The sequence below is a fragment of the Zymoseptoria tritici genome, chromosome 7, assembly GCF_000219625.1.
Source record: "Zymoseptoria tritici IPO323 chromosome 7, whole genome shotgun sequence".
NCBI lineage: Eukaryota > Fungi > Ascomycota > Dothideomycetes > Mycosphaerellales > Mycosphaerellaceae > Zymoseptoria > Zymoseptoria tritici.
Window position 1 is genome coordinate 55,726 of NC_018212.1, and position 62,401 is coordinate 118,126.

At 51.3% G+C, this 62,401-nt stretch overlaps 18 protein-coding genes across 18 annotated transcripts; 10 read left to right on the forward strand and 8 right to left on the reverse strand.

The window, feature by feature from the left end:
* Nucleotides 1-1,068: 1,068 nt before the first annotated feature.
* On the reverse strand, nucleotides 1,069-2,057 carry MYCGRDRAFT_94211 (uncharacterized protein; the record flags this gene model as incomplete). Its single annotated transcript, XM_003851264.1, has 3 exons — nucleotides 1,069-1,095; nucleotides 1,346-1,486; nucleotides 1,728-2,057. The coding sequence occupies 3 exons, from the start codon at nucleotides 2,055-2,057 to the stop codon at nucleotides 1,069-1,071; spliced, it is 498 nt and encodes a 165-aa protein (XP_003851312.1).
* Nucleotides 2,058-3,271: 1,214 nt separating this feature from the next.
* Nucleotides 3,272-5,178, forward strand: MYCGRDRAFT_45546 (uncharacterized protein; the record flags this gene model as incomplete). Its single annotated transcript, XM_003850514.1, has 6 exons — nucleotides 3,272-3,670; nucleotides 3,728-3,766; nucleotides 3,822-4,310; nucleotides 4,374-4,715; nucleotides 4,775-4,904; nucleotides 4,958-5,178. 6 exons carry the CDS (start codon nucleotides 3,272-3,274, stop codon nucleotides 5,176-5,178), a joined length of 1,620 nt encoding a protein of 539 aa, XP_003850562.1.
* Nucleotides 5,179-6,622: 1,444 nt separating this feature from the next.
* Nucleotides 6,623-8,991, forward strand: MgASP4 (aspartyl protease; the record flags this gene model as incomplete). The annotated part of the gene is made up of 7 exons (XM_003850515.1): nucleotides 6,623-6,860; nucleotides 6,919-7,172; nucleotides 7,226-7,274; nucleotides 7,366-7,986; nucleotides 8,043-8,141; nucleotides 8,508-8,538; nucleotides 8,958-8,991. The coding sequence occupies 7 exons, from the start codon at nucleotides 6,623-6,625 to the stop codon at nucleotides 8,989-8,991; spliced, it is 1,326 nt and encodes a 441-aa protein (XP_003850563.1).
* A 2,955-nt stretch (nucleotides 8,992-11,946) lies between these two features.
* Nucleotides 11,947-12,995, reverse strand: MYCGRDRAFT_86699 (uncharacterized protein; the record flags this gene model as incomplete). Its single annotated transcript, XM_003851263.1, has 2 exons — nucleotides 11,947-12,356; nucleotides 12,437-12,995. The coding sequence occupies 2 exons, from the start codon at nucleotides 12,993-12,995 to the stop codon at nucleotides 11,947-11,949; spliced, it is 969 nt and encodes a 322-aa protein (XP_003851311.1).
* Nucleotides 12,996-13,340: 345 nt separating this feature from the next.
* On the forward strand, nucleotides 13,341-14,223 carry MYCGRDRAFT_26779 (uncharacterized protein; the record flags this gene model as incomplete). Its single annotated transcript, XM_003850516.1, has 2 exons — nucleotides 13,341-13,952; nucleotides 14,008-14,223. Coding segments are annotated over 2 exons (828 nt in total), but the record flags the coding sequence as incomplete, so codon positions are not given.
* A 160-nt stretch (nucleotides 14,224-14,383) lies between these two features.
* MYCGRDRAFT_73620 (uncharacterized protein) lies at nucleotides 14,384-15,402 on the reverse strand (the record flags this gene model as incomplete). The annotated part of the gene is made up of 5 exons (XM_003851262.1): nucleotides 14,384-14,987; nucleotides 15,050-15,110; nucleotides 15,166-15,183; nucleotides 15,245-15,366; nucleotides 15,389-15,402. 4 exons carry the CDS (start codon nucleotides 15,249-15,251, stop codon nucleotides 14,384-14,386), a joined length of 690 nt encoding a protein of 229 aa, XP_003851310.1.
* A 466-nt stretch (nucleotides 15,403-15,868) lies between these two features.
* Nucleotides 15,869-16,489, reverse strand: MYCGRDRAFT_94216 (uncharacterized protein; the record flags this gene model as incomplete). The annotated part of the gene is made up of 1 exon (XM_003851261.1): nucleotides 15,869-16,489. One exon carries the CDS (start codon nucleotides 16,487-16,489, stop codon nucleotides 15,869-15,871), a length of 621 nt encoding a protein of 206 aa, XP_003851309.1.
* Nucleotides 16,490-18,345: 1,856 nt separating this feature from the next.
* On the reverse strand, nucleotides 18,346-19,449 carry MYCGRDRAFT_73621 (L-asparaginase; the record flags this gene model as incomplete). The annotated part of the gene is made up of 1 exon (XM_003851260.1): nucleotides 18,346-19,449. One exon carries the CDS (start codon nucleotides 19,447-19,449, stop codon nucleotides 18,346-18,348), a length of 1,104 nt encoding a protein of 367 aa, XP_003851308.1.
* A 4,801-nt stretch (nucleotides 19,450-24,250) lies between these two features.
* Nucleotides 24,251-24,780, reverse strand: MYCGRDRAFT_110048 (uncharacterized protein; the record flags this gene model as incomplete). Its single annotated transcript, XM_003851259.1, has 3 exons — nucleotides 24,251-24,408; nucleotides 24,489-24,580; nucleotides 24,635-24,780. The coding sequence occupies 3 exons, from the start codon at nucleotides 24,724-24,726 to the stop codon at nucleotides 24,251-24,253; spliced, it is 342 nt and encodes a 113-aa protein (XP_003851307.1).
* Nucleotides 24,781-25,113: 333 nt separating this feature from the next.
* On the forward strand, nucleotides 25,114-25,808 carry MYCGRDRAFT_73624 (uncharacterized protein; the record flags this gene model as incomplete). Its single annotated transcript, XM_003850517.1, has 1 exon — nucleotides 25,114-25,808. One exon carries the CDS (start codon nucleotides 25,149-25,151, stop codon nucleotides 25,806-25,808), a length of 660 nt encoding a protein of 219 aa, XP_003850565.1.
* A 1,349-nt stretch (nucleotides 25,809-27,157) lies between these two features.
* Nucleotides 27,158-27,589, forward strand: MYCGRDRAFT_94220 (uncharacterized protein; the record flags this gene model as incomplete). Its single annotated transcript, XM_003850518.1, has 1 exon — nucleotides 27,158-27,589. The coding sequence occupies one exon, from the start codon at nucleotides 27,158-27,160 to the stop codon at nucleotides 27,587-27,589; it is 432 nt and encodes a 143-aa protein (XP_003850566.1).
* Nucleotides 27,590-28,305: 716 nt separating this feature from the next.
* On the reverse strand, nucleotides 28,306-29,191 carry MYCGRDRAFT_60481 (rRNA-processing protein fcf1; the record flags this gene model as incomplete). Its single annotated transcript, XM_003851258.1, has 2 exons — nucleotides 28,306-28,977; nucleotides 29,031-29,191. The coding sequence occupies 2 exons, from the start codon at nucleotides 29,174-29,176 to the stop codon at nucleotides 28,533-28,535; spliced, it is 591 nt and encodes a 196-aa protein (XP_003851306.1).
* Nucleotides 29,192-31,753: 2,562 nt separating this feature from the next.
* MYCGRDRAFT_45599 (uncharacterized protein) lies at nucleotides 31,754-34,804 on the forward strand (the record flags this gene model as incomplete). The annotated part of the gene is made up of 1 exon (XM_003850519.1): nucleotides 31,754-34,804. One exon carries the CDS (start codon nucleotides 31,754-31,756, stop codon nucleotides 34,802-34,804), a length of 3,051 nt encoding a protein of 1,016 aa, XP_003850567.1.
* A 1,113-nt stretch (nucleotides 34,805-35,917) lies between these two features.
* Nucleotides 35,918-38,677, forward strand: MYCGRDRAFT_94223 (uncharacterized protein; the record flags this gene model as incomplete). Its single annotated transcript, XM_003850520.1, has 4 exons — nucleotides 35,918-36,202; nucleotides 36,326-36,826; nucleotides 36,914-37,427; nucleotides 37,581-38,677. The coding sequence occupies 4 exons, from the start codon at nucleotides 35,918-35,920 to the stop codon at nucleotides 38,675-38,677; spliced, it is 2,397 nt and encodes a 798-aa protein (XP_003850568.1).
* A 1,167-nt stretch (nucleotides 38,678-39,844) lies between these two features.
* MYCGRDRAFT_94224 (uncharacterized protein) lies at nucleotides 39,845-41,211 on the forward strand (the record flags this gene model as incomplete). The annotated part of the gene is made up of 3 exons (XM_003850521.1): nucleotides 39,845-40,060; nucleotides 40,154-40,925; nucleotides 40,979-41,211. 3 exons carry the CDS (start codon nucleotides 39,845-39,847, stop codon nucleotides 41,209-41,211), a joined length of 1,221 nt encoding a protein of 406 aa, XP_003850569.1.
* Nucleotides 41,212-42,167: 956 nt separating this feature from the next.
* On the reverse strand, nucleotides 42,168-43,085 carry MYCGRDRAFT_86704 (uncharacterized protein; the record flags this gene model as incomplete). The annotated part of the gene is made up of 1 exon (XM_003851257.1): nucleotides 42,168-43,085. The coding sequence occupies one exon, from the start codon at nucleotides 43,083-43,085 to the stop codon at nucleotides 42,168-42,170; it is 918 nt and encodes a 305-aa protein (XP_003851305.1).
* Nucleotides 43,086-44,023: 938 nt separating this feature from the next.
* MYCGRDRAFT_94226 (uncharacterized protein) lies at nucleotides 44,024-44,533 on the forward strand (the record flags this gene model as incomplete). Its single annotated transcript, XM_003850522.1, has 1 exon — nucleotides 44,024-44,533. One exon carries the CDS (start codon nucleotides 44,024-44,026, stop codon nucleotides 44,531-44,533), a length of 510 nt encoding a protein of 169 aa, XP_003850570.1.
* A 7,618-nt stretch (nucleotides 44,534-52,151) lies between these two features.
* Nucleotides 52,152-52,643, forward strand: MYCGRDRAFT_44834 (uncharacterized protein; the record flags this gene model as incomplete). The annotated part of the gene is made up of 1 exon (XM_003850523.1): nucleotides 52,152-52,643. One exon carries the CDS (start codon nucleotides 52,152-52,154, stop codon nucleotides 52,641-52,643), a length of 492 nt encoding a protein of 163 aa, XP_003850571.1.
* Nucleotides 52,644-62,401: the final 9,758 nt, after the last annotated feature.

Genomic DNA, 62,401 nt, shown 5'->3' on the forward strand with positions numbered 1-62,401 from the left:
ATGTAACGACGCTAGACTGCCCTTGCGGACGACGAGAAACAGTAGAACACCTCGTATATAGCTGCCCTATCTACGATGTATTTAGGCTACTACCGCTACGACAAGCATAATCTCTACTAGAAATAGTAGAAGATAAGGAACTCCGGAAACACCTTACTACCTTTCTCTCGGATATAAAGATTGCTTCTAGGTCCTAGCACCTAGCAAGAGGCGAAGACGAGACCGTCTAGCCTACACTCCTTTTACTTTTCCTTATTTGTCTTTCTTTAAAGTCCTTCGATACTAGCTTGCTACTATCCTAGGCACGGGTCTTTCCCTAAGGTTAAGAGATACGAGAGAACAACGATTGTACATAGATAGACTGCTGTCGCGAGACAGCCGTCCTACATAGTTATAGACTCCTATAGGACGTAAATAGAACAAACAAACAAACAAACAAACAAACAGAAGGGGGGAGTGCCAAGGCGCTAACAATCACGGGGCAATCCAATAGCCTCCTTGCACACGTTAGTTGTATCGTCATCCTGCCGTGGACCCGCTTGTTAGAACGAAATGGAGGGAGAAGAGGAGACTGCAAGCTCATCTGGATCGAAACGTATCAGATGCGCGTGCTCCTAAGAGTGTAAGGTTGCATGAACATCAAGGTCTACGATCCTGCATAGTTCGGGCAGACAATGCAATGCATCAAGTTCAAATGCTTGTGCGTATCCTTGTCATGTCGGGCTTTGTCGGCCCAACAACCTTTGTTCGTTTGCCGAAAAACCGCTAACGGGAAAGAGTGAAAGGAGGCATCACAAGTCTTGGGATCTACGGATCGTCGAGCGATGCAGAGGCATGCCTTGGGCTCTGCGGTGGCGGGGGGAGAAATCTTTTCAGACCCATGCAGTGTCGATGGAAGTCTAGAAAGCGAGACAATACGATTTCGCAGTACCTTCCCTGAACTCTTCTGTCGAGGTTCCAGAGCTCCTTCACACTGGTCGCAACGAAGCCGTCCTGTGGTCTCTTGGGCCTGTCTAGCCTGCAACTGATGCCGTCCTCAACATCGTATGGGCTCGCGATCAAACAACACTATCGTCGCTCCGGGCTTGCCTCCAGCTAAGGAGGAACAGTTGCAACATAGTTCAGCGTGGGAGATCTACAGCACCTGAGCGCATCGGACGGGTCACCGCCCAATCGACCCGAACCTGCTTCTACGGCCTCACGGCGCAAGCGGAATGCTTCACAGCTGATATTGCGCAAGGCATGGACACCATCCGCCTCGGAATCTCTCACGCTGGCAAACCTGGTCTACAAGCGGACCAAGCAGCGTAGGCTATCAGGTTCTCAGGTAATTCCACGAACGTACCGTTCCCATGATATACGTCTGGACCGAGACTTTGCTGCAGATGTACGGGTCTGTGCCAGCGATCAAGCACTGCATTCTAGCAGTCGGCTCGTGGCATCTATCGGCAGAGACGGCACTTGACTCTCCGGAATTCCTATGCCGCTGCGACGATGTCATGTCTTCGTCATGAAAGCACACCCAACCAATACCGGCCTTGAAGTTCTTCGTGCTCGATTCGAATCGTCCTGCATCATGCTGCAAGTCGGCTGGATTCTGTATCAGACTCCTTTTGACCGGCACGCTGCCCAGTCTGGACAGGCATTACGACAGGCGGGAGAGGTACTTCAGACTTCCACAACAGCGTGCCGAAGACTGCCATTCTCGGTAAATCTTGGACTCATACCTCTTCTCGTCTACGTGGCACGACTGTGTCGAGAGCCCAGTCTTCGCCGAAAGGCGGTTGACCTTCTGGACGCCTGTCCGCGGATTGAAGGTCTCTGGAACGCGAGAGAATCAGCTGCTGTGGCTCGATTTGTCGTCGCGCTGGAGGAGCACGTCGAGGTGGAGGAGCTTGGAGAAGACGACCTTCTAATCGCACAAGCCATCGTACTTCGTGCTCGATATCCGAAGATCGACGAGTCCACTCCTTGCGATTGGGGCAGATCCAAATGCAAGGAAGTGCCGACTCGACGAGCCCGCTGGACGTCAAGATCATGACCCGGCTGGAGGCCATCATGGCAAGACTGTGCACTACCGATTACCAGATTCGGGGCGACGAATGGGCGGACGGTCGTGGCGATGTCAGTCAAGTCATTCAGAATAGACGGCCTTGAGACTGAATGGCGTACGCCGCCAAAAATACTCTCTCCAGCAGGTGAACCGCCGCATTGTGCAATCTTGGCATGGCTCCGTCTCTGCAAACCCTGAGCGAGATGGCCTTGAGACTGCTGATGCTGCTCACCCAGCTACTAGAAGAGATCTCTGTGGTAGTACTCGGCGATTAGCGACGTTGGCAGCCTCCATCAGATCAGCGGACCCCGGACCATCGTGGGCATTCCTTTGTCCGAATCGCTTCTGGCCAAAGCTCGATTTCCGGACCAGACCGACAGGGTGCATTGTCACAGAGATTTTTGTCGCGTTTCTACGCAGAAACCTTTCCGCCTCGAGCTCTTGTCCTGAGATCCGCAAAGCGAGAAGTACTTCGTGTGGCCAATTCGGTCGTTGCACCGAAGTCATCGGTCTGTACAACGGCCTTTGCTGAGTATTGCTGTTCTCTCTTTTGCCCTCCCTCGGACTGAGTCTGTCGGCGATTTCCCTCTCGTACGCATCCGTTGAACGAAAATTCGCAGCCAGACTCAACAATGCTGCAACGGCATTCTCGATACTCCGACACAGAGTTGAGCACAACATGCCAGACAGAATCTACATCGGCATTGACATCATCGGGCATCCACTTCGGGTCTTGCAAAACTTTGTGCAGAGATAAGATTGGCCATGCGGGCCAAGCATTTTCTCTTCTCACACGCTGCACGCCTTGAACAACGCCAAGACCGAATACTCGCCGGATCTAAAATCCACTTCACCTTTGGACGAAGGGCCGACACCCCAATAACCACTCTGTACGCAAAACATGCATCCACTGTATCCGCACTTCGCTGGCTATTATGACGTCCCAGGCATTATCGTTGCTAAGCACCGACGACTGCCCGACTTCAGTCTCTGCAAACACATCGTCTCGTCTCGGCGGCTCCACGTTAATGACACGCTGTGGACCTCGTCGTCTCAATGAATTCTCGCGGGGAAGGCATTGACGTCGCATGGGAATTATGGAGCCATATATCAAGTTCATCTCCAACATTTCCTTATCCGGCTCCTCTTTTCTCTCCACGATTCTTTCCCTCTTCTCCAGATCCTCCGCCCTGTTTGTTTTGACCGCATACCGCCAACATGAAGGTTTCTGAGACAAGCGATGGCGTTCCAACGTACTGGGGATTGTCCGGCCGACGACTCCAGATGATGATCACTGCTGTTGCTACTACCGATTTCCTGCTGTTCGGCTACGACCAAGGTGTCATGTCTGGCATCATTGGAGCCGAGCCATTCCTGAACGACTTTCCGGAAGTTCGAGGGAACAGCAACTACGAAGGCTTTGTGGTTTCTATCTACGCAGTCGGATGCCTCCTTGGGGCAATCTTGATACTCTCGTTTGGCGACTCTCTCGGGCGCAGGAACTCGATTTTCTTGGGCGCTTTCACCATGATCATTGGTGTGATTATCCAGATTGCTTGCGTACCTCCGAACGGTGGAGCCACCGCCCAGTTCATCATCGGACGGGCAATAACAGGAGTATGTATCATGCCACTCGGGGTCCAAACTACCGTTGTCTGACAAGCACACTCGCAGATTGGCAATGGAATCAACACTTCCACCGTCCCAACATATGTGAGTTCCATGAGTACACCTCCATTGCTATTTACTCCTGCTGACACATCTGCAGCAAGCAGAATGCAGCAAGAGCCACAACCGCGGCAAGCTCATCTGCATCGAAGGTGGCACTGTCGCTGTTGGCACAATGATTGCGTACTGGATCGACTTTGGCGCTCTCTACGGGCCCGACGAGTTCACCTGGAGATTTCCCATCGCTTTCCAAATATTCTTCGCATCCATCGTCATCATCATTATGCTCCGACTGCCAGAAAGCCCCCGCTGGCTGCTCACAAAGGACAGACACGAGGACGCCGCTACCGTGCTGGCTGCGCTAGAGGGCAAGTCTCGCGACAGCGAGCCCGTGCTGCTTCAAGCTGCGGTCATCAACGAGGGTATCAAAGCTTCCGGACACGCTGGTGGTGTCACTCCATACTCCGCGCTATTCACGAACGGCCCAACTCAGAACTTCCGACGAATGCTTTTGGGCGTGTCATCGCAGATGATGCAGCAACTTGGAGGCTGCAACGCCGTCATCTACTACTTCCCCATTTTGTTCCAGGTACGTCACAACAAAGCCGTCAACCATGCGATGGTATCAAAAGAGACTGACGTTGCTGCATAGGACTCCATCGGGACATCTCACAATCTGGCTCTCCTCCTCGGCGGTGTGAACATGATCATCTACTCGATTTTCGCCATGACATCCATGTACTTCGTTGAGCGTATCGGACGCCGCAAGCTATTCTTGATCGGAACAGTCGGACAGTGCTTGTCGATGGTGCTGGTGTTCGGAGCTTTGATCCCCGGAACGGAGCAGGCGGCCAAGGGAGCAGCAGTCGGTCTGTTCACGTACATTGGATTCTTCGGTGCGACATGGCTACCGCTGCCGTGGTTGTACCCAGCCGAAATCAACCCTTTGAAGACGAGAGCGAAGGCAAACGCCGTCTCCACTGTCTCGAACTGGGTGAGTCTAAACATACACATCACTGCCGTCATACAAGCCTTGCTGACCGCACATTCTAGCTCTGGAACTTCTTCATCGTCATGATCACTCCGGTCCTGCTCAACTCGATCTCATGGGGCACATACCTCTTTTTCGCCGCCCTGAATGCATGCTTTTTCCCGATTATCTACTTCTTTTATCCAGAGACTGGTAAGCTGCACTCCCGCCCAGTCCCGACAAGCTTTCACTAATTACTTCAACAGCGGGACGAACTCTGGAAGAAATCGACATGATATTCGCCAAGGGCCATGCCGAGGACATGAGCTACGTCAAGGCGGCGCAACAGCTGCCGAAGCTGACAGAGGCTGAGCTGAAGGCAAGGGCGAGGGAAATCAGGGCGGATGCCATGGATGAGGAGGCAAAGATTGACAGCGGCAGTGGAGACAGTGACAAGGACGACAAATCGGAGAAAAGCAACGCATGAAGATGAAGGGATGACGAACGGATAAAGACATACACATAGACGCTGTCCCAATGCGGACCGAGCGAAGCATGAGTACCTGTACGCAGGTCTACGAGGCATAGATATCACGCCGAAGAAGGACTTTCGAGCTGAGCAAACTTGGGTATCCCAAAAGCATTCGATGATCGTCATTGTCATTGTGTTTGTCGATTCTATACCTCCGTGCTTCCGCTCAAACTGCACCATCCAAGGCAACCGAGCGATACCTGTACGGTGAAAGTTGCGTGGAAAGTTGGGGAGATGTGCATTAGGATCGTTGCTCTTAAGGCCTTATCGACAATATGTCTTTACGCTGTCGTGTAACATGCACCGCACGAGGTGGTCCTGATTAGTTTGCTTTGGAGTGTTGCAGTTTGAGCGGAAGGATGGAGAGGTACCATCATGCTCCGTACCCGACAGCGTTCGGTATGCCTCAGGCATCAAGTATTTCTGGCACGTGATGGGAGAGAGTATGCAGCCACGCGAGGGCGGTTCTTACAATGAGGCAGGTTCGGATCCTCTATGCCAGAATGTGTGTTCTGTCCCTCGAATTTCTACAAGTCCGCTGTACATTCTCTAATTAATTTGCATCGAGTACTCTATGCATTTCGTCCGGACAAACGAGGAGTATAGTTATATAAACATAGAACTAGAATAGAAATGTATATAGTGTTACTACGCATCTTTGTAGTAGTATTAACATAGCGAAGGCGAGGACAGTAGTAACGCTTAGCGAGCGGGTGTCGAAGTTACTACCGGGACGCGATATTAAGTGACATAAGTTACCCCAACCTGCCTCATTATAAGAAGCGCCCACGCGAGGATAAAAGGTAAGCACTTAACACTTCCATCTCGGCGCAACATCCTCCGGACACACTATTGAAGTTTGGCAAGGCAGTGCCCACGTGGACTCGCTACGGCTCTCCTCCAGGATGTTATCAGCAGAAGACGAGGCCGATGGGCGTTCCAGCCATCCAAAGACCGATGAGGTGATCGTGGGAGATGTCCATGCTCTGCCAAAACCACAGGGCACTACCATGTAAATCTCTCCGGAACACCCTCAAGGATGTTGCCGTACATGAATCAAGAGACAGCAATCTCAGCAGCGCAGGCCTGACGAATACGGATCCCAGCGAGCGAGTCCGTTGTGGGCGTATCGCCCTCGACTGCTCGAGGGCATGCCCGGAGATCGATTGGTGGATTTCTCCACGACCGATCCTGGACTTTGGTGAGGGATTGCACGGTGGCTCGTCAGATGTGTTCTCACGCGACACATCCTGGAAATCAGGCCAGGCACAGGAACATAGTTCTACCACCGAACTCAGATAAGCCAGAAGCGGCCTTTTTCATGATCTATGGTCCCCTTCCCCCCAGAGGACCGTCAGACGCTTCAACTTGTCCACTTCACAATTCCATGCAGGCGAATATGTGGTTCTCTTTGTGCGCTGCGCTCGCTTTGGTGGCTTCGACTTATGCCGCTCCACAACCAGTCAACGACGATGGCTTCACCCCGCTGAAAGTCATAACCGAAGCGAACCACCTTGCAAAACGGGATGGCCACATCCTTCCCCTTTTTCAAGTTTGGGACACTGGTTTGAGCGACTACCAAATGTTTGGAGGAATCGACGTCACCGTTGGAGGTCAGACATTTCGTCTCCTTTTCGGTAAGCAGCCCCGTGGAAATGCCGAGCCAGCAACTGCTCACTATGTACACACACACAGACTCCGCCGCAAGTGATATATGGATACCGAGCGCCAGTTTCAAATGCTACACCGCTCCAGTTGAGGGATTCGAGCCCAGCCCGGAGAATTTCTGTGTCAATGCGGTGTATCACTCTGACACGCTGTCGGGTGGCATCATCGACAATCTCAACTACAACGAGACCTACGTCAACGGTTACAACGCTTTCTATGGTCGCGCAGGCTACGAGACCGTCACCATAGGCGGTGTAACAGTCAAGCAGCAGCAGATCGGGGTGAGAACCCCGAACTCAGGATGCTAAGAGGTCGTCACTAATCCAGTCACTAGTTTATCGACAAAGGACACTGGGACGTAAACACTACTGCAGGTTGCATCGGTAAGCGGTCATCGAGTATCTCTGCGGTGCGTAGCTGACGGTGTCGCATAAGGCTTTGCGTTCCCGCTGTACGCAAGTGAATTCTTCCCAGGAAACGACCCTCTCAAAGACAAGGAGTCCGATCGACTACCCGCGATCAATTGGCATCTCAACGCCTTTAAAGAGGGATCCATTGCGCCCGTCTTCAGCCACATATACGACAAAGGTTTCTTCCCCGTCGGACACGAAATCGGAAAACTGGTACTAGGCGGCATTCCTGATGTTGAACTTACTACCGAATGGGCGTCCTCCCCCATTCTCAAAGTGGTCAAGCAGGATCTCCGAGAGCCACTTTCAGAGGCCGCGCTCAAGAATACGCCATATCCGGACTACGGGAAATACAAGATCACCGGCGAGGGCGTGACCTTTACCGTCAACGGGAAAACCTTTCCTGCATTAGATGGCACCGGAGACACGTTCTTTATAGAGATTGACAGCGGCTCGGTCCCCGTCTTTGCCGCGAAATCCGTGATCGAAGAAATCGCCGCAGCGCTCGACCCTCCATTCAAGTACGACAGCAAAAGGGATGCAAACTCTTTGTTCGGGCCGTGCAACACCATTTTGAAAGACATGACGCTTAACATCGGCGGAGTTTCCCTCCCGATATCGAAGGACAGTCTGATGTACACCACGACTGATGTCCCTGGTCCGCCGCTTCCATCAGAGAGCAACGGTAAGTCAGATCGACATGCAAGACCCGCGATGGAATGTCTTCCTGACATAATACAGACGAGTGTGCTATTGCATTCTATCCAAACTACCCCAAGTACGACGAAAACTACTTGTTCCTTGGCACCCGCGTCTTGAGAGAGTTTGTTACTGTCTACGGTATGTGTTCAGAAGGTGTTCAGAAGAGTGCCATTCGCCATTTCCGACCGGTACTGACAAGGCTCGCGTGATTTTTCAGATGTCGGAAAACTGCAAATGCGATTCGCCGGGCGCAAGTGAACACTATTCATCGATAGCCCGAATCAACGGTGGCTCCACTTGTTTATACATGCCTTCGCTAGCTCGAACAATGAAACCTCTTGGCCACATTGCAATGCCCGAAATCCGTGAAGTTCTTCGTCACAATGATCACATGTCGCGTTGACATTCTCCATGACACCATCTGGTCCAGCTCGATTGCTCGCGGTCGTGTGCTTCGTCTATCTACCATGCGTCCACGGGCTGTGTGGACTTGAGCGCTCCCAGGCAGACACCAGATGGACGCAGCCCAGACCTCGTGAGTGCACAACGACGTTGATGCGCACACGAGCCAGGACTTAAGCTTGTAGCGGTCATCGTCCTCGAAGCTGACTCCATTAATCAAAGAGCTGGTCGACCTGTTCGTTGATCCTTGCTTCCCACCATCGCTCGATGAGGAGACGGAAGCGATCTTAGTCTTTGCCATTCCAGACAGCGAGGGTCCTGCCCCACGGAGAGATCAAGGCAGAGGACGCTCTGCTTCCGCAAGGAAGAGATCGAAAGGCTCGACCACGGCATGCGTCCGTCAACCAATGCCCGCGGAGTTTCAGGAAGGTACTCGAGAGTCAGGATCCGCATCATTGTGGTCATCCGGTACAAGTCGTACATGCTGGCGTCCCTCGTGGAGAGAAGCTACGATGGGAAAGTCAATGAATAGTACTGGTGATGTAGATATAGTGTATACGTTGCCATTTTCGAGGCGAACGAATGAGTGGCGGTCGCAGAGAGTCTAACAGAATCTTTTCGATCCGGCACCGACTCAGGTCTTTAGAGCTCCCACGTTTGCGAGACCAGGCCTGTCCGAGACATGTTTCCCTTCCGTCTGAGATTCTTTGTTCGCTGTTTCGTTTGAGCGGGCGATGGCAAGGCACATATTGCACAAGCATCTCCGGAAGTCGGAATGAAAGGGATGCACGCGCGCCGTTTGATGTTGATTCGAGTGATTGAGACCGCAAGAAGGCCAGAACGAATGCATACGTGGCGGAGAAATAACTAAATAGAAATGGGAGCAAAAAGCAATTGCAAAACATACAACACTACGGATTCCCCAATTGTCACCAACTTGAGTACTAGTGTAGCGATTAGATGATTATCATGGCTGATCGGACGGGAAGCCGATTTTTCATCTATCTGTGGTCGTATGTGCTCAAGTGGCAAAGCTTTACGTATATAGCGATAGATATCTAGAACATCGGCTTCCAAAAGTGGAAGATGTGCAGCATACAATAATTGTGTAAGTAATTAAGACCAGAAATCGGAGACATCGCATTTACTCGCATGATAACAGCTGCCCAACCCCTTCAAATACCCTTGAAAGCACTTCCAGCCAAAGCAGAATGTCGCAAGGAAAAGCAAAGAGCCTCGAGGTGTCGAGCGTCGGAACTAATAAGTCCTTGCCCGCCGTACGTCGTCGTGACCAGCGTGTCGTAGACTCGGTAGGTGTGAAGGTGCGAGGTAGACGGGAGGTAAGTCTTGAGTCGACTACCTCGCCCATTCCGCGTGTCGCTCACATCATCGGCAACTCTTGAGCCTTGATCGGACTGGCGAAGTAAGCGAGAGACATCCTCATAGAGATCGTCCCATGCAGTGGACTCAGGTCCTTGACTAGAGCCGCGAATCGTGCACTGTCCTCGTAGTTGGCCTCGATGCTGTACGCACGGGAAGGAGTGGCGTTGTCGATGTCGCCAATCGTCCTCTGTCCCAAGGCTCCCGAAATCCCGTCGCTGATAATGTCCCATTCTAGAGTCGGGTGGGTATGCGAGATGTCGCCTTGTACCTCAAAGGTGCCGTACATATGGCCGACGCCAATTGGAGGTGATGGGCTCAGAGGCGTGATGCTGGCCTTTGCTCCTTCTTCGACACCTTTGACGATCTCGGTTTTGATCTTCATGCAGATCAGATCCCGGATGCCTTTGTAATTGGGAGTTGCAACGCTCGCTCTTCGCCCTTTTGCGCCAGGCATGGTTGGAAGACACATGTAGCCGTTATTGCATCTACCTGCCACCAGGGTTTGAGGCTTGCCGCCGCCGACGCATTTGACTTGAAACCTATGGATGTCAGCGTGTTGTGCAAGGACAAGGCGACGATTCTAGCTCACCCAGCTGTGTCCGTGCATTTTCGATCCAGAGGGCTCCTGGGATCCAAGTCAATTGTGTTCTGCAAGTGGAGCGCGGGGGGACTTGTACGTACGCAGTGTCGAAGCCATGATCATGACAGAGTCGCTCGACATTCTACGGATTTCGTTAGCTAGTACCGATATCAGCAACAATGGGGACACTTGCCGGTTTGTATGCGTCGAGGTCGCGGCGAAAGATGTCGCCCGGAATCTGCGCCAGACTCGTTGTCTCTACATCTGCAATCGGAAGTGGCGAAGTAAGAACAGCTGGTGCCAGGAGAAGGGCCAGGAAGAAATTGCTGAGGATGCACATAGCTGAGCCAAGATCAGAACTGGTGAGCAGTCGAGGAGAAGTCGGAGCAAGGGGTAGAGCAAGATGTCGATGGAGATAACGAAGTAACGAAGTGGTTAGAGGAGAATCCAAGAGATGATTGGGGAAAATATATACCTGTCTTCCCACAACCAAGTAGGACTATCTTTCAGTCGCCTCAAGGTGTTCCCCGGCGCAACTCGTGTTGTCGGTGTTCGTGGCCATAGCGTCGAAGAGACACAGAATGTACTTTGGAATACGAGCGACAACAGCATATATGCTTGTGCAGTGCTGGTCGTAAATGAAGTCGTGTTCTCGATCCCCACCGATCGAACGTTCCGACGAGGGAAGATCGCTGAGAGTAACATTGCAGTCGACAGAGGACGAGGGTTGGCCTTGTTCGTGTTGTGTAAACATCTCGGCTGCAAGGTCTCGACGCGGGAAGATCGCTAAGAGTAACATTGCAGTCGACAGAGGACGAGGGTTGGCCTTGTTCGTGTTGTGTAAACATCTCGGCCGCAAGGCCTCGACGAGGGAGGATCGCTAAGAGTAACATTGCAGTCGACAGAGGACGAGGGTTGGCCTTGTTCGTGTTGTGTAAACATCTCGGCTGTAAGGCCTCGACGAGGGAAGATCGTCGAGAGTAACATTGCAGTCGACAGAGGACGAGGCCTGGCCTTGTTCGTGTTATGTAAACATCGCGGCTGTAACGTCCGGACAATGTTTGCTCTCGAGCGATACAAGGATATTGCCATCTTAGATGCCAGTAGATCAAGCATATCTTGTCCAATGTAGCCATGGCCTGAATCCGGATCCCGGCAAAACGAGGTGACATGACTCACATGACGTTCCCGCCCGCGAGCTTGACCCTGAGTGACATGCAGTCGGCGCAGCACAAACCACATGGACCGAGACGTCAACATCCCAGTAAAACCATATCCAGGGACCCCGAGAGTCTTTTCGGTCTGGCTTCGACTCAGGTCTTGAGTAGTCCTTGCGTTTGAGACCAGACCTGTCCGAGAGAGACAATGTTTTTCCTCCAAGTACGAAGCATGCTCTCTCTTGCTTGACTTCAGTGCACACACCTTTAGAGACACACAGAAAGACTCGTCATTCCTTTCCAGTAAGAAGCATCCGTCGAATCTCCAACCTCGACGCCGTTCGCTTTCGCACGCACGTGCCCACCAACTCCCCGACCCGCACCTCCACCACCCCATTCACCAATTCACTCCAGATAGCTCTCACCCATGCATCACCACTCCCAAATGCAACCAGCCATCCCCAAACCCTCCCCCGTTTAACATCAGCCCTTGCAATTCCACCCCCAACGGAAGCGCCACTCCATGCAATACCACCCGCGCGTAAATCGGACTCCTCCGACTCGGAAAAATCGTCGGAAGTATTTTGTTCAGGGCTGTGCCGAGGGTTTGAGGGGACTTGGTTCCGGGGATGTGTAGCGGGATGAGAGATTGTACGACGCGGAGGTGGGCTGACGAGGAAGGGGTGGTGGAGGGGTCTTCGGGGATGGGGTCGGCGGGAAGGAGAGAGGAGGACGAGGTGGGGAGGTAGAGTTTCAGGGGGATGTGTCGGAGGGAAAGGCCGGGTGGGTGGAGGAGTTTGTGCTGGGTGCGGGTGAAGAGGGGCAGGTTGTCTTTCATATTCTCGTTAGCGGTGGGTTGTTTGGGTTGTGGAAGAAGAGAGAGGGGAAAGGAGGGTGAACATTGAACGTACGAGTCTGAACTGCTAACCACAAATTATCAGAGTCCTCTTTACTCAACCCCATGACCGCTCTCGCGGACCCATTCCGCACAAAATCGGCTTCTTTGACGCTGTTGATGAACGTGTCGTGCATGGTTCGCCCCTCCGGGTCGAGGTGGAGAAGTTGATGTTCCGGGTAATCCGAGTAATGAATCGTTAACTTCCACGGGGTTGGAAGTGAAGTCTTGCTTGACGCGGCATCGTCGGTTTCAGCAGCGGAAGCCAAGTCCACCGGCTCAGCACCGGAGTAGAGATCATACAGCAAACCGAGAGGATAGTGCCATTTTAGCGGGACGTCTTCAAAGGTGAACCAGGCATCATGTGATGATACCTCCGGATTGATCAGCGCGGGCGTGAAGAAGGCGTGTAGCCGTGGGAGGAGGAAGGCGAGGTAGGAGAGGCGAGGGAAGTGGATTAGATACGGCTCGGATTGGTCATATGTTCGACAGTCGGAGGCGGAGAGGTGGATTTCTAGGGCGAGGGAGCCGGACCAGATTTGGGATTGGAGAATGTTGTTGGTGGTGGTCGGCATTGCCGGTTGTGGTGGTGATGCTTTGGTGGGAGCATGTTGTTGTTTGAGGGTGGTGGATGGTGAGGTGAGGTTGGTGAATCAATATATTGATGGCTCGTGATGAAGCTCAGCTGTTCAAACGCGGGAGCTACCCGTCCTCGCTCTTCAATTCATCAATTCCACCTTCAACCTCATCCTCCCCAAACCATCACTCTCTACAACCAAACCGCCAAAATGTCCACCACAACCCTCCTCACCCCACCCACCTCCTCCACCCCCACCCACACCCTCACCCTCTCCCAACTCGCCCCCACAATCGCCTCGGCAGCCTCCTCCTCCACCCTCCCCTACCCGCTCTCCCTCCTCTCCACCTCCGAAACCCAAGAAAAATGGCTCACCCTCGAAAACCTCCTCCTCGCCACCCTCCGCACAGGCGACAACACAACCGCCTACCTCTGCCTCGAAACCCTGCGCGACCGCTTCGGCGCCGAGAACGAACGGGTGACCGCCCTGCGAGGTCTGTACGCGGAAGCGATGGCTTCTGACCAAAGCGAATTGGACGATGTTATGACGCATTATGAGGAGATTTTAAAAGAGGACCCGGCGACGTTTAGTATACGGAAGAGGAGGGCGGCGTTGTTGAAGAGTATGGGTAAAACGGCCGCGGCCGTGGATGCGGTGGTGAATTTGTTGGATACGAGTCCGACGGATGCGGAGGCGTGGGCGGAGGTGGGGGAATTGTATGCAAGGGCGGGGATGTGGGAGCAGAGTATCTTTGCGTGGGAGGAGGTGGTGTTGTTGTTGCCGAATGCGTGGAATGTGCAGGCGAAGTTGGGGGAGGTTTTATTCGCGGCGGCGGGGAGGGGCAGGGAGGATGCGGAGGGAGGGGTGAGGTTGTTGGCGGAGAGTATGAGGAGGTTTGGAAGGAGTGTGGAGCTTTGTGATGGTTATTTGAGGGGGTTTTATGGGTTGAAAGTGGTGGGTACTGCTGAGGGATGATGGAGGGGATTTTTGCTGACTGACTTGTGTGCAGACAACGACGAAACTGATGGATGCTCTACCGACGGCGAAGAACTCAAGAACGGAGCCGGGAGAACTACCCTTACCGACACTCCAGTCTGTCACGAAGTTGAACGAGATCGCCACGGCGAAGCTGGCTGAGATCATCCGGAGAAGTTCCTCAGGAGAGAAGGACTGGGACGGCTACAATGCTGCAGAGATCGCTGCGGCTCGCGCATTATTGGCAGAAGGAGTCCCTCAAATCACACGATGACGAGAAACTCCGTCTTGATCAAAACTGTCGTGGTATATATCCGCGCGAATTCATGAAACCAACCCAGAGGCCACAACCACAACATCTCCCTCCAGAACACATCTCACGCTCTCATCCATCAGGACTTCTCCCTCTCTCAACTGATCGCATGCGCAAAAACTTTCTGCGCAAGTTCACTCAACAACCTCATCTTCTCCGGCTGATCCAACTCCTGAAACACCGAATACACACTCTTTCCCCTCTTATCCCGAATCGCGCCCAGCCGATTCCCCGCCACCGCCCCAGCGACCGCCCCGGGGAAATTCCCCACGATAAATCCCATCGCGCCACCACTCGCGCCTCCAATAATCGACCAGAATAACTTCGTCGGCCGGTTATCGCTTCCTTCCGCCATGTCGTTGTCCCGCATCATCTCCTCGAATACGGAGCCGAATTGCTCATTGCTGAAAGTATTGGCGTCTTCTTGCGTCTTTGCCTTTCCGCCGAAGCCGAAGGCGGACCAAGGGAATCCACCGCCGGACGTGGGTTCGGGGCGGGGGATCTCTTCGTCGGCGGGTTGGGAGTGCGAGGAGAAGCCCGAGAAGCCGTGGAATTGGTTACGGGTTACGTCGTAGTCGCGTCGGCGAGACTCGTCGGAGAGGGTGTAGTAGGCGTCGTTGATTTGTTGAAATTTCTTTGTGCGGGATTGCCGTTCGGGGCTGTCGGCGGGGACGCGGTCGGGGTGGTGGCGGAGGGCTTGTCTGGGAGGAGAGGAGGGGCGTTAGGTGGGTTGAAGAGGTGGTATGGAGAGGGTTGTATGTACTTCTTGTAGGCATCGCGAATCTGTTGCTGGCTGGCTTTGGCGTCGACTTCGAGGGCCGCGTCTGTTCACTGTCAGTTGCTCGTTTACTGTGTCTCTTCCCGTATGCGTGTTCTTACAGTAGTCTACCGGTGGTGCTGCAGTATCGTGTTAGCCTTGTAACTCAAGCACTTGATCGCACTCAATATGTCCTCTTACCCGCCATGCTGACTCAAGGCACCGCAGCGCGATAGCTTGTCCGAGTGAGGGCGGGATTGTCACAAGTTGCTTCGTGTGGTGGCCTTCGTTCGGTGTAAGTCGTACGTTTGAATACAAGGTATGTGGCGGTGCTTGAAGTGGCTTGTAGGTGTGATCAGGTCAAAAGGTGTCAAGATGTCAGTCGTTCATCACATGCTTGGAAGTTGGAATGTGACCGCCCGCGATCGCATGGCATCGTTCTCCCGCGTCATAGTACGCTAATTCTCGGGATCGCATTCGTTCTCGTCGTCTGACCGGACCTGATAGGGCTTCACTTCACTCCGCAAGGTTTGACACTATTGCACTTGAAGAGTTTGTGACATTTCATTGACTCAGGCTGACTTCAGGTCCTTTGCGGCGGACGAAGAGGAGAGCATGGTTCATGTCGGCGCCCACTGATATCCCAGCAACCAGTTCTCCCGCCACGCCTGGTCGATGGTTCCGATCTTGCAAGACTTCTCCTACGAAGCCGCAGTTTCAAGCATGAAGCAGAAGGTCTATCTTCGAAAGATCGTTGCTATCTTTCCCCTTCGCCGCTTGACACGCCCTATGAGAGCATGATCGCAGAGCACCGCTTGAGCTGAACTAGGTGCGCTTCTGACGCTGAATCGCCAGCTTGAGCTCCTCTTTCTCGGCCTCCAAGATCTCGAGCTTGGCTTCGCAGGCTTTGCGATGGTTCTGCGCCAATTCCAACTCCAGATCCACCAGCGTCTTGCTGTCTCCCGCCTTTGTTTCTCCTCCTTCAGCCTTGTGCTTACAGCGGAAGGACTTCGAGGCCTTGCCCGACTCCGCTGCGTCGTCCGAGTTGGCGATGTCGCGCTTGCGCTTGCTCCGATAGGATCGTGCAAGACGGCCATATCTCGACTTGGCGCGCAGTTGGTGTGAGACCAAGCTCTGAGGATCGTCGTCGAGACTGTCGTCGGAACTGGCCTCCGCCATGCGCTCCTGCTCGCGCTTTTCTTGCGCAGCCTTTGCGAGACGTTGATTCCTCTGTTCAGCGCGAAAGCTGCGCACGAGATCATCGTGTTGCTCGTCCTCCGCAAATCCCTGCATGGTGACGTGCTCCTCGGTGGTCGTCAGGTCGAGTCTGTTGCTCTGGTCAGTCTCCTGGATGTCGGAGCCATTGCCGAATGAGGCCAAGATTCCTTGCTGGACATGGAGCATGTGTGCGAATTCTCCAGTATCGTTGGGGTGCGCTTCGGCCATCTTGTTGTTTGCCATCTTATTCGTTGTGATGTGGATGTGTTGGATGGCGAGGATTTGAAAAGTTCGGATCATGCACGTCGACACCGGCGTCAGTGCGATTCCTGTCGTTTGCGCACGTGAAAGACATGGCTGTCATATGATCGGCCTCTATTGCCTTCACTCGCATTACGGCTCGAAGTGGTCCGTCACAAGCGTTATCAATTTGACGGTTTGCACTTGCGAGCGTCTAAAGGGCTCACTTGACTTCACACCTGGTTCACTTCGAAAGATTCGACAATACTCACGCTCTTACGCATGGAGGCTTAAGTCGCCCAGTTTCCGGGCCAAGGCGGTATTTGGAGGCTAACTTTCGCAGCATATTGCCTTTCTTCGACTTGCAGTCATCTGCCAGGCATCACTTCTCCCACCGAGAAGTACCCGCCTCCGTCCCATCGACATCTATGAGCGGGCGGACAAACAGCCGACAAGAATTTGCGGCAATTCGTTATCCAATGAAGATTTCTCCCTGCTTGAACCAAAGCAATCGACACTGCCCAATGCACGCGAGCCTAGCTGCTAATCAGGGCCTGAATATTCAGTTTCAGCTCCCACTCTTTCGCCTGCGATGCCTCGAACTTCACCCCCAAAAGCTCACGCTCAGTCTATGCCAGCTCAAGGTCCAGATTAGTCCCTTGCTCATCCATCCCGGCCGGACCAGCGACGTCGAACAAATCTTCCTCCGGGCCTGATGCGCATCTTGACTCCGGGATCTCAGGCTCGGGCTCGTCTAGTCCAAGGTCTGCTTCGTATTCGCTGCGCGAACGTTTGCTACTGGACGATGCATCCGAAATGATGTCTCGAGGAACAAGTCTGCGAATCATTCGCCTTAGCTCACCGTTCTGCTTCATCATATGCAACACAAACTCTTCGATCGGACGCCGCTCTCCTTCGCGATCATACACCCTGCAGTCGTGGGTCTCCGCCTTCCTCTTGCGGCTTTCGCGCTTGGATTTCTCGAACTGCTTCGCGATGATGGGATGGAGGGGAAGACCCCAAGCCTCGCGTTTAATGGCGACCATGATCGCGGGAGGGTAGTTGAAGTATGTGCAATTGCGGAAGCTTTCCCAGTTCGGGCCTTTGGAACCGAGCCTGGCGGGTGCAGGGTCACGGTTCCATTCAGCAATCGTCTCCGCATCAGGGGAAGAAGCTAAGTCTGCGGATACACCTGCGGACAGAGGGTCGATGTCGAGGCTCCTCGCGCGCATGCGACCTTGAGCCATGGTCGGCTGAGTCTGGTCGTGCAGGTGGTGGTTGTTATCTTTGGCTGGCGTCTTGTCGGCTGCAATCCCGGTCGACGGCATGATCGCTTCTGCCATCTTTGGTCTTGACGCAGGAATGTTGTTTATCCTGATGGAGTTGCGAGTTCGCATCTGGAGTTGGTAAACCTGCAACGGGACCGCCCGTGTTTGCTTCGGATGCAAGTGAATGCGCGGACCGAAGAATTTTCGACTCGCCCAGGTTAGGCTGGAAGCTCGAAGAATCCACTCCGCCATGCTGGACTCAAAGGCAGCTGGCTCGCATGTCTTCATCGACGTTGGGAGTCACCCAGTCATTAGCGAGCGCTATTGCGGATAGTGTGACCAGAGACGTCTACCGGCCTAGCCAGTGGCTCGGTGCCAACGAAAGCACACGAGATGATTTGGAAGGGGCCGGACTCGACAAGAGCGCACGGTGCAGTTAGGTAACAGAGAACTTTTGAAGCAACGAGTATAGAAACACCACGCCTAGTATGAGGCTTATATTGGCCCACGATTCGCATGGTATTGCCTGGCGAGCTGACGTGAAGTCTTTTTCTCTTCTTCTTGCATTACTCCTCGTCACATAAGTCCTCTCAAGAACAGCTCCCTTACCTGCTCGACTCCTCCCCAACCAACAGAAATTGCCAGCATCAAAACGATCCTCGCTTTCTGCGGATTGAAGAATCCACTACCCACCACACTCGCCCCTTCGTCTCCGTCCGGTACAAAACCATCCGCACTCCGATGACTCGCCACTACGGGCACGCCCGTAGCATTGAACAACTCTTCCGCGAGCACAGTCGCCTTTGCCGGCATACCTCCCGCTCCAACCCCGGCATACACGATACCCGTCGCTCCAGAATCTCTCGCTGCGGAGAATAGAAGGCCATCCATGTCTTGATGTGCGTATAAGATGTCAACCTTCGGCAAATCCATCTTGCCAGAGATGTTGAAGTACAGTTTCCCAGTGGGCATGGTGGGAGCAAAGTAAAAGTATGGCACTTGATTGATGAAGAACCCCAACTGACCCACTTCCGTGGACTTGAACGTATCAAGCGAGTTGGCATTCATCTTGGTGGTGTACCAAGCTGAGCCGATGCGGTCGTTGAGCACGATCATAACTCCACGGTTGGCGGCTTTGGGAGATGAAGCAAGCGTCACCGCTTGGAAGAGGTTCAATGGACCGTCGGCGCTGAGTGCTGTGGCGGGACGCATCGCTCCGACCAGGATGACCGGCTTGGTACTGTTCAGCACGAGGTCGAGGAAGAAGGCTGTCTCTTCCAGCGTATCGGTACCGTGGGTGACCACAACTCCGGCGATCTCAGGTTTCAGAAGCTCGGCGGAGATGGAGCTGTAGAGGCTGAGCAGAATGGTGGAGTTGATGTCTCCGGATCCGACGTTGGAGATCTGCATGCCATTGATGTTGGAGATGTTGAGGAGTTCTGGGACAGCGTCGACGAGTTGCTGCACGCCGAGGCCGATACTGTAGCCGACAGTCTGAGTATTTGTTGTGCCTTGGCTGGCGATTGTACCGCCAGTAGCGAAGATCGTGACATTGGGAAGACTAGCGTTGACAGGTGTGGACAGATCGTACGTGTCGTCTCGTCGGAGAAGAGGAGAGGAGTTGGGGAGAGCGCAGGTCAACGTCGCCAGCGCGAGAGATAAAAAGAAGCGGCCCGCCATTTTGTCGATAATCCAAATGTCGGTCGAGCCATTGCGGTAGAAGTTGACTCGCCTTTATACATCCTGGCCGGCACTTGCAGTGAGAGAGCATTGGCCGTTTTTGCGATAAGACTTGACCTTAGCAGTCAGGCGGCCGGCCGGGTCGAGACCACAGTCCTTCTTGCAAGGACTCCGCACTCGTGCAACTGCATGTTGTGAGATTACTTTGGCTGAAGTCGTGCGTGTGGTTGCGCGGCGATAACAGCGATAGGCGGACCAGGAAGTTGGCCGCCGCAACTTTGCACAGGCCTTGGCCGGGATGAGATGTCCAGCAAGGTGTCCCGCTTCAAGCATTTTCCCACAACAAATCCTCAATCTCGATCGCACCTGCGCATCTCTCAAAAGCTTCCCAAGTCATCTTCACCCCTTCCGACTTGTTGTCATCCCACCTACGCGAGCTCTCCACGTTGCAATCGATGACCTGCAACAGGATCAACACAAATGACGAGCCAACACTGGCATTTGCGGGCGTGGACTCGAAGTGCTTTTGGAAAGGTTCCATGTCCGCAGGCATTTCCCGCTGATAGCGTTCTGCAACATCGGTCAAGATTGAGACCATGAGCTCATAGACCTTGAACCAGTTCACCGTGGCTATTGGGAATGATCCTTCGAACTCTGAGGTCGCCGCTTCCTTCACTCGCTCGAGTGTGGCCGCAAATGGAGCATCGCGCAATTCTCGATCGATGGCGAGAGTCTGTTTTGCGGTCAGACTCTTGATGCGATTGTTCGTAAAGAGCTTGGCCCATAATGCAGGTCCGGCGTGGAAGGCAGGCTTCGACGCTCGAAGATTGTGGAACAGACAGAACTCAGCAGGCTTGATTCTGTCGTTATCGGCCTGTCCGTATTTGACCGATTGCGGCATACTGATCTGGTACTGGCTTTTTCGAGCGTCTCCGCTATTTGAAGCAAAGTCCGTCTTCGTCTCCAGCTTGCCACCCATAAATCGTTTCAGGCTTCGTGTGAACTTCCTGGTCGGTCGATCGCCTAGGAACACCTGCTCCTTGAAGAAGTCACAAAGCTGTTCCAGAAGGTGTATAGGGGTGCTGAGTTTAGGTGCGATCTGCCGGAGTGTGTTATAAGTATGAAGCACAGGCCGAGTATATCCTCGCTTCTGCACACGATGAAGCCCAGGTCCAGGGCAGAGTGGAGGGTCTCGCCCATCTGGGCACCCGCCGTCCATGGAAGTTGATGGTAGAGACTGGTGCCGGCGCTCTTGATGTACACTCCAAGCTCAGCTTGCTTCCGCTCCAAGGCGCGAACGGTTCTTGGCTGCATGTTACTGAATTGACCTGCTGCGAGCTCGCCTTCGATCAGCCGATTCAAGTTATCTTGGACTTCTTCCGCAAGACGAACTGCGGTATCGTGGAGATTGGTGTCATTCTGCACATCGTTGATATGGAAGAAACTCCTGCCGGTCTCCAACAGAAGCATCATGCCGAAGATCGTTTCTGTGTCGGCCGTCCATCGTGGTCCCTCCCATGGTTCATCCATTCTGGCGGTATGGTATCTCGTGTTTTCTCTTCTCAAGAAGAACATCACTTCAGCCTGCATGGGGTTCAACACTGACTATGCGGCTCTATCACCAAACGCAACTGGGTTTGCCTCCAGAAAGACCATCGTCGCAACAAGCGAGTCAATGATGGCCGAGTCTCGATGCATAAGTTCCTTCATAGCTTCTGGGGTATCGTCATATTCATCCGGCTCAAGGAAGTCTTTCGCACCGTCCATCAAGACCCCTGCTGCTTCTTCGTTCCGCGTCAAGAAAAAGTCGAACGGTGATGCCGCGCAAAGCTCGCGGTAGTTGCTCCGCTCCAGTTGTTTGGGGAACTTCCATCGGCGCAAGGGCAAGATTGGCTTAGACAAGGCGAGGCCGGTCGTGAACTCCTTGTACTGCAAGTCGATGCCAGCACGGTCTGAGTCTTGCTTGGAAAAAGTTTCTCCGAATGCACTTTGCATGGCGCCCCTTCCGGTCACGTAATCCACAAGTTTCTCGTGGTCCATGCCGTGTACGTTCTGGTGCTCTTCGCATAACCTTTTGATCCCGGAGTACCCGACATGCGTGAGCCACGCTGCCAAAGGCACGGACATCTCGCCTTTTGCGACCTTTCGCCAATATCCAGAAACGGTGTCGACCATGAGGTCCATCTCCATGACATAGCCGTACCATTGAAAAGCTTGGTCGAGATGATCGTCTGCAATGCGGGAGCGTGGCTTTGAGGTTTTCGTCGCCCAGGAATCGAGGAGTTCCTGTAGCTCCGTCTCGCTCAATGTGCTTTCCTTATCTGTCGGAATTCCGTCGAGCGGCCCGAACGTATTAGCAGATTGACTGCTGTGGTGACTGGGAGAGACAGGAGCCACAACCCCATCCTCCGCGGACGGCGGAAACAAATTCTCGAATGCCTGCTGCAGAGTCTCGGTGAAATGCTCGTGTTTACAGGTATCCTCACTGTCTTCGATCTCTCTCGTCCGGTACCAGGCAGTCATCCGTCGCCTATCGAATAACGCTGTTTTGAACTCCCACTTGATGTACCGCGGCCGAGTTGCCTTGCTGTTGACGATGCAGTTGGCACAGGACAGAATCTCGTCCACGGTCATTATTTTCTCCCCATTTGTCGCCCCATCGCCTTGAGTTCTGGGCTTCCCTCGGCGCTTCTTGCTTTGCTGAATAGCAGGCTTCTTTTTGATGGAGCTCGTGAAACACAGCCAGTCGATGATGTCTGCGGTGGAATGCTTGTAAAGCCTCCTAGCATTGAGCATGCTCTCGGGCATAGACGTGTCTGGGGTTTCTGCCATGATTGTAAACAGGAAATCTGGATCATCGAAGATCGGGAACGTCGAAGCGGCCAAAAGGCTTTTAGCCAGTCGTGACAGTTGCGATATCGAAGTGAATGCGGCCGGCTGAGCTTTGCATCCCTTGCGTCAAACCCCCCGAAAGCCAAGCTGGTTGCGGAGAGCCAGAAACGGCTTGTCAGGAATGCCGTCAGTACTGCTGAAATTACCGCCATTTGACCGACCACTTGGTGTCCTTTAACGGTGCGATGGAGCCAACATTTTGTTCAACAGCATCACCTTCAGTCCACGGAAAGGTAACTTCTCATCTGAAGCACTCCTCTGCGGCTCCGATGATTTCAACCAGACTTGTGCTGATTCCCTCAGCTCTTCCCACTCATATGCAATGTCCAGAAGTCACTCTTACTCCAAGACCGACCGTTGGAGTTGCAAAGGGATGCGCGGTCGCTGCGGGCCCGACTCATCTAGCCGTCACTGCTGCGGCCAAATGCATGCGATCGCCATCTGTCTCGTTTCCGGTCGATGTATGCGATCGCTGATCACGACCGTGTGGTCCAGATCGGCTTTCGTCGTTCAGATAACTCATCGTTGCGACAAGCCAGTCGACTGTTTGTAGCCAAGCTGGGCGTGTTGTACCAGAATCCATCAGCATATTCCTTGCAAAGAGGCCCGTATCCGAGTAATGCTTGATGCCTGTACTCCGCGACCACACGAGGATTCCCTGCACGTTACGTGATCCCAAGGCTTGCTGAGCAGGTACATGAGGCCCTCTGTCCACTTCCTCGAACCCGGCTTCCCTCTCCTCTGCTTCTCCAAAGGTAAGAGGCAAAACCGGAGCGCGAAGAACACATCATCATTGCCAAACGACGACGACAACCATGCAGTTCCCTTGCCACCTTTCCGCCTTGATCCTCTCCATGATGGCTTCGAAGGTCGTCGCCGACGGCGTATGTCCACCTCGCCTCGCCTTCCCTCACACCCATCCACATACCTATACTAACGACAACGACACACAGAAATGCCACGCTCCTGAAAGTGACCCCCGCAATCCCGGAACCTGCGACTTTGGCTACTTCGGAACGTTTCATGTCACATTACCTTGTGCTCCGGTGGGTCCAGCGGCATGGTATTTTGATAGATCGCAGAGACGGGTGCAGGAGCAGTTTCGCTAATGCTTCTCTCTGTCAAGGACGAGCCGTGCATTTGGCAACAAGGTCAATGTACTGTGGATCCGAGGAATAACAAGAAGGCTGTCTGTATTCCTCCTCCTCCGGATGATCCTCCGCGGGAGTGACGGTGTAGGGCGGGTGCTGGTGGGTATGGGAGGTGGAAGAGAGGAAATGACGCTCTGTGCTGCTCAGCGAAGGAGGGTATCGGTGCGAAGCTGGTAAGGATGGAGGCGGAGGCCGCGTTTCTCGGACTCGTTGCTGTTGGCATGTGGACTCGCGAGACCGGCAACCTGCGCAACGGGGTCAGCTTTATCTTGCAGAATGACTTCGACAGCTGTGCCCAACGCATAGTCCATGAATCCCGGTCTCGCGATGCGAAGTTCGCTCTCCTTGTGTCTGCGAGGCTCGGGTCGCTCTCCCACTCTCCGTGTGATGATGGGAGGCTTCAGCTTCTTTCACAGCTTCCTTCACAGCTTCCTTCACAGCTTCTTTCACAGCTTCTTCCACAACCCCAACGCTCGGTATGATGGTATAGTTGAGTCGCGCTCCCGTGCAAAGCTGCCGGATCACCAGGGCCAGGCTGATTGATTGAAGTCGTGACCGAAGAACGGCTGCTGCTAAGGTTTCTCGTTTATGTCTGTCTGTTTTCTGTTCTGTCGATTTCAGCTTGCGCTAGTTATACACGCAGTCTCATATCCCATGCGCCGATGCTGCTCCGCGCTTTTTGGTTTTTACACCTCTGCTGTTGCGCCATTCCACGCGACCAATGTCCACTTGTTCCTTTTCAATACATGTATCTCCGCTCATTTGCCCTTGTCGTTGCCGTACATCGAATTTTGCCAAACCTTGCCAGCGGGCGAGTTGTCCTGCTTCTGGTCGGAGTGGTTTTCCTTGAAGTGTTTGGTATCGACGCCTTTCGGGTTCGTTTGGTTGGAGGTGACGTTATCGGGGTTCCCTTCTCCTTTCAGTGTCATTAGCTGCAGTGGTCATGTGTGAGAGTAATTGAGCCGTCCAAAGAGCAGCGCTTGTTTGCTTACGCACCCCGTGGTGTTGCGGCTCCGGGGAGGTGAGTCTTGCTGCCACCTCCGGCAGAGTATCGGTCGGCGATGTTTTGCGATCCAAATGTCTCGATCCTGGCATTTCCATGAGCTCGCGCCTGAAGCGTTTGCCATGAGGGATGGACTTACGGCTTGCCTCCAGTCAACTTGGGCACGATGTAGGCAATGGCAGCGACAGAGCCGGCGCCAATCGCAAAGTTGCGGGGAGTGAAAAAACTCATGTTGATGGCGTGGTGTGATCCTGGAAGATGGAGTTGCGCGAGGCGTAACAGGATGATCGTGGTGGGTCGTTTTGATGAAAGTTGGATGGTTTCTCGAATTTGGTACCTGAGGTCGATTCGGGGTTTCTTCCTTTGATGCAAGAGAGAAAGTCTCGGCCGCATGAAAGACCGCGAAAGCGAAAGATCAGCGTCATCGATCGCTCATAGGCATTTCGCTTACAGCGGCACTAAATCATGCTCAAAGTCTATTTCACGCGGGGCAGAAGCCGGTGGTTGCCGACATTCGGACGGTCAACGAAAAACAGTCGCGCTAGTTTCGTGTAAGTGAATGTTCTTGAACAGGGCAGTTTCACTCCATTGATCGCTACCGTGCATCGTCGACATCGCCCTCTCCGACCGGGCTGTTGAGACGCGACAGCAACATGGCCCCTCCAACCAGGATCACGGTACTCATCTCCGGCTCTGGCACGAATCTCCAAGCTCTCATCGACGCCTCGAAAACATCCTCGCTGTCGAATACCACCTTTGTTCGTGTCATATCCGACCGCAAATCTGCCTACGGCCTGATTCGTGCCTCCAATGCCAACATCCCAACAAGCTACCACTCAATCCTGCCATACAAGAAGTCGCATCCCGATACCTCTTCCAACCCGACGTTCAATGCAGCTCGCGAAGCATACGATGCAGATCTCGCAAAGCTTGTGCTCGCCGATGAGCCACAATTAGTCGTTTGCGCTGGCTTCATGCGGATCCTAACTCCCTCTTTCCTTAACCCACTCGCAATGGCAAATGTGCCGATCATCAATCTTCACCCATCGCTGCACGGCGACTTGATCGGAGCGGGATGCATTGAACGAGCATGGGAGGAGTTCCAACAAGGCAGGCGAAAGAAGACGGGAATCATGATACACTATGTCATCGCGGAAGTCGATATGGGAGAACCTATCCTGCAGAAAGAGGTCGACATCGAGGGCTGTACTTCGCTCGTAGACCTGCAGGCGAGGATTCATGAGGCGGAGCATGTGCTCATCGTTGATGGCGCAAGCACTGTTGTCGAGAAGATCAGGACGACGAGGGACTGAAAGATAGTACTGTCACGCCAAATCCCTAGACGTCAAGGTTGGAAAGATTGGACCGCCTCGAAGCATGGTGTACTGGTGCCACACCGCTGCCTCTATGCCGCAACACTTGGCGACACTTGGCTAACGCCCTGCGAAGCCTCACGATTCGATCTATGTCAAGTACGCTGTGCTTCAGTCATGCGGCCTCGGATTTTCGCACTCGCAGATGCTATCGCGAGTCGAAGAAGTGGACAAGGTCTGCATTCAAAGTACGGCGGTTCTTGCTATGCGCCAAGCGGCGCCAGACAGGATGAAGAGGCACATCATCGTGTGGGGATGAACGCCATCAGGATATCCTGGCTCTGCATGTGATATAGGCCGCGGAGTATTGTGTCTGTACCTATCAAACAGTGCTCCAGGGCAAGCAGAGCAGGAGAAGTCGACAGAGCAGGACAAGTCATTGCTTCGTTCCAAAATGAATCGTCATTTTTCCACCAACATCCATACTCCCGGATATCTTGTCGCTGCTTATCGAGGATTCACTCCATCAAAGGGACAGTGCAGACGGAAGCCAGCGGGGAGCAACAGGGATTCCCCGTAGTCCGAGCTGGGATCACCGCGAGAGTCTTCGACCTGGCCGAGCTTCCCCAGTCTAGTTTCGCATTCCACCATTGAGGTCATGACAACGAGCCATATTGCCAAGAGTCCAAGACTTCTTCGAAACAGCATCACGCAATCGCATCGCACTGCCTTCATGAAGTGTCGGAGCCACGGCGAATGGTGGACTTGTATCACCCCACGGGGGATCCGGGAATTGAGCAGAGTGCAGTATAAATAAGCTCTCTACCCCAGCAACTCCGACTCGGCGCATCATCGCGGTTGCTCGCCTTATTGTTGTCACACTCTTGGCAGACTGTTTCGTAGGTCGGTGAGATGATGCGGCATACCATGCCACGACGCTGGTCTATGACCACTTACTTGACCTTATCGCAAGTCGTGGAGGGACGACGTGGGATGCCGACATGATGATGTGATCCAACGGATCTTGAGCCAAGGCGATTCTTCCGCAGATTTACCCGCCAGGATCTCCGCTGCATAACACCGAGTACCTTGCTGGTGTCACGGACTCACGTATTTACCGGCTGACTGGCATGGCGATGATGCCACCTTGAAGGGCGCCGGAAAGGTACATAAGGCAGGTCAGATGCCGACCTCTACAAAAATTATTTTCTTTGCATTGCCAGTTCCACACCTGAGACAACGACCCGCGAACAGTCAGAACAAAGAAAGATATTCAAACCTGGCGATCGATCACCACCACCATAACACACTACTGTACTCATCACCCACTCCCAACACCAAGCACAACAATGGCCTCCAAACTCTGGCAACCCATCGACCCAACCAAAGCCGCACCCGTCCCAATCCGCCGCAAGAATACCATCCCAGGCACATGGCTCACCCTCACACCCTCGACCACCTCTTCCACCAACATCACCAACGCCGAAGCCGTGTCGCCCACCCTCGACCCCCAATCAGCTTCCTCATCGTTCCTCACCAACGACAACTCCACCGCCAGCGACGGCTCCTCGCGACACTCTTCTTTCACCTCAGCCGGGAACGAGCTGACAAGTCCGTTGAAGAGTGATGTCGAGGTCTCTCCGCGGCACTCTTCGTTTGGCTCGACGGGGAATGAGATGCGGCTTCCGATGAAGAGTAATGTCCAGGCTGGAGTGCATGGAGATGCGGCGGAGAGGAGGGAGGCGAACGTTGCGCTGGGGAGGAAGGCTGTGGAGGGCTAGGCTGTGAACGACATTGGGTGTGTGATGATAGGATGAGATGGTCTTCGTGAATGTTTGCTGGAGGAAACGCGAGTGTTGAGACAACGGGCAAAGACGCATGGATTTCAACGAGGCAATAGCGGGACAGCGAGGCGTACATTTTTATTAGTCGTATGGATATGGAATTGTCGGAGTCATCCCATCAGCTCCAGTTGCAACTGTTTCATCTCCACCTCCTCTTCCTTTCGCCGTGCTTCCTCATCCCTTCCCAGTCCCTCGAGACCGTGCACTAGCAAGCTCAATGCTCCGATCTCCTGGAGCATGAATTCCTTGCTCGGTATTCTGAGCATCGCAGAAGTTGTGAGCCTGGTATTGAAATTCCGATTCAACTGGAATACACTCACGCATTCCGGTCCCTCCCTTCAAGCTCAGCGACGAGGTTCCGGAGCAAAAGAACGGCATCTTCGAACATGCGCTCGCCGATCAGCGCTACGCATTGGCTGTATTGTTCTCGTTCGTCGGCTTCGGGTGGTGTTCGTGGTGCGTCTGTAATGTCCATGGTTGCGGCGTGTGCTGGAATCGTTGTCGAGTTGCAGACGCGGGCGATCAGGCTGAGGTGTGCGACATCTTAGCTTGAGGCGCTTTCTCCTCAACGTCCTGCTGTATGGCTGATCGTTTGTTGAGTCGGCCAGGTCCATCGAAGGATGATCTAGCAGGTGGCTGCAGATGTACGTACCGTGATCCAACCCACCGTTCAGGAGAGTTGGATGCGAAGCGCTGTCAGATGCTGGGTACCTTATGAGTGGTCTTGATGGACCAGCAACATTTTGAAGACTTTCAATTTTCGTCCAATGTCTGCAGTCCTGCATTCCGACAGCATCATTGCTGGAACATCCCATGTACATGCCTGCCAACGCCACGCTAATTTTGCAATCAAGAAGCTCACACAGTTCCCCATCTGTACTCAATGCTCCGGCGCATCAGGCAGCCTCTCAATCACATACTTGCCCCTCGCCACGCTCAGAATCGGCACACCGGGCACTTTCCTGATCCGTCTCTTCAAGTCCCTATCGTTCGTCGCCACCAAGTACACTCTCTGCTTCATGACCCGGTCGACAATGCAGTCATCTGCATATGTTCCCTTGTGATCGCACTGCAGCCTCTCCCATCTCTCATCTCTTGCAATCTGTAATGCGATGCGGTACTTCGGTCCCAGCTTTTCCAACTCGGCCATGACGCAGGAGGTGATGATTGGTGTGCAGGTCGCGTAGAGCGTGTCCATTAATGTCGGGAGGAGCGGGAGTTTGTGGTGGACGGTGTGGGAGAGGAAATTGGTATCGACGAGGACTTGGTAAGGTGGTTGCAGGGCGGTGTTGTGTTGAAAGAACATGCTGCTGGGGACTTGTGGGCTGTGAGGGAGTCAGTGTTGTGTTCGGGAGGAGAAAGATGCAGCAAGACGTACACATCGCGAACGACATTGTCGCCTTGCTCTTTCTTCTTCTTCTCGTCGCTCTCATTTTTCATGATGTTCTTCTTCACTCGGGCATCACGCTGGCTGATCACCCGCTTGACGGCGCCGAACTTGCGCGTCTTCTTCTGGACACCCATCGTGGCGATGAATGTGTTGCGCCGGTCAAGTGTTGGAAGAAGTCGCAAATCTCGAATCGTGAAATCGTGAAATGTCTCCCGCGGGCAAGATTTCGAATAAAGTTCCGGGTAGTCACCACAAGCGGTCGCGCTTGCCGTCCCTTGTTCTAAAATCAGATCCGATCGCCCCGCCTTGCCGGCTTGGTGCTTGCGTACCATCCCCTGCGGCCCTGCAAGCACTCTGCATCTCGTTCTTCTATTGTGACATCAAACATTCACACCACTTCCGAGTCGCAATACGGCATCGACCTCACTTTCGCTACGGATAACACCACACTCGCTCAAACGGACATCCTCGCGACCCCCATCGATCGCCACGCAGCAACCGTCGACGCCAGAGCGGCTGGGAACAACGGTACCCCGTTAGCCACCACCGATCAAATCCTTGCAAGAAACACAGAGCTTCCGACTGTTTACAACCACACACACACATCGCAAGGAACAACAGACCACTTGCTCAATCCACACACAACGATATGCGTCCCAGCCTCAGACACAACAAGGCGTCGACAGTGCTGGCGCTGTTGGCAGCGCCAGTGGTGTATGCACAAGGAAACAATAATAACAATCAGAACAACAACGACAACGACCTACCCGACCTGAACACGATAACGAACGAAGCTGCGCAATCGACTCAATCAGCAGCGTCCTCGAGAGCCTCAACTCAGACAGACGATGCGAACACAGCGGAGGAGACAGACTCTGCATCATCTGCGTCTTCAGCGACGTTTCCTGACGCTGTCACCTCCAGCTCTACATTCGCAGGACTGAAGGGACTGCCCACCATCGCTGGCGCTGGTGTTCCGGACTTGGTCATTCCCTTCACGGAAGCCGCGCCTTTCATGCAACGCTCCAGCATGCCCGAGGGTACAGTGTTCATTGCTGTGGGCGCAGTCCTCGCACTGTTCGGCGCATGTATCCTTCTTTGGCGGGTCCTGGTCGCATGGAGTATCAATCGCTCGGTCAAGCGATCAGCAATAGCCTCTATCCGTGGTGGTGGCGAGAAGAGCTCTGGCAACACATGGGCGCCACACTCCGCTGGAAAGGCAGCCTACTACAAGGAGTACGAGACCGGCAGCAGCATGTCTCTCGATCAATTGAATAGCCAGGGCAAACCACTAAGACCGTTTCGCGACGACCACGACGCCGTTAAGAGACAGTCCTCCGCGCCAGTCAACGGCCTCTTCTTCTCGCCTACCGCCCAGACCTCAAACCGCGCCAGCTCCGCAGTGTACGACAACCGAGCGTCCGCATACCTTCCGGCTGGCTACTATGCTTCTCCCTCCGCCGACATCGCTGGCGCCCGAAGCTCCACATACGGCGCATCGTCTCTGGCCCCCTACGCCCGACACAGCCAGGCCGTCACGCCTTCGCCACCCGAAACGCCTGACAACTCAGCTTCTCGTAGTACGTCCGCATACTACGGCGCGGCGACATCAAGAGACGGAACGCGACCACATGATCGTCAGGGCCAGAGTAGTCGGGATGGTAGATATGCAGGCGCGAGCAGCTCGTCGCTGGCTGTTGGCATTGGTGGCAACGCGCACGGCAATGAATACCTGGGCGGACAAAGGGCGCCGAGTCAGGTCTTTGACGACATGCTAGATGTGCATGGGAATGGGCCCAGAGAACGGTATTGAGATGGGTTTGGCGGGGTGATGGGAAATGCATGTACAAACGGAGTCATGGGCCAGGGTTGAAATTTGATGGAGATCTTTTAAGCGGTGGAAATTTGTTTGAGCGGATTCACGACGATGAGGTCTTTGCGAGGAATCGCAGCATTCGACTCCCGACAGGTTATGTAGTGATGAACTCTCAGCGGGTGGACGACACGATGGTTGAACGGATGTGCGTCTGAATGCGGGATCCTTGAGTTGTGGGAGAGAGAATGATCATTCATAGCAATATCAACAGAACAGTGACACAGCGCTCAGGCAGTACAAAGTGCCATCCCGTGAACATTTGACCATGGCTATATGCATGCCCTTTCGACCCTTCCATTGTGTCATATTCCTGTCGCGCGTCGAGACGCGCTTTCCCCAAAGTTAAAGCTTCGACGTCACAACCACAGCTCACTTCAAACATCGCATTTGCCATTGACCTCACACTTACTTCTCTCTCACATGGCTTGCGAGGATGGTGTCTAACAACCCTCCTCCCTCGTCTCAGAGGAAGTCACAGGCGTCGATCTCCAGTTTCTTCACGCCAAAGGCAACGGCGACACCCAAAGCAGTGGCCAACCATGCTCCACCACCACCAGCAACCAATGGACGGAAGACGCCGACACTTCCTACTGACAAGAGTGACGACCTGTTCATGAGTGACGGGGACGACGACGACCTCCTTCGGAATGGCACGAGCAGAATCTCCACCTTGACAAAGCGAGCTACGTACGATGAGGATCACGCAGATGATGAGGTTTTGCCCGCGCCGAAACGACGGAAAGTCAGCCCACCACAAGATGTCGCAGCACATGGTGCGCGATCAGCACTTGAGCAAATCTCCGCAGCCTCACCCGGAACTGGCCGGGCACCAAGAATGACTGCACGAACCTCGAAGTATGCCTTCTCTAGCGATCCTGCAGCTGCCAACGACGAGAACGAGGAACAAGAGGAAGACGATGAACAAGAAAAGAAGAGGAAGGCGAAGCTGCACGAAAGATTCGTCAAGAATTTGGGGAGACCGGACAGCTTGGCCGAGTTTAAGAGAAAGAATGGCTTCGTAGAGGACGAAGCTGCAGCTGGCGAGGATGGAGACGAGGACGAAGAAGAGGATGCCGAGCCCACACAAGCCAAAGGCAAGGGCAAGAAAGCACCGGTGCAGAGAAAGGGCAAAGACAAACTCACGCCCCTGCAGAGACAAGTCGTGGATCTCAAACGCAAGCACCCAGACGCTCTGCTCATTGTTGAAGCGGGATACAAATATCGCCTTTTCGGCGAAGATGCACGGATAGCTGCGAAAGTGCTGGCGATCATGTGTATTCCTGGCAAATATCGCTTCGACGAGCATCCTTCCGAAGCACATCTCGATCGATTCGCCTCGGCCAGCTTCCCGACCCACCGTCTGCATGTACATGTCAAACGGCTGGTGTCAGCTGGGCACAAAGTTGGTATCGTACGACAGCTGGAAACAGCGGCATTGAAGGCGGCAGGCAGCAACAAGAGCAAGATATTCGAGCGAGGTTTGACGAATCTGTACACGAAAGGCACGTATATCGATGACGAAGATGGACTGGTTGGAGGAGGTCCGGATGGAAATGGAGCACCAGCAACAGGTCATCTGCTGTGTCTGACAGAGAGCTATCCGAAAGGCGCTGGTTCCGACGAGAAGGTCCAGATTGGCCTCATCGCCGTGCAGCCTGGGACGGGAGACATCATTTACGATGACTTCGAGGATGGCTGGATGCGGAGTGAGCTAGAGACCAGATTGCTGCACATCTCGCCTTGCGAGTTTCTTGTCGTCGGAGAGGTGTCCAAGGCAACGGAGAAGCTCGTGCAGCATCTTTCAGGAGGCGACGATGCCAGACTTGAGCGGGCTGAGAAGCCGAAGACCATGGCAGCGATGTCGTACAGCCACATCACCAAGTTCTACGCCGACAAACTGAAAGACGATGGTCCGACGCCGTCGCAAGTAGAGGCATCAGAGGAGAAGGGCACACTTCTGGATAAGGTCCACAAGTTGTCCGAGAACGCCACAATCTGTCTCTCTGCGATGATCACACATCTCACCGACTATGGCTTGCAACACGTATTCGATCTGACAAAGTGCTTCCAATCGTTCAGCGCACGATCCCACATGTTGCTCAACGGCAATACTCTGACAAGTCTGGAGATCTACCGCAACCAGACGGATCAGACTGAGAATGGTAGTCTCTTCTGGACTCTCAACCGGACACAGACGAAGTTTGGGCAGCGACTGTTGAGGAAGTGGGTCGGCAGGCCTTTGCTAGAGCGGGAGAGACTCGACGAGCGATTGGCCGCTGTGGAGGAGCTGAAAGATGGCGCAGGACGTCTGGGCGTCGACAAGATCACAAGTCTTCTGGGAAAGATCAGGAACGACCTCGAGAGAACACTCATTCGAATCTACTACAAGAAGTGCTCCAGGTCGGAACTCCTGTCGTTACTCCAGACATTGCAGATGATTGCACAGGAGTATGCGACTGTGACATCTCCTGACGCTGCTGGATTTGAATCGAAGGTCATCAACGAGGCGATTGCTTCGCTGCCGCGCATTGCAGACGACGTCTTGCAGTATCTGAATCGCATGAATGCCCAGGCAGCAAGGGCAGACGACAAGTACGGTTTCTTCCGTGACGAGTACGAAACGGAAGACATCACAGATCACAAATGCGGCATTGTTGCTGTGGAACATGACCTCAACGAATTCAAGGCCACCGCAGCCACACTTTTGAAGAGGAAGCAAGTCAGTTATGTGACGGTGTCTGAGATCGACTACCTCATCGAATTGCCTCAAGACATGCTGAAGAACGTCCCAGCGTCCTGGGTCAAGATCAGCAGTACGAAGAAGGTCGCGCGCTTCCATGCTCCAGAGGTCATCAAACTCATCCGCGAACGTGACCAGCACAAGGAAGCTCTGTCGAATGCATGCGATGCTGCGTTCACTGCCCTGCTCACAGAGATTGCTGCACAGTACCAGCCCTTCCGCGACTGCATCCAATCTCTCGCTCTACTCGACTGTCTTCTCTCGCTTGCCTCTGTCGCTTCTCAACCCGGCTATTGCAAACCAACCTTCAGCGATCAACCCGGAATCGACATCAAAGCCGCTCGCCATCCGATGGTTGAACAGATCCTACTCGACGCTTTTGTCCCGAACGACATTCATCTCTCCGCCGACACAACCCGCGCCCTGCTCATCACCGGTCCAAACATGGGCGGCAAATCCTCATACGTCCGCAGCATTGCCCTCGTTGCCATCATGGCCCAGATCGGATCCTACGTTCCTGCCAAGTCCGCACGCCTAGGACTCCTCGATGCAGTCTTCACTCGCATGGGCGCATTCGACAATATGATGAAAGGTGAGAGTACGTTTATGGTCGAACTCGGTGAGACGGCGGATGTTCTCAAGCAGGCTACACCTCGTAGTCTGGTCATTCTGGATGAGCTGGGACGAGGTACGAGCACTCACGATGGTGTGGCGATTGCGGAGGCCGTGCTGGTGGACGTCGTGGAGCGCATCAAGTGCTTCACGCTGTTCATCACGCATTACCAGAGTCTTGCGCGGGCAGTGGAGAAGAAGTGGGGCACTGAGGGTGTAGATGTGAAGAATGTGCACATGCGCTTCACGGAAGATGGAGGAGATGATGAAGCAGGCGGTAAGAATGTCACGTTCCTCTACGAGGTTGGAGAGGGTACAGCGCATCGGAGTTATGGGTTGAATGTGGCGAGATTGGCGGGACTGCCGAAGAGTTTGCTCGAAGTAGCGGGGAAGAGAAGTGGTGAGATGGAGCTGGAAGAAGGCAGAAGGCGGTTGGGGTATTTGGCGAGAGTCCTGGGCGGAGTGCTCAACGAAGGAAATGGAGCCTCCGCAGGGGAGCTGGAGAAGCTGATCGAAGGCGTGGAGCAGCTGTGATGAAAGTTGCCGGTGGAAGGATAAGTCCCAATATGTGCATGAGACATGATAGTTGACATATTCCAGGTCGAAGTCTCCGTTCCATGTCATTGGCTTACTTGCGATCGTTGCACAATGCGGGCCTGTAACCTCATGGCGGCTAGTCTTATCGTCCCTAGACCACTCTTTTCTTGGAGGTCCGGACATAAGACAGCAGTCTAGCTAAAACACGAGTGTCTTGTCTCTGGTTTCAATTGTTGAAGCATGGCTGCAAGGGAAAGGTCCAACGACAAAGACGTATGCAGCTTGCTGCGTCCCGCTTGGAGGATTCCTAGAACAAAGGATTCCTTGCGGGCATGAGTTCAGGGGGGTTTCGACTTGATCTTCCTTTCCTGCTTGAAGTTTTCTTTTGTCCGCTTGGGACCACACCGACCTCGTTGACCTTGCTTCTCAGGCGGTGCCCTCATATACTATACTCACCACACTGGCAAGTATACACATTCACCACACGATCGGATACTCCTGAGATGACAGGCCTTCACGACCACTACCCGGCTCCGGACCGCCAGTCACACCTCGATGGGGGTCGGAAGGACATCATTGCCTCGAATTGCGAGTCGCACACATTATGGCAGATATCTTCGTCAGGCCCGTGGCGGCGAGTATAAGCAACGTCGATCGATATCCAGCGATGCTGATATGCATATCAGTCCGCGCATCACCGGCAGCCAGCTCCCAGGGGTCAACACTCCCTCCAACACCTCCTCGACTAGCCAAGCATCACTGGATCGACTGCATAGCGCTTCCGCTCTTCTTTGCGATGCGTTACCACGCCTTCTGGTCACCCTCCTCGTGAATGGCATTGTTCAACGGAAGCCGAAATGATAATGGCCCCTTTGTTCGTTGCCATCTTGCCTGAGGCTGGACATACGCGCTATGCAATTCACGTCCACACGACACAATCGCCTCGTGAAGTGTGTCGCTTCACGTATCTTTTCAAGATGCTTCCTAGCACGCATCCAAAAGCTCTTATTTCCTTTCCCTTCTTCCAGAACTCTCTTCCTTTCATCCACGGCGACGCTCCAAGCGAACGATACAACGACAAGACACTTTTCCGAATAAGTGTTGTTGAACATGGCACCAACCAGTGCATCGCCGGAAGCCTCCTCCAGCGACGCGCAGAGTCAAGGATCCACTGGACGCTCGACCAGCCCCTCGATTGGTGTTGCACCGACTATCGAAGTCTCTCATCGATACTACGTAGTGCATGATGAAGCGATCGCAGATGGCATCACATATGCCCAGCCATCCGCCCAATCGGATGGATACACTCTGTATCGCGCTCTAGCACGCATGCTGATAGGAGACCCGACAAGACACGGTGCCATCGTGGAAGCGGTATTAAACTTTGCGATCCGCGTGCGTTCCAACAAGGCGCACCCGTTGCACTTCCAATACCTTGCGCAAGAAGTGTGATTCAGGGACCGCACTGGGCGCGAGTTGTTCTCCCTTCTCGACTGTCCGGACCTTCGACCAAGGCAGGAAGTGTACTGGATCATCGCGCATGCGCTCGGTATTAGGATCGCGGTCTACGCTACCATCACGCCCGAAGGAGAGCTCCGAGAGTTGCTGGCCTCCGCTGGTGCCACGACGAGACCCACTTACTCATTGCTCAAGACCACGTGTGATGGGCCGATTCAATCCCGATTCTCGGGTCTGATGCCTGACGAGTCTGGCAAGGAGCTGATCGAATATCTACTGAGCACGAAAGCGGAGATGACGGATGGTCTATCTGGCGATAAGTTCCATGGTTTGGAGATCAAGAAAATGGTATGGGCCTGGAAGAAGCGCCCTGGCGGTCTAAAGGTGTCATGCTTCAACGAGCATCGACCAAAATCGACCATGGAAGACTTGGATCTCGATCGTTCTCCCATGAAGCGCATGGATGTGATGACGATCGTGGTCAACGAGGCGAATCAGCTACCTGCGGCACTCGACATTTTCAAGAAAGCCATGGAGCTCGCGCCCGGTCAGAAGAGAAAGGTCCGTGTTTCCGATCAGTGTCGAGACGGCACGTTGAAGCCATATTGCTCAGTTGACTTCGAGTTCAAAAAACTTGATGAAAAAAAGGTCCTCTACAAGGACCGGAGGGGGCAACAAGCTCTGGTTGATTCTGGCGAGGTGGAGGAGCTCTGTTCCGTGGTCAGCATCGCGATTGGGAGACACCTCTGCATCATCTTCAACGTCTTACAGATGATGGAGCACCCGAACGAACAGACTGTGCCCGCCCTCTACCAGCTCTTCAGCGAAGTTATCTTCGACGCGAGAATCTGCAAGTTGTGGTGGAATTTGCAGTCGGACTTCACGGTGATGAACAACACGATTGCCCATCTCTACCAAGGGACACCGCGAGAGGCTTTCTCCCACACCTCATACCGGGGTGTGAAGTACAACGTCACTCCGACGTGGAAGCTCCAGAGTCCGTTCTTCAACGGAGAGCGGCCAGAGGATCTGTCTTTCCCGTCGTCGCAAAAGCCGTGCGATCTTCATGCCGGCAGCACAGAATACGTCGGAATGTCCTGCCCCTGCCAAACCGGCAACATCGACATCGCCGCTCTGCTGAATCACTTCTGCAGACTCCAAGGTTTGCACATCGAGAAGTTGCATTGGACCGGTTACAGATATTGATTCAACTACTCCGGCTTCCTGTCCTGCATGCTGCAGCACAACCGTCTCTTCTCAATTGTGAGCTGGATGAAAGATTGCATGGATCTCAGCGCGCTTGATAGCTTGCCAGGTGGCTTCTACCAGAACCTGGGTGGCCCTAACATGCAGAACGACGACTGTGCCATGGCGTACAATATTGGCGATGTCGTCGGCCAAAACTTGGCCTTCGAACAACTTATGGCAAACGATGACGTGAAGCTCACTGCTGACTGCTTGGAGCGATATGCTACCAAGGACCTCTGGCCCGCACCGCGGCCGTTCAAGCAAATGCTGTCAAAGTTCAAGGAGACCTCGGGCATACCACTGTACGAAGACAATTCTCGACTGTTTACGACTCAGCGGTTCGTCAACGAGCAAGTGTCCGAGACCAAATTTGTCGTTTCAACTCTGACATCCGACACTTCGCTATGGAATACGAAGTACCTGTCTCCGTGGGAACATGATCGTCGAGTGGAAGTCAGCCGGTCCATTTCGTCACCGGATCAAGGCACGCCGGTTCAGAGCACGCTATTCAGAGCACCAACCACGAAAGAACAGGAAGGTCTCGCAACTCGCAAGAAAAAGCTAATGACTCGATTGACCGACCCGAGACGATTGTGGTTGCCAGTATCGTGCGCAAACCTCATCGAAGAGGAGTACGAAGGCCCGGTCGTGCGTGCTGGTACGACCCAGTCCGAGGCTCTGCTTGAATTTGCACTGTCCGAGCACGTTGTTGCCGGCACCACGCCGCCACCAGGGTTCGGCGCTGCCATCGGCTCTGGCGAGGGTCTGCCGGGATTCTTGAAGAGGAGACCTGGGACCAATCTGCCATTGGCAAAGGAGATCTACAAAGCATTGTCCTCGAAGCGGTCTAGCATCAGAAATACATCAGGCGCCGCGACGACAATGGTCGAAGGGCGGGAGCCGAGAGTGACTCAGTCGGACTTGACTCCAAAACAGATGGCCGAGAAAGCCGTCGAGGAAATCATCAAGACAATGTGGTGTTCGCGCGAGCAAGTAGACGACTGGCTGCTTGCTCACTATGCGAAACAAGACGTCCAAGCAGAGATCGACAAGGAGGAAGAAATCAATTTGATGCACGGCCTGCCGAGCGTCGTCGATCATGGCGATGTGTTCGACCCGGAAGGGCGCGAGTACCGGCGCATGGTCGAGGGGGCCGCTGACTAGAACAGGCCAGCTCTTCTGATCGTGCCGGAGACATATGCAGACGGCACGTGGAAGTCGGCAGCGACCATGACGCTAGAAGGACTAAGCCTGCTCGCACCGACAGAATTCAAGACTGACGACGGGTGGAAGGCGTTTGCAAGCAAGCGCAAAGACTTGGGACTGTGAATGACAGATGGCATGTAAGAGTGGAAGCCATTTCGCGAAGATCTTTGGACAGGAAATAACGGCATGATGATGATGACGATGATGATGAACGATTGGCAATGGAAGACGGGAGCATTGGGTTTGGACAGGGAGCGAAGGCATGGACGGGAAATGAATGGAAGCCAAGGTCACTCGGACCGCTGCCGTACTCAGGCCTAGCAATGTACATAACGAACACACGAACTGACAATGATGATGATATCGCTCAACGCACTTCGGTAGGATAGAACAGCTGGAATACTTAAGCAAATTCGAACCCAATACTTCGCAGTCTTTGACAACCATGCCTTCATTACTTTTCCAGGTAGCTCTACTTTCTTGCAAGGCCTTGCATCCTCTGTGCGCTCTGTCAAACAGTTCAATTGCGCAGCTGTGCCGTGACTGACCACACGCGTACCAAGGAAACCATGTGTAAAGAGGAGTGAAGAGATCGAAACGACGGCAGTAAAATGATAGTAGAAGACCATTGCAAGGGGTTATATACGTAGGATATCGTCATTCAAGCACATACGACCACAGATAGATGAAAAATCGGCTTCCCATCCGATCAGCCAGACGAACTTCGTGTCGCCTCGACCGATATCCGGTCGCCCGTCGCCAGATGCGCGGAACGCGGTCTCAGGACGGTGAGACCTGGCATTTGCCACGTCCGTCGTCCGCCCACCTTGTTTGACTCTTCTCCGTCCCTTCGCACCCAGTCCGTCGCCTAGAAACAGGTCGTCGAAGATCGGGAAACAGAATGGAATACCCGGTCCCAGGTTGCTTACATCACAGCACATAACGGGGCACAGTATGGACTAATTCCTGTATAGCTTACAATATCTCGAGGCGATATTCACTTGGCTGCTAGCACGGTGCTAATAGAATCACCCAAGGATTTACAGCACTCTTGTCTGCCTCCTGACCGCCCGGCTCCTCTACAAAGAACTCCGCAAGCACCTTACACTAGAAGCCCACGACACGATGTCAGATACTCTATGGAACTTGTTCTATGCCGATGTCCAGACGACGTGTGATCGGGACGAGCACTCGACCAGATTTGTTCGTTGGAGGAAGCAACGTCTTCGTAAGGACTGGAAGCACTTCTGCGAGATTATGCAGTGTCCGCGGGACGATGTCAACCTCGACGAACCTACCGGTGCACGAGAGCTCTGGACGCCGCCTCCACCCCTTAACCAGGTTAAGTCATTCCTGTGGTGGTATGCCAAAAACAAAAAGGGCTTACTCGACCCTGATGGCAAGATTACTGTCCAGACTCTCGTTGGCGATTAGGACTATCTCCGCCGCGACATCACGTCGCTTACAGGATTCGACTACTCTCCAGTCGAGAAGAAGGAGGTGAAGTTCTTTATCGAGAAGGAACTCTGGGAGGCCGAAGGACTCTCGACAAAGGCACGAAAGAAGGCGCTCGCCGATCTGCCGGTTATAGAAGACGTCCTCGACTTCCTGTGGCAGCGGGATGAATTTGTCTATAAGCATCCTCGGATCCGCATCCAGATCGCCACGGGTATTCTTTGCATCTGGTATATGGGCGTTCGTACAGGCGAATTCACCGAGAATGCGTGTTCTTTGCCTAACGAAGGACTACTCTGGAAGGACTTTAACATCTCACTTATCTACGACTCGTCTCCCACATTCCATATACAGGTACAGCTACGTAACCGAAAAGGAAGGAGGGGCAAGGAGAGCGCATTCCAGACCGAGAACCTCCGCGAAGAGAAAGATCGCTGGCGATGTCCTTTGACCTTGATTCTCGCGCTCGCCATCGAAGACAAAGCGCTTAAAGGCATCGATACTGTTGAGGATCTTCGAACACTTGGATTTCACGAACACCAGACTAAGATGGACCTCAGGATTCGTTGTGAGATGCGCGAAATACCCGTGCTTCGAAGGACGCAGCAAGGAGGGTGCGGAATATCGAAGGACGCGATTTTGAGAGGCACCACCTTTGCACAACTCCTATCTGATCTTGGTGCTCGTGCCGGGTACGTCGACGCACTGGTGCCATACAATATCCGCCGTGGATTTGGTAATCGCTTAGATAGTAAGTCCGGATCGCTACGATATCTCGTTGTACAAGCTGACATCCTGACCTAGAGGAGCTGACCGAAGCCGAACGTTGTAGGCAAATGGGCCACCAGAACTCAAGTACCTTTCAGTACTACCTGTCACAGGCGGCTCCTTGCGATGTGCAAGCCATTATGAACGGACATGCAGCCGATCAGGAGAAGGTCGATTTCCTGCGCTCTATGAGGTCAAACATTGATCGAACAGCTCCTAAGCAGCGGCAATCGTCCCTAACGGAGCCCCGGTCCCGTCGCCACGACTAACGAGCGCTTCCTCTTAGAAAACAACTCCGGTCGCTGAGGGAAGAGCATTTTGCCCGCCTCCAGAAAGCCCCGTTCGACCTTCGCGCGAGTCATCCAGGAAGAACCTTTAGAAAACCGCTTGAGCGAGCGCCGCCCTCGCGTGTGTTCCAGAATTTGCTACACTACGATGCAGAAAGAAGCCGGGTTATTGAAGCAATGTTCCGTACGACCGACTGCGACATATTCACAGCGGTCGAAGCTGTAGCGGGTCTACTAGCGCGGGACGATCACCTAGCGGTCAGAAGTACCCTCCAGAAAGAGCGCTTGCAAGGCGGATTTCATTGTTACATATGTACCGCACACGTTGAAACCGCCAAAGCCTAGGATGCTCACTGCAAACTGCACCTTGACGATTGTGGCTTGCTATGCGGTCGAGTAAGCAGGCAGGGTGCCGTGCTTTGGCCGGGGCTCTGTCCGTTTTGCCTAGGACGCGAGGACCTGCGTGCGAGTAACCGGCTTCATCAATAGCTGAACAGAGAGACCCTGCTCCTGCACGTGGAGAAATGTCACATTCGAGAAGCAGACTGGCCGCAGAGCTGCCCCCATCCGCACTGCAACGCGTGTCAACTTGCTAGTCGCGATTCGTTCTGGAATCACATGTACGACGTGCACGGCTAGGCAGCGCTTGAAAGCATCGATTGGGAGAGGTTCAAGATGCCGACGGAGCTGGTGCAGGAAATTGAGGCGCGGATTGCAGATTTTCCCATGAGCTTGGAGGAAGCAAATGCGGTGCGGGAGAAGTTTCGAGAAGAGAGGAAGCGGAAGTATGAGGAGGTGAACAGGGAAGTACCGCGTTATAAGGGCCTCCGAGGGTGATTTTTGGCCCTTCGAGCAGTGAGCTCGTTGGTTTAGCGGACCACCTTCGGCATCATCGTTGAAGCTGGTGTTCTCTTCCCGATAGCGGACGATGTGCCGCTCTAGCTGGGAATGTGCGGCCGTGATCCCTGACTTGTTACAGGCTCTAGCAAGATTGGCACTATGACTGCTGCATCACCTTCGAAGAACCAGTCGCCGTTCTGCAAATTTCCGCCTGTCCCAGTATTTCTATCTGTATTGACAAAGCAGAGACGAGCACCTCGGGCGCGAGCCACGTCAATGTATCCAGCTGCTGGCATAACCTGTGCCGCAGTTCCTATCACTAGCATCAGGTCGATCTTCTCTGGCTGGCTGAAGGAATGTCGTATTCTTAGAAGCACCTCGTCTTTCAATCTTTCACCAAACCATACAACACCAGGTCTCAGGATTGAGTTGCATCTTGGACAATTGGGCAATCCCTGAAGCTGACAATCGGGACGCGAGATCTCTGGGTCTGGACAAATGGTATCCTGGGTCTGCGTTGGTGTATGTTCTCTCTCCACCGACAGGCTGTCCATGCTGACAATCGAATATGTAAAATCCTCCCTCCAGTATTCACAGCTTTGAGTGTTCGTGCATTGCACCTCGAACAGGCTTCCGTGGAGAGCCAACAACTGCGATCCTGGGTGGTCTGCTCTCTCGCTCAGGCCATCAATATTCTGGTTCATGGTGATGAATCCGGGCAATTGCCTTGATGCTTCTGCAAGGGCAAAGTGAGCAGCGTTGGGTTGAGCCTGTAGTGCCTCGTGCCGTCGGCGATCGTAGAACCGCCATACACGAGCAGCATCAGAGCGAAAGGCTTCTGGAGTCGCGAGAGAGAACGGATCTTGATTCTCCCAGAGTCCATCAGCTCCGGTAAAAACTGCCAACCCGGAACTGGCGGATAGACCGGCCCCAACCAGTGCGATGATGGACCTCGATTCTTGCAGGTAGCTGTGGAAAGATTTGACATCGTGCGCATCATCTCGGCCGAGTGACATAGATGGGAGAGTTTGTAAGAAGGCCATGGTATTTAGCATAGCATAATAGAATAATGGACGACACTTGGTCTTAGCAAAGGCGGCAAGGTAGTTCTAGCGCCCGCGTTCACCAGGTACCGCTGGAGATCTATCCCTCACGCTAAACCAGCAGCCTTCAATGTTTCGAGCGAGGCGGCTAGCCTGCCTCTAATATGAACAACATCATCAGCAAATGCATTCCGATGTCCAGACAGGGGCTCCCAAAGCAACTCATCAGTGCAGATGACCAACCCAGCCCGGAGTCTAATGCTGGAGTAACAAGCAGAGGTGTTATCTGGTCGCTCAATCCACTGCTGCTGCTGAGAAGTGCCAGGTCGATCCTGTCGGTTGATACTTTCAGCAGAATTGGGCCGAAGTTCTCTTTTCGCAAGTTGAACAATGGGCCAAAGCACCACCGAGACTTAGGTAGATCCGGGACCGCTGTGTGTGATGCGAAAGCAGCAGCTTGCGAGCTCACTGGTAATGCTCTGCTCACCTCTCACTTCAGCTTTGCTTGTTAACAAAAGAAAGCAGGAAATGAACTGGACATTCAAGACCTCTACAGACTGGCACTCACGGAGCGTGCTCGATCCACGGTCACGGCCAGATGTAAATCTGGTGATGGCATCTGGATCCATCGAAATCAGCTAGGTCCGCAAGTCATCAGACTTTCTGGCATCGCGGTGAAATTTGGATTTGGTGTCGTCAAACAAGAAGCCGAAACTCAGGCGTATTACAATCGCCGTGCCGACGACTCATGCCTTTTTATACCTCGCGTCCTGGACTTCTTTATCGATCCTGAAACAGAGGGATCTTTCTTCGAAGTGGGATTCCTGGTGATGGAATACGTCCGTGGGCGTACAGTGCGGGATCTTCCCAAAGATGCCAAGCAAAGGATTGCTCCCCGAGTCGTAGACGCCATGAAGCATCTGGAGACAATCGATGCCCCGGATCCTTCTCGTCCAGGGCCTCCTACGAACAACGGCGTTCCCCGTGGGTACCTGTGGTCTGACAGTGGCCCTGGCGTATCGTTCAATACGTTGTACGAGATGAACACATGGCTAGACGAACAGCTCGCGCTATCGTGTCCTACTGCTTCTCTGGACCTGAAGCCACATGAACTAAAATCAAGGCACATGGACATCACGCCTCGCAACATCATACAAACCGCCGATGACAAGATATGCTTTGTAGACTGGCAATTCGCAGGAAACTATCCCTGGGCCTTCGAAGCAGTGCATCTCAACTGTTGCGAGTTCGATGATCCCGTATTCTTCGAGGCCTTGTTCAAGTCGTTGCCAGAATACGAAGAGGTGCTGAAGTCGAGAAAGTACAAGGATCTGTTGGAAGTGAGGAAGAACAACATCCGGTACGGCGTTGCACGGCATTTGGTTCCGCCCTCGCCTAGCCGACAGGATGAATCAGTTTGAGTTTCCTCTGCAAAGCATTGCTATTCACCCACGATCTAGTAAAACGTTCCATCCAATACCTCAAGAGGGATTGGTCGCTGCCCTCTGGACCAATTGTAGCCAATAACGTCATCAAGGTCCTGACCTCCCGTTGACTTTGCTTTAATCATTCCAGCTCGCTGCCAATCGCGAATCACGGTCATACTAGCCTGAGTCAGGCCAGTCCTTGCAGGTAAGAGTTGGGCACTTACATCCAGTGGCGGCAGCCAACCCCAGTTGTTGTCATATTGTATCGATGTCTTCCGTTGGCCGTAATGTCATAGAGGAAGTTTTCCACTGTCCGTGTGCCTATCACCTCGTAATCGAAATGGGCAACATGACCCACGGACAGCTGATAGTCCAAGGGTGAGACTTTCAGCATCCCACGAAAATCGGTAGTGGATGATGTGTTAAAGAGCGTCATATCGAGGCGAACGCAACCCCTCGACAGAAGGAGCTCGATCGTCCAGTGGTTCTGACTGAGTTGTCCGCCCGGGACCAAGGCGCCGATCGTATGTACTGTAACGCGAACACCAATAACTTGTAGTGACCGTACGTTTCCAGGGATTTTGTCGACTGCCCATATAACTGGAGCCATTGTCAACGGCTCCGTAGACTGCGAAGTGAAAGCGATGAAGCGAGGGAAAGAAGTAAAAAGAGGGAATGGGAGTTGAACGCAGGCGGATCTTTTGCGAACCAACTAAGTTCTTCGTTGCAGAAGTCGTCCGGCAGTGTTTGTATATTGTAGCAATGGTGTCCGGGGTTTGCACGTGGATCTCGTCAACTCGAACGTCTCAACTCGAAGGCGGGTATACAGTCACCTTGTGACTCGGATACTGTTTCTCGTATAACCCTTGTTCAGGCCAATCCAGAATTGGCACGCCGCGAAGTTGGCAGCGCGGTGGAGCATACATAAGCGAATAGTCTAAGTTAGCCAATTGACAAAGGCGCTGCCAACTTCCAGGTGTGCCACCTTTGCAGACTCGCGATCCTGAACGCCCGTGGTTGGTGTGCGTGACTCCGCGGATTTATGTCGGACCGCGCATTGCCGTGACAAGGAGCTGCATCAGCTCTCAACGCTAGAAAGCAGAGCCTTGCCAGCGGAACAGTGCAAGGGGTAGTCCGCGACGAATAGATAGGGGACGCTTTAGAGACTGCACCCGTTCCGCGAAGCTATCCAAGGACCTTCCGCTCCGCGAGAGCGTGCTAGCTCATCGAGCTTCAGTAGTGTCCTGTTGCGGTTGATCCAGCCCTTCGTCACAGGGGTGGCCTAGGAGGTATTGCTCGGAATGTTTGGTTGTGAATGAAGGTTGATCCACTGGTTGCAACGTACACTTGGAGAAGTGATATTGAGTTGAGCACGAAGCTCCTATCTACTGGTAAAGAGCGTCGTCTATATAGTGCCATGTCTTGGCGTGTTGTCCTGATCAAACCGATCATCTCGTTCTTGATTACTCGATCACTGATCACTCTGATCATGCAGTAATCGTTCAGAACATCCTTGTTCGCTTAAGGAATGAGTGGCTGTGGGTTCCCTACGAATCGGACCGTAACATGTCCGTCCGGAGCGAGTAACGTATATAAGGAGGAAATTAGGGCACGAGGAAGTTATTAGCGTCATAGGCTAGCTATCTTAGGAAGGAGATTACGATGAATAATGTAGTATCGGCAGCTGCCGTATTACAATTCGACGTAATCGACAGTACGCCCCTACTCCGGCGGCTATATACTTTCGTTTAAACAAATTGCTTCGTAAAGATACTCTTTCCTACGTTCTTTTAAACAGTCTATTTAGAATTCTTATAGAACGTCTTATCGTCGACCTAAAGTATAATATAATAAGAGGGGAGGTATACTAAGTCGCGCTAATAACTTCCTCGTACCCTAACTTCCTCCTTATATACGTTAGTACCCGCGCTAAGAATACTAGAGGATATCCTAAATCGGTAGGCTATTATACGAGGTCTAGTTAAATTACTAAAATATATAGTTAAAAAGGCCGCTTTCTAAACCTAGTCCGAGAGAACCGCGGCTCTTTAATAGTCTAGTAATTATAATTTCCGGTAGATTTCCGATAGTACGGTACTCCTATACTAGATTATACTACCTAAACTTCGATTAAATGTACTACTCTTAAGATTTAGATTCTATATTAGGCCCTGTTTACTTAGGCTAGTATCTAGTAGATTCTACGTTAGTATCCGTAATTCTCGGCGTAATTCTTACCGTTTAGTTAGTAATATCGGATTCTAAGTAGTATCTAGTATATATTTATAGTATCTAGCGCTTAGTATTAAATAGTCGTCGGATTACTCGATATAGTATATATATACAAGGATTCTATAGTATCCGGCGGTGTACCTCGCGAGGTATACTTACTACTCGTCCGTATACGCGAGAAGGTTTAAGTAGTATATATCTAGTAATCCGGAAGCTTCTAATTAGCCGGCGCGTATACGTATTAATATCGTATATCTCGTAGAGCGCGTAGTAGCACTATTAAATACTAGTCTACTACTACTACTATGCCGCCTAAGACTCTAGCTAGGAAGCTAGCTAAGAAGCGTACTACCGACGACGAGAGCGACTATAAGCCGAGTAAGAGCTAAGGTAGGAAGAAGTAGAAGAAGGTTAAGGAAGAAGATAAGGGTAGTCCGGAGTATCTAGTAATTAAGGAACTAAAGCCTAAGATAGTAACGTTCTAGCTATACGAGTTAAAGGCTCGAATAGCTAAGTAGACGCCTAGTAGGAATTAGAGGATTAAGGATTATATTGTTATTACTCGTACTATTAGTATATAATATAAGATTAACTTTAAGGGCTCCTTAAGTAAGAGTAAGTAGTAGAAGACGAAGGGTAATTAGAAGGACTAGATAACTTACCTAAACTACATTAGTAGATAGAATAGTATATTACCGCCGCGAGCACCGGACGACGTTAAGGACGAGTATGTCCGGAACTACCCTAAGTATACACTATTTATTAAGAACGAGCCGGCTAACCGCGAGATTATAGACGAGCTCGTTAGTACCGACATTACGACTAGCGATAAAGCCGCGACTACTACTAATCTTAGCGTTACGAAAGAGAGGAATTCGAATAATATAGTATTAATAGAGAGCGACGAGGATACGGATAACGAGCCGGACGAGTAGGACACGGACGCTATTAATCTAGATAAGATGTTAGAGACGGATAGGAAGATAATACTCGCTAAGCGCGCTAAGAAGGCGTATAAGAAGAAGAGGGATAAAGCTATAGCTAGGAAGAAGGAAGAGAAGCGTATACATCGTATATAAGACGTCGCCGCTATGTCTATATAGAAGGACGTCGTTACTAGTATTATACGACCGCTACTCGAGAAGGTCGATAGCTAGATACGTAGTAACGAGGCTAGAGCTAGTTAGGCTATATCTCTAGCGGCTCTAGTCCGTAAGAAGGATGCCCTTAAGCTAGTAACCGGCGTATTAATAGAGAAGGAGTTTATAGTATACCTAAGCTTTAAGGACAAGGCGGTGCTCTTAGAGGATCTCGGTCGCAATTTATAGAAGTCTAGTATTACCGTTACGATATTAGTAAAACCGGACGAGCTCGAGAAGTAGCTCGCTATTTAGTAGACGTAGACCCGGCCTTACTAGTAGCAGTTCGGCCACTCTTAGTAGTATAGCTATAGACCGGTAGTATCGGAAGGCTACTATCCCCTCGGCGGCGGCGGTAGTACGTTGTTTACGGAAGGAAGGAGGTTTTAAGAACGTAAAAGGTAGACGATATAAGGTTATGAATTTAGCGCTAGTGCGGGGGTGTAAGGCGGTAGAGAGAACGATTTAGGTATAAAAGTACGTAAAATCTATATAGAAGTAGTAGGGCGATCTATACTATTAATTTATATAGAGGTGTTTTAAGAATTCGGCCGGATTTAGTAATTTAGTTACCTATTTAGGAAGGAGCGTAGCTTTAAATTCGAGCTTAGGATTAGCGGTATTAACCTATCCTACCTTATCCTCCTCTTAAACTCCGCTAAGACCCTACTAAATTAATAAGGTAATTACCGCGGTTCCTTCTTCTTTATAACCTCTCTTAATTGCCCTTCTAACTACTCTTCGTATTATAACTATATCTCCTTAGCTATCTTATTACGGAACCGTAGCTACTCGTAGTCCTCGTCGTCCTTATCCTCGTCCTCGAACGCTCTACCGCCGCGGTCTCGATTACTAATTATACCGTTATTCTCGAGGATCTTAGGCTTCTCGGATAAAAGAGGCTGCGCGCTATAGTTAAGGATAAAGTTGTATATAATAAGACAGGCTATTAAGATACGCTTCTAGTCGAGGATTAAATAGCCTTAATTAGGGCTATCGTAGATAATCTTAAAGCGCTTCTTTATAATACTAAAGATCCGCTCGATATAATTCCTTAACTATATATAGCGTAGATTAAACAGCTCTTCCTTAGTCTCTAGCCGCGCCTTAGCTACTACTTACTTACGTAAGTAATAGCGAGTCTTCTAATATAGCACTAGTAGCCTTCGGTCCGTTGCTAAATAACCTCTATCTACGAGGTAATATCGCTCTTTAGGTATATAGAACCCTTACTTATAAGCCTTCTTTAACACCGTTCTATCGTTAGCTAATCCTTTATAGCCGACTAACGTATATGGGAAGCGGTAATCGAGATTATACGCGGCTATAACATTCTATAAGGTAAAGTTCTTCCGATATATCTACGCGGCTTACTAATTCTTAGGCACTACGGTATAGATAAACGTGCTATTAATAGCACTAAGCATCTTCCGGAACGCTCTAAACTCTAGCTCTTTTAGCTTCGTATAGAGCGGCGTAGTAACCTTTAGTAATACTATATAGTTATTACCTATACGATAGATTGCGGCTCTAATCCGACTAATAATTATAGGTCTAGTCGGTAACGAATGCTAGTACTTCGTTCGAATGTCTCTCGCCGAGAGGTTATATACTATAGCATCTAGGAATATAATTACCTACTCTTTAATACGGATCCTTAGCTCTCGCTACCCTACACTACCTCTTTCCTTAATCTCCGTAATTAATGTACGTAATACCGGCGGCTTTAATCGAGTAGTATTATAGCATATCTCTTCTATACTATATAAGTACTTCCGTACCTCCTTCTAACCGGCCTCTAGATCGATAAGCGTAGTAGGCTTCCCTAGAGGTATATACTACCGCTCTTCCGGAACGATATAACGAACGAATAGCGTAACAATTACGATAGTAATAGTAGTAACTACGAGTATAGCAACGGCGGTATTAGACTCTATAGTAGTAAGATAAGGCTAGTAAGGATGTACGCGCTAAATATACGTTTACGATATAACGTATTATAACCGGTGCTTAGCGACTAGCTATATCGGTAATAGCGGATACTAATAAGGATACTAGCCGTCTACTTAAATAAAGACGATACTATAGAATCGCGTAGAGAATCTTCTCGTTACTAGATACTACGTACGATACTAGATACTAGCCTAAGTAAACAGGGCCTTACGGCCTTTTTAATCCTAGATTTTCGACGTCGCGGCTTCGCCCGAAAGGTCCCGCGGAGCGGGCGTAGTCTCTAAAGCGCCCGCTGTCTATTCGTAGCGGAGTATGCCTTATACCGTTCCGCTAGTAGGGCTAACTTACTAGCGTATAGAGCTAATGCGTCCTCTTATTTTGCTAATGCGCGGTCCGACATAAACCCGCGGACTTATCCTACGGCATCCTAAGACGCGCGGCTTTATAACGTATTTATATATAGGTTTATAGAATCGCGGAGTTAGACTTATAAGGTATTCTAGATCGCGGAGTTAGACTTATAAGGTATCCTAGATCGCGGTTAGACTCGTAAGGTATTCTAGATCGCGGAAATAGTAGCTATAGTTACGTAGCCTACGAATATCCTTCGTAGCGCGTACGCTAAGCGTACGGTACGCCCGCGGCTTATGCGTCCGGAGCGGGCCTACGTAGCTAATCTAGCATCTAGCTAAATCCAACATATAGCTTAATATAGCTATTATAACACCCTAAATATCCTGTTCTAATTCCTAGTAAGTAATAGTACGCACCGAGACTATACGTACTATACGACTATACGGATAGCGTGCTCGAATAAAATTAATAACCGGTAAGATTACTAGCTATCTAACTCCTCGAGTATGTTCTAAGATTAAGTGCGAATGTAGATAGCCTTATATACGCTAGTAACTATATTCTCTATATAGCTTATAGCGACACGGATATATCTAGGCTCTTTCCGATAGTGCCTAACTTTCGTACCTAGCGATTTCTCTATAGTAGCCTCTTACCTCTACGGGCGGAAGCCTAACAAAGCGATAAGGATCGCGCGTAACCGGAGGAGGTTTTTACTAGAGCCTTTCCGAGGGGCGCGGCGCCCGACTACCGGTCGTAAGCTACCTAGGTCGTCGCGAGATTTAATAAGAAAGAGAGGTAAGGTATGTTTATTCCCGACCCTTTTAGAAGTAAGAATAAGACTTTTGCCGATTACTAAAACCTTTATTAAAATTTGGACTTAACTTAAGTTAGCTAGAACTTTACGAATTCGTAACGGCGACGGCGATAGCGATAGGTCGCGACGAATTAGTATAACAATATACCTAGTACTAATATGCATTCTTTCCCTTAATAGGCGCGGACTCGCGATGACCTAGGCCGCCTACGGGAGACAATTGGTATACCGTACATTTTAAGAGGGCGAGAGTACTAAATTTAAGATTTCGTCTTGTTTGCCTACTTGAACGAACAACTTCCTTACACCGCATCACCGCGCATCACCGCATCACCGAGCGCATCACCCATCACCACGATATCCAGTCACCAACAGAAGGGCCTACCGATACTACGGCGACCACCAGCCGAAAACTATGGACACGAGACTTCGCCATGAACGACTGGGAGGTCGAAAGCACGGCCCTCAACAACTTCGAAAGCCTCGACAATTTTGGCCGCCTGGACGAAGCCGACGACGTTCGATTAAGTCAGCCTTTCAGCCCTCAGAACTTGGGTCACGCAGAAATGGTCTCTTCCGAGGGTGATGTGACGCGACACTTTCATGTCTACATTCACCAGCCCGTGCGTGCTGCGTGGGCATCGCGGCCCTTCTTAGCCTTCAGAGACCGCGTTGAGACGCCCGATATGGCAACCGTAGATGCTACAATGGTAGTAGACTATATGGTACAAGCACCCACTCCTCCCGGGGTCGCCGCTGCTGTCGCAGTAATCGGAGAATTCAAGAAGCCTGGGGTAATCATACAAGACGAGTGGGACCAAGACGCCGCACCCTCCGAACGGACCCATAAACTTGCCAGAGAACTCTTGGGGTCAGCTTCCGACTTCATGCCAGCATCTTGCCACTACAGTGCTAACACGACTTCACTGTAGGTATGCCTATCACTACAATTGCCACCAGGTTTTCTGCTACGATGGCCTCCATCTACTTATCTTGAGATTTCAGTGCATCGGCCGGAACGATATCAAGAGTTGCGATCCGAAGTGTTGGGTAGTGCCGACGGGATTCGGCGGCGTAGATGTGACCGTGCGACGGGCACTGTACAGTCTCGTAAGGGATGGATATCAACGTATCCAGGGGCGATCAGCAAGAGATCATGGCAGTGTGGAATGCGATGATGGGCGAGCAGACGCAGAAGCTCGAAGGGCACGACGGTGCGGTCTCCGCAGTGGCCTTCTCGCCGGACGGGCAGGTCATTGTGTCGGCATCCTTTAACAAGACAGTGCGGCTCTGGAATGCGACGATGGGCGAAATGATCCAGCTCATCCCTAATGCCGGTCGGTCTTCTCGAATTACGTTCGCTGCGGATGGAAAGGCTGTACAGACTGATACTGGAATCTTCCTCCTCGAACAGGCCGTTTCGGGCTTGCCTGGCGATTTTTCCACGTGGACGACATCCTTAGAGCTAAGAGACCAGTGGATTTGCAATCGAGATAAAGACCTCCTCTGGCTACCCTATGAATACCGAGGATACTGCTCAGCAATACATAAGACAACACTTGCAATCGGACAGCCTTCTAGTGCAGTAAGCATTTTTAGGTTAAGATAAAATGCTACTTTGTAATCTCTAGATCTTAAATTTCTGCTCATAGGATGCGACACCAATTTACTATATAAGCTACCTTAAGCGAGGGCCTAATTACTACGGGAGTTATTTATTTCGCTATAGACTTTAAGCATTTCCTAAGACTAGGGAATTAGCTAGAAGGCGTTGTCGATGCATACTCGGTAGTAAGAACGTAGAGTCCGAATCTTCGATTCTTTAGCTTTACTATAGCCGAGCTAGAATGTATAAACGCTATAGTAGTTAATGCATACAATATATATAAGGACTTAAGAATAAAACTAGATGCTCCGCTATAGATTTACTATACCGATGTCTTACCTACCGGTAGAAGGGGCAATAATCCTAGCGCCCTATATAGTAAGTATATAGGTCTATCTACAAATGTCGTTCGTAGATATAGAGATCCTTATATAACTATATAGTAACGTAACCGACGCTTAACCTTATCCGCGCTATATCTATCGTCGCGTCTATCTTCTTACTACCCTCTACTACTATATTCGTACTACCGGAGCTCTCTATTGTTCTAGTGCCTCTACTATAATGTTCGCTACTTTCCTAGCTTCTTTCTTAGCCTTCTTAGCCTCTTTCTCGGCCTCTTCCTAGCGCGCTCTACTCGTGCCTTCTCGAGGTCTTCCTTATACGGTTAACCGTATATATAAGCTACTTTATATAAGGTATAATAATACTACTAGAAGAGAAGGCTCTCGTAGAATACGTAGAATACGTATTACGTCTTTATCGCGACGGACACTCGGCCTACGTTTAGTACCCTCGGGACTTCGCGAGGATACTAGTCTACTACGGCGGCGCGCTAGAATCGACGGCTAGCGTAGTCTACGCCTACCTAGAAAGGACTAGCTATAAGCGTTTTCTAAGCGTTATCTAGAAGTATAAGCTATAAGGCTAAAGGCTATCGATTAGTAGAGGTATACGAAGAATGTCCGCTAAAGTAGAGTACTAGTTTAACATTATAAATACGTAACTTAACGAACGTAGGGTCTTATAAGAAAACGTATACAACATAGATAAGACTAGCGTTAAAACGGGAGAGTGCCCTACTCGTCTAACTCCGGACCGAGAAGATTAGACTAAATAACTTCTTTAATCGGAATGTACCTAGTATCCTAGACCCCGTATGCCTATGCCGGGAAGGGCGATAGACTTACTCTTAATATGTCGGCGGCTACGTAACCTCCGGAGCGAGCACCTCGGCTAACTTTATAAACGGACTAACCTCCGGATTCTCCTAAGTAAGTAGAAGCTAGCTATAAGGGCTATTAGATTAGTTAAGGATCGGCTTCTTTACTAACTTAAGGATTAGTATTACTACCTTACGCTATAGATTAGTTTTAGGATATGCTTACTAATGCTTAACTAAGGAAGTAGTTAATGCCTAATAAGATAGTATATAGCTACTCTCCTTACGAACAGTTAGATAGTTAGTTATTATAGTATAAACATTCCGTATGTTACTATATGCCTCCTTTTACCCTTCTTAGTATTCTACTAACTAGATTTATCGAACAGGCGTAGATCCTAGGGCAGAATAGGATCGTAGAGGAGTAGACGAAGCCGAGCGCTAGGGGAGACTATAGGTATACGGACGGCGAAAGACGAGGCATAGCCTTAAGGGGTCTATTATAGAGTATTTAGTAGAGCGCCGACTACCGTCTAGCGAAGCTACTAGGCATAGATAGACGGTAATCGTTAAGTAGAGTGAGGGCGTAGGGGATAGCTAGTCTTTTGTTTACTAAGGTTAATATTAGGCGAAGTAGGGCTATCTTAATTCGGTAAGGTCGAGAACGCGTCGGCCGTTAGCCCTACCCTTCCTTCCGGGCATAGCCGTAGTAGTAGGAGAAGTATTAACTAGCTAACAACTACTACCTTACTAATCCGCTTAAATAGACCCGATCCCTAAAATCCGGGACGTTGTCGCTCGTACCGCGAAAGCCGTTCTAGTAAAATTAAAGATTAATCTACGTAGCTTTCTAGAATTATAAACTATTATAGCTACCTTACCTAGGCAATCTACGGAGCTTTTCTATAAGATTAATATGCCTATCTAGAGAGTAGCTCGCTTAGCTATCTATATCTAGAACGAGCTAAGAGCTTTAGCGCTATAGATCTCTAATCTACCGTACTAGGTCGTCTACTTCTTTATATAGGCCGGGAATAAGGTAGGTAGAGCAGCTTTATTTGTCGCTAAAGTTGCCCTTAGCTCGATTATTAGCCTTATACTACTCGGAATCACAATCCAAATCTGTAGTAGAATGTAGCTAATCTATAAAAGATAGAGGCTTAAGATTAAGGCATAACGGGCGGACGAAGAGTAAGAAAGGGCGTATCTCCTCGAAGATAAAGAGCGGAGACTTTAGGCGTAAAGGGATTTAGAGCGGGCTATAAAGGAAGAGAATAAAAGGCTAGAGAGAGCGCGTAGAGAGCGGGAGGTACGAGAACAGAAGAAAGTAGAGGAAAAGTAACGCCGGTAAGAGGAGGACGCTTAGAAATATCGGATATAGATAAGAGAGTATAACAAACATATAGCTTTAGACGAGTTATAGAGCCCTATAGAGACTCGAGGTATTATTACCGACCTTTTAAAAGCTCGCCCTATACCTTGTCTAGCTCCGGACGAGGTTGCCCCTTTAGGATCTTATTCTCCGGTAAGAAAACATCGTCTTCGTTATCTAAACGCTTTAACTTATAGCGAATTATATCCCTCGTAAAAGCTAAGTAAAGTTCTTATTAGGGATCTTAGAAGGGTAAAGTAGTTAGAGTAAGGCTAAGCTAAATCCGAGGGCTAACCGTACCGGCTTTAGCCGCGTACGTAACGTACAATAGGATCTTAGAAGGACTATAGGTCCTCCGTAACAAGAGTAAGAATTAGTTTTACTAATAGTCGGACGACTAGCTAGCGTTCTATATACTACGACATTTTATACTTCTTATAATTCTAATTCTTCCCTAAGTTCTCGCGGTCTATAGAACCTAATAGCGGACCTACTACCCCTCGGCGAATCGCCTACGCTTAATAAGTAGGACGCGCGATTCGAACGCGCGCTATTAGCCTTAGCGTAGCTAATACTACCGGAAGAAGTCTAAGCTAAATTAGATAACCTAGAAGCCGAAGCGGAACGCTTAACGATAGCGCTCCGCCTACGATAAGTACGCGCCCGCGTTAAGGGCTCCGTAACTCCGTAGTATAATAGAGGCCTAATTGCGTAGTAGCGCTATACTACTAGACGTAGAGGAAGGACTTTCTATCTATGCGGCTAATTCTATCGAGTAGCAACGTCGTTAATTAGGCTAGAATCCCGCCGGTACGCCGGAGTCGACGACTAGCGCGATAAGCGTAGCTACCCTATATACGAAGAGCCTCGCCTCCCGGCTAAGGTTAAAAGAGCTAAGGAACTTTAAGGGCGAGAGCGTTACTAAGAGCCGTTAGTTCTTAAGAGAGCTAGAGATTATCTTTAAGATAGTAGCGGACTCTTATCCGACGGAGCGTAATAAGATCCTATATAGAATTATATACCTCGTAGGTAACCCGTAAGAGAAGTAGTACTAGAACTATAGTATAGCGGACTTATATAATATAACCTTCGACGACTTCCGTACTTTCGTACGAGACGTAGTCGGAGATCCGGTTAACCGTATACTAGACGTTACCCTAGAGTATAAGAAGGCTTACTAATTAGACAATTAAACTACTTAGAGGTTTGCCCTTAGATTAACGATCCTAGAGGATTAGTTAGGAGGCTATACCGAGAAGTAGAAGGTTCGCTACCTACTCGTAAAGCTATCGCCGCCGTTGCGCGATACTATTATTAAGCATTATACTATTCCTCCTATAAGGTAGGAATTAGTTAGCTTAGTAATACGTATCGAGGATACTAAGAAGGGAAGTAAGCGAAGCTTAGACGATTCTTAGGCCTAACGCTATAAGAAGAAGGGTAGGTTTAAGAAGAAGAGTAATAGTAATAATCTACCCCTAGTAAGAGTTAATGTCGTTAACTACCCGCCTATAGTAAGTAGCCGTCCCTTAGGACAGCCGTAGGGCGGTAAGGACGTACGAAACTCTAAGTAGATAGCTAATACTAAGTGTTATAAGTATAGAAAGAAAGGGCACATTTCCCCTTACTATACTAAGAAGAATACGAATGTTCGTAAGGTCGAAGTAGACGAGGAGCCGGCGAAAACTAAGAAGTCGAAAAAAAGGAAAGGTCTAGATAAGGATCGCGACTAGACTTCCTCCCCGTCGATTTAAGGCCTACGAGCCGTAAGCGCGGTAAGGTCGTTACCGTAGGCGACGTAATAGTAGACTTCCTATTAGACGACTATATAGATATAAACGTAGTTTTATAGTCCTTCGCACTAAAGCATTAACTAGAACGTATTAAGAACGCTACGTTACTAGGAGTAAAGTCGTACTAGGGGAGCAAGGGTAGTAAGAGCTACTACTACGGGGCGTATAAGACTTATATACGACTCGTAGACTCTAAGTAGCTAGTACGCACTTTAGAAGCCGTCTTCTATGCTATTAATATAGAAGATAAGGCACTACTTCTAGGCAACCCTTAGAGGGCTTAGAACGGTATATTAGTAAATAGTACCTACGACGAATAGCTATACTTAACCGAGTCGTAGGGCATTAATATATAAGAAGCATTTAAGTTTATTAGAGCCCTAAAAGTAGAGGATTAGGTTTATTCCGTAGTAATCCGTAGGGTAGAGACAGATAGTAGTATAGCCTCTATAGTTAAGGGACTCCCCTATAAGTATAAAGACTTCGAGGATATGTTCGTAGGCGCTAATTAGGTAATAAGTAGGCTCCCTATAGACGTAGAGTACGCTATTAACCTCGAAGAGGGTAAGAAACCCCCCTTTAAGGCGATGTACTATTAGTCGTAGACCGAGCTAAAGCTACTAGAGGAGTATATCTAGAAGGCGCTAAAGTATAGTTAGATCTAGCGTTCTATAAGCGAGGCGGGTACGCCTGTCCTGTTCGTACCTAAGAAAGATAGCACGGTTCGCTTATACGTTAATTATCGAGGATTAAACGTAGTTACGATAAAGAATCGTTATCCCCTACCGCTTATTAGCGAGACGCTTAATAGGCTATAGGGTTGCGAGTTCTTTATAACGATCGACTTAAAGGATACGTACTATCGCATTCCGATTAAGCCGGCGGATCGCTAGAAGACCGTATTCCGTATACGGTACGGTTATTTTAAGTATTATATTATGCCTTTCGGCTTAACTAATATACTAGTAACCTTTTAAGGTTATATTAACCGTGCCCTAAGTAGGCTAGTAGATCAGATCTATATAGTTTACCTTAATAACATCCTCGTCTATAGTAAGACTCGTAAGGAGTACGTACGTTCTATCCGCGAGGTACTTACGAGACTACGGAAGTTCGCCTTATTCGTAAGCCCTAAGAAGTACTTCTAGTATAGGGATTAAGTAGACTTCCTAGAGTTTGTAGTTACTAGAGAGGGGATTAAGATAGACCCTAGTAGGGTAGTCGTAATCTCCGAGTAGCCGACCCTTAAGACGTTCGTAGACATTTAGTAGTTCCTTAGATTTACTAGTTTCTACCGGCGTTTTATTAAGAACTACTCGAGGATCGTTAAGCCGTTAATAGACTAGCTAAAGGGAATAGTTAAGGGCAAAAAACCCGGATTCGTCGGTTAGGGAGTAGCCGAAGAGTAGGCGTTCCGCTAGTTAAAGGCTACCTTTACGTAGGCGCTAGTATTAAGATACTACGATCTAATAAAGAAGATTCGGATCGAGACCGATGCCTTAGGGTATACGCTAGCGGGAATTATATTATAAGAGTTCGACTCGTAATAGCACCCTATCGCCTTCTAGTTAAGGAAGATAATCCTAGCTAAGTGTAACTATAAGGTACATAATTAAGAGCTCCTAGTAGTAGTAGAGGCTTTTAAGTAGTAGCGGCCGTACCTCGAAGGCGCTCCGTATACGATTTAGGTACTAGTCGACTACGCTAACTTAAAGGGCTTTATGTTAGTAAAGTAGTTAAATAGTAGACAAGCTAGGTAGGTAGTCTTCTTAGCACCTTTTAACTTTATAATTAAGCACAGGTCTAGGAAGACAAACCCTACCGACGCGCCGTCGAGACGCCCTAATTACATAGGAGAGAAGCGGGCAGTTAGCACACTGCTGCCGACCCTTCAAAACAAGCTGTCCTTTTAGACAAGGGAGACTAAGGGGAATAGAGACCCTCTAGTCAGGAGGATCCACACTACCTGTAAGGATTAAAGGTCCCTTAACCGAGTAGAGCTGCGCATAGGAACCGCAGTACAACCGCAACCAATAACTATACGTGTTGCAAGAGCCGCAGTGGCAGGCGAGCAAGCATGGCTACCTCTATTAGAGATGCTGCCTAGTATAGCCGGTGTGTTGCAGAAGCACGACCCAGAGTGCAGCAAGCACATCGCAAAGGGTTCGCATATAGACTACTTAATCCGGGATTCCGTTTTGTATAAGGCCGACAGGCTGTACGTGCCTGACGACCAAGCATTGAAAACGTAGGTAATTCGCATGCACTACCACGACGCCCTAGCAGGCCACTTTGGAAAGAAGAAGGTCGTAGCTCTGCTTAGAAGGAAATACTTCTGGCCAGGCATAGAAGACGACGTGCAGTCGTATATCGAATTTTGTCCTACCTGCCAGACGTCGAAGACGAGGCGCCATCGACCCTATGGCAAATTGCATGCGCTTCCCCTACCTAATGGACCATAGCAGGAATTGTTAATGGATTTCATTACGGATCTTCCTCTAAGCAAGCGAGGTGACAGCGTCTATGATGCGGTCCTCGTGATTGTTGACCGCTACTTAAAGATGCATGTGTATATTCCTATAACGAAGAAGTGCACAAGCGTTTAGCTTGCGAAGATCTTGCGAGACGAAATCGTACGACATTACGGAGTGCCTAAAGGCATTGTCTCCGACAGAGGTTCGGTGTTCACAAGCCAATTTTGAAGCGACTTCTGTTGGGAATCGCATGTGACCCGCAGGCTGTCTACAGCGTTCCATCCGCAGACAGATGGACAGACTAAAAGAGCGAACCAGTTACTTGAGCAGTACCTGCGTTGCTACTACAATGAATTTCAGGACGACTGGGCGGAGTTGCTTGTGCAAGCAGAGTTTGCCTACAACAACAGCGAGCACCCTGCGCTCGGCATAAGTCCCTTCCGCGTTGCGTATGGGTGGGACCCAGAGCTACACACAGAAGTTCGAGGCGAAATTCAGGAAGGAAGGACGCCAGCAGCAATTGCAAATGCAACACGTCTGAAGGAAGTCCACGAGAAGCTTATAGAGCGCTGGAAGAAAGCAAGCCAGTCGCAGGCGAAGTTCTACGACAAGAAACACACCCCTAAATACTTCAGTATTAGTGATAAGGTGCTGCTCTCGTCCAAGAACCTGCGATTGAAGGTGCCAAAGAAGATGATGGGCCCGAAATACGTTGGTCCATTCAGAGTGACGGACGCAATCGGGACGCAGGCGTACCGCCTTGCACTGCACTCCCAACCAATTCGCGCATCCACAACGTGTTCCACGTTTCTCTCCTTAAGCCTTACAGAGAACGCCCGGGCGAGTCGCATAAAGGAAGCATGCCGATCGCTGACGAAGAGGGCAAATACGAGGTTGAGAAGGTCATGGCCTCCACCAAGGACAGGGAGTTTTACCTAGTCAGGTGGAAGGACTGGCCTGAAGAGTATGACAGCTGGCAGACAGCCGAGGAGTGCGAGGGTGCAACCGACCTGCTAGAAGCATAGGAGGCAAGTGCGAACAAGGTGATCACGAAGGCACCAAGAGGACTGAGACGAGTGTGAGGGAAGCCCCCAAAGGGAAAAGGGTACAGCTACGGAAACCACACAAAAACCGAGGACTGCGCGGAGCCGGCGCCACTCAGGCGGCACGCAACCAAACCGCACCAGACACTCCCGCCATTCGCCTGGCTAAGGCATCACTCCGAATCCTCCATCGCCACCTCCTCCTCATCCTCGCTGTCCTCCTGCTCATCACCTGCGAGCGGCAGGCGCACCGGACGCTCCACCCATGTGGATTCCTCGTTGGCGAAGGCGGCGGATGCGGCCTGAAGGGCGGCGGCGGAGGCGCCCATCAGGCGGAGCTTCTATAGAGTGTGTCAGTATTACACGCGAGAAGCAAGAGGATCGTAGGCTTTACCTCGTACTCCAACTCAAACATGCCACGGCTTATAGCCGAGTCACGCTGAGCCTGGATGAGCCCAGCCCGAGCCACCACGCTGTCACCGCCTTGCGTTCCGCCTGCGCCTCCCCTGCTGGGCGTCGAGTAGACGCCGACGGACTTCCCGCTGTTCGCCTCCTTAACGCGGAGAGTGGTCTTAACGTCGCGGCCGACGGACTCTATGCAGAGGAGGGCGAGCTGCTCCTCGGGTGAGTTGCGCGTGCTGTCCGCCCACTCCTAGCGGAGGTCGAGCAAGCGCTTCGCCTGCTTGACGAGGTCGGGGTGCTCCACCGTGTTGCACGCGTGGTTGCTGAGGGAAGCATTAGTATCGCACTCGGCTCGCAGGAGAGTCGCTAGACTTACTTCTTGGTGTAGCGCCAGCACTTCTTCTTGCTGCCAACGGTCATTACCCCGTTGCAGTCACGCTCCTCGGCTACGCAGGCGATTAGCAAGGAAGCAGCAACCGGAACGCATGAGGACCTACTGTCGTGCGCATACGGCAAGCAGCGCTCGCACAGCTGCACTACGGCACCCTGGGCATCCTGCTCAGTGCGAGGTGGGAGGTTAGGCACAACTGGGGCACGGCGAGGAGGCGTTGCGACTCGCTTGCTGGTCGAATGCTTGTGGTATAGGTATGTTTGGAGAGGCGCTTGCGATGAGCCTGAGTTTTCTGAGCTTGGAGAGGCGTGCGTTGCGCGTGAGGGTCGAGTGCTGGTGGTATGCGGTGCTGGTGATGGCACTGTAAGGCGAGCGTGGTTCAAGAAGAAGAGAGGAAAAGACAAGAGCACCTCACGATGTTAACAACCGACAACTCTACGGCCCGCCCCCACTACACAAGCGGACGGCAACGCGCAAGCAACAAGGCAGCGAAGCCTGGGACAATTAACAGGCGCAAAACAACAAAGATGGTTGTGATGCAAACGCTGCATTGCAGCAACACAACAATGAAGTGCCGACGTCACCGTCGCAAGCACTTCGTAGGGCATCGGCATGCCGAGAGCAGGGCCGACGCTGGAGCCGAGACGTCTCCTTAGAAGGGAGGGGATAATTGTTAGGGATCTTGGAAGGGTGAAGTAGTCAGAGTAAGGCCAAGCTAAATCCGAGGGCTAACCGGGCCGGCTTTGGCCGCGCACGTGACGCACAACAGGATCTTAGGAGGACCGCAGGTCCTCCGCAACAAGAGTAAGAATTAGTTTCACTAACAGTCGGACGACTAGCTGGCGTTCTATACACTGCGACATTTTATACTTTTTACAATTATACGTTCGGATTAAGCAATAATACGGGCAGTCTGGTCTTTACGCCGTAGTAGGATTAGTACTTATGTCGAGATATAAATATCCTATCCCTTTTTGCGCGTGTTTTCTTCTTGTTTCTTAACAAGTTCGATATCCTTTCGATGTCGCTACGTAGGTGTTCTGAGGGAAAGAATCCGTATGTGGTGGAAAGGAAGTCTGATTGTTGTTACGGAGAATTTAATGGGAGGATGTGACCGACCGGCG